The sequence below is a fragment of the Pocillopora damicornis genome, chromosome 5 (genome assembly GCF_964200805.1).
Source record: "Pocillopora damicornis chromosome 5, jaPocDami1.2, whole genome shotgun sequence".
NCBI lineage: Eukaryota > Metazoa > Cnidaria > Anthozoa > Scleractinia > Pocilloporidae > Pocillopora > Pocillopora damicornis.
In genome coordinates this window covers 25,400,325-25,472,413 of record NC_142674.1, presented here as the reverse complement: position 1 = coordinate 25,472,413, position 72,089 = coordinate 25,400,325, and the positions used below count along the sequence as shown (strand labels likewise).

The following is a 72,089-nucleotide window of genomic DNA, read 5'->3' as shown; positions in this document are numbered from 1 at the left end:
TTTATTGCACATGTATAAATTGCATAAGGCAAGTGAAAAACGTGTGGAAGGTATGTGGAAGAGTTATCCCTTCTACACAGCACAGTAATTTCACACGTTACTCAAGTAGTTCTTGAACCCTTAATGTGAAATTCTTGCACTCACGCTTGTTCCTTAATGTTCTTGACAGCGATTTGTAAATGAACCGACCTTATCACGGAGCGCCTGAGTAAAAAGTGTTATCGATAAAAGCTCGTTTTGATAATGAACGTTAAACCACTTACCAACTTGATATGTCCAGTAAGATTGAGGGGGAAAAAGGAAATAAAAAAGAATTAGTGTTTCAAGGTTACAGCTTACTTTAAACCATTTTTGACATGTACGTTAGTCAGAATGTCTGTAATCCGCGAATATAATTAAAATGGTGAGTACTTACCGCCTGGAGATTAATTTCATTTTGGAAAATAGAGAGAAATAATGATAGAAGAAAATATTGTTAGTATTGAATGCAAAAGCTTATGAGCTAATACATTTTTCTAACTACCGCTTTATATAAATTTTAACGAATGAAAGTTTCTTGTGCACCATTTAGAACAACACGGCCTATTCTAGTTACCTAATTTCCCGCATTTCAGAAATTCGCTTCGTTGTTTTAATAAAGCTACTAATAGTTTCATTGATTGGGAAAAGTTTAAAATGATAAATTAATGATACAAATTTAAGTGATAAGAGTCATTTGTAGGTATTACTACTCTATTATTAATCATAACATAGCTTAATGACTTATCAGTGAAACATTGCATAGTGATTAACTAAAACCTTTATTTAAAGACTTCATTGCAAAGAATTCCTTGATATGTTCAGCAATTTTCTTTTGCTCAACGAAATGTAACATCACAAGTGAAAAACGGTACAGAAAGTCAATGAAATTCAATTTTATATCTATACATTCAAATTTCTGAAAACATGGCTCAGAGGAAAATAAATTTAGTTCGATTGAGCTCAACTTACAGCAAGACCAAGTATGAAATAAAATTGAGTAGAACAATAAATGGGTTCTTTCACCCTGATAAGTTTGTGTAGCGTCAGGTTCCTCAAATCAAGTAATTAAAATGTATATATCCAAGTTGAACTCTAAGAACATACTAACCAAATGCCTATTTTAGATAAATTGAATTGGAGCTGAACAACAAGATCACAAAACGTACGTAACACAATAAATAGATACTTACACACTATTGAGCATCAGGTGAAATGAAAGAAAAGATTCAAAAGTAAATTAATGCTCTCTTGCTTTATTGCGAGTCTTGCGAGGTTTTTTTTTTTTTTTTACAGTGTTTACACTCAATTAATTATCTCCTTCATTTGGTACTAAGGTGTAATACACCTGCTCCTTAAAAGATCAAAATTATAAATAAACCGTTACCTGTAGGTTTGTTTGTTGGTTTGTATGTTTTCTTTCTTAGGAGGCGGGGGGGGGGGGGTGGGAAGGGGAAACATTTAAGTAGCAATCTCTGTAGGAGCGGTCTAAGACCTCAAACTTTGCCCATTAAAACCTTGAATTGAACTGAACAGCAAGATCGATGAATTGATATTTTTTTTTTCACAATTATGATCCTCAGTTAGTTGTCTAAATAATCTCCAAATCTAAATGAGTGAACATATCACTTTTCATGAGGGAACCAGGAAAGCTGCGTTACGGTCTAGTTTTTACCATTCGTCGTGATGTGAAGAAAGACAAGAAAGAGGAACCCATGAACCCTTAGTTTCATTGAGAAAGCCTGGATCTGCAGAACAGGCGCAATTTTTCAGCGTTTTGCGGTCAAACAGAGGCAAGCGCGAAGCGAGCGCGAGCGTGGGTCACGCGCGAGAGGAGGAGTGCAAATATAAAAAACACGACAAAACACCTGTACCCCTATGCACACCAAGATAGAAAAACCACGAAAACATTTGGAGAATAGTGAATAGCTAGGAAGGTTATAATTAGAATTAAATTACTTTAAAATGTCAGAATCATTGAAAAAAAAGGAATCCGCTCTCAGGGCCCTTTTCCTTTTTTAATAACAAAATGGAACACCCTCATGTAAAATGTAGCTTATTGTTTCTTATTATTCTTTCTTCTAAGCTAGCTCCAACAAAATTACTCAGCTGCCAGAAAGTTATGTGACAAGTGACAAACACAACGTAAGATTAATCTAATTTTTATTACATATCAGTTTTAAAAAAAATGATAAGTATTCAAATTGGATTTTATGCAAATACTAGTCAAAGGCCTATTTTAAAAGAAATAGGATTGATCTTAAACAACAAGATCAGGGAATGGATAAACATACATAGCACAATAAGTAGATACTTACCCCCTGTTGAGCATCAGTTGACATGAAAGAAAGAAAACAACACTTGTTCAGTGAAGTGTTGTTAATAATTTTAGCTTAGTAATCGTTAAGTTACATCCCCAGGAAAAAGGCCAGTAAAGCTGTGTTCGTTCCAATTCGGATTATTATCAGGCAATATTTTCCACAGCTTTTACTCTCGACTAACTTCGAGAAAAACCTCTTTATCTAAATGTTGATATCGTTATAAAAAAAAATTTGTTTTGACCATTTCTTTTGATAAGAACAAAGCCAAGAAAGAGGAAAGCATGAACCCTTAGTTTCATTGAGGAGGCCTGGATCTGCAGAACAGGCGTAATTTTTCAGCGTTTTTTGGTCAAATGGAGGCAAGCGCGAAGCAAGCACGAGAGCGAGTCACGCGCGAGAGGAGGAGTGAAAATATAAAAAACACGACAAAACACCTGTACCCCTATGCACACCAAGATTGGGAAACCATGAAAACTATTTTGAGGATATTGAATAGCTAGGGAGGTTATGATTAGAATTAAAATATTTTTAAAAATGTCAGAATCATTGAAAAAAAAGGAATCCGGTCTCTGGGCCCTTTTCCTTTTTTTAATAACAAAATGGAAGTGACAAACACAACGTAAGATTAATCTAATTTTTATTACATATCAGTTTTAAAAAAAATGATAAGTATTCAAATTGGATTTTATGCAAATACTAGTCAAAGGCCTATTTTAAAAGAAATAGGATTGATCTTAAACAACAAGATCAGGGAATGGATAAACATACGTAGCACAATAAGTAGATACTTACACCCTGTTGAGCATCAGTTGACATGAAAGAAAGAAAACAAACAATTGTTCAGTGAAGTGTTGTTAATAACTTTAGCTTAGTAATCATTAACTTACTCCCCCAAAGAAAAGGCCAGTAAAGCTGTGTTCGTTCCAATTCGGATTATTATCAGGCAAGATTTTCCACAGCTTTTACTCTCGACTAACTCCGAGAAAAACCTGCTTATCTGAATGTTAATGTATTATAAAAAAAGTTTGTTTTGACCATTTGTTTTGATATGAAGAAAGACAAGAAAGGGGAAACCATGAACCCTTAGTTTCATTGAGGAGGCCTGGATCTGCAGAACAGGTGTAATTTTTCAGCGTTTTTCGGTCAAACAGAGGCAAGCGCGAAGCGAGCGCGAGGTCGAGTCACGCGCAAGAGGAGGAGTGAAAAAAAAAACCACGAAAACACACCTGTACCCCTATGCACACCAAGATAGAAAAAGCACGAAAAACATTTTAAGAATAGTGAATAGCTTGGGAGGATATGATTGGACTTAAAATACTTTAAAAATGCCAGAATCATTGAGAAAAGAGGAATCCGGTCTCAGGGCCCTTTTCCTTTTTTTAATAACAAAATGGAACACCCTCATGTAAAATGTAGCTTATTATTTCTTATTGTTCTTGTAACTTCCAAGCTAGCTCCAACAAAATTACTCAGCTGCCCGAAAGTTATGTGACAAGTAACAAACGCAACACAGATTAATCTAATTTTAATTACATATCAGTTTTAAAAAAAATGATAAGTAATCAAATTGGATTTTATGCAAATATTAGTTAAAGGCCTATTTTAAAAGAAATAGGATTGATCTTAAACAACAAGATCAGGGAATGGATAAACATACGTAGCACAATAAGTAGATACTTACGCCCTGTTGAGCATCAGTTGACATGTAAGAAAGAAATTGTGTTCAGTGAAGTGTTGTTAATAATTTTAGCATAATTTTAGCATAGTAATCATAAACTTACATCCCCAGAGAAAAGGCCAATAAAGCTGTGTTCGTTTCACTTCTGATTATTATCAGACAAGGTTTTCCACAGCTTTTACTCTCGACTATATAACTCCGAGAAAAACCTCCTTATCTGAATGTTGTTGTAGTTATAAAAAAAAATGTTTGTTTTTACCATCCGTTCTGATATGAAGAAAGACAAGAAAGAGGAAACCATGAACCCGTTGTTTCATTGAGGAGGCCTACATCTGCAGAACAGGCGAGATTTTTCAGCGTTTTTTGGTCAAACGGAGGCAAGCACGAAGCGAGCGCGAGGGCGAGTCACGCGCGAGAGGAGGAGTGAAAAAAAAAAACACGAAAAACATTTTGAGAATAAAGAATAGCTTGGGAGGTTATGATTGGAATTAAAATATTTTACAAAATGTCAGAATCATTGAAAAAAAAGGAATCCGGTCTCAGACCATGAAGTGCGAGTCACGCTCGAGGAGGAGTGAAAAAAAATACACGATTGTATTCTCAATTTACTTCTCTATGTGCAGAACAGGCGCAATATTCTGCGTTTTTCCGACAAAGAGAGGCAAGAAGGAAGCGAACACGAAGAGTGAGTCACGCACGGAAGGAGGAGTACAAAAAAAGGAAGGCAAAACCAGCTGTTCCCTGTACCTACACCAATTTTTCGAGCTATTTTTCCCCCAGACACCGGCGGAGACTACAACAAACATGGTTTTATGTCGAGGCAACATTTTCTCCAAAGAAATGACGGTTACAAGTAAACATATGTTTCTATGCGAGCGAAACCTATAAGAAGGTGATATATTTGAACGTAAATAAATCTTTACAGTTATATTGCTGTTTCAAATGCGTATGTGGACAGGTTTTGTAAACCTAGTGCGTCCGCTACCTTCGGAGGATAAATCTCATAAATGACATTTATCCCATCCCATTGTTTATAGTTGTTGTTGCTTATTTTTTAAGTTCAATTCTGTTCGTATTCCCAATTTACTTCTCTATGTGCTTGTAAATACATCAGCGATGCATTTCCTTTGCTTATCCTTTACACTTGGCTTGTACGGAATTAAACAAAGGGCTTCTCGAAAAGCTTCGTCCATAAAACATGATACGCTTCGCTTTGGTTGAAAGATATTCATACTAATCAATTTGATAGGAACAGTGGAAGTGTGGGAAGTATTTATTTTTTTGCGCTCCTCCCTCGCGCTCACCTAACGCTTGTCTCCGTTCGCCAATGAAATTACGCCGGTTCTCCGAGCAAGACAAGGCGTGGCGTGACATAGTCGGCAACAAGTTATCGATTAGAAAGATATTTTTTAAATATTGAACTACCAAGTTAAAGATGGAAATGATTACGAAGCACAAAAATATAATCTCTTGTCATGAACTGTTTTTTCGACGGTTGATGATCAAACTTTGGGCTGCTTGATGGCTGACAGTTAAACCCATTGAGACCCTTCAAAGCGGACGCTTTACCTGAACTGCACCCGAAACTCATCTAGAGACATGTATTGTAACTTTAATCATCATATGACCCGTATGGACCCGCGCACCCTTCTTTTATATGCAAGTACATCCTATCTAGGTTGACACAAAAATTTAGAAATCTCGAACACTAAGTGGTAAAATGTTCATTGACTGAGTTTGGTCGGGCCGGACCGGATAATAAGCACTAGTATGACCTCGAGCCAAAAGTTTACCTGTCCGGCCCTTCCATCCAGTCGATAAGTACATTTTACGTAATTTTTTCCTCTTTCCAAGTTATGCTGTTTGCCAAAACTCCAATAAAACTCACAACCAAAAACGGGATGCGCACGCTCCAAAAAATTAATCCGCACTTTTGGTACAGAACGTTTACATTTCAACAAAAAATCGCCTATATTTTATTATGTTTCAATGGTGAAGATGAACGAAGATATGTGCATTCGATTAAATCAAATTGAATGAATAAAAAAAAAAATAAAAATTTTACTTGACTCATGTAAGCGGTCAAACCAAATATGCCAAAGAGGGTTAATAAAAAATAATGGTTACTTACAGCCTTATTGTCACAAGGTCAGGCAAGATAATAAAAGAGAATAGAAAAGACAGTAAAATCATAAATCAGCAAATTGTGTCTAAATCAACAATCGTTTTAGTTCAACAGTTCACAATTCGAATAGACGATTAAAATCATACTCACATGCTGTATTGAGCAGGAACCAGGGGCAGAAAAGAAACAAAAAAAGTTAGTTTAAGTGAGGAGAGTAATTTAGGAAAAGAATGCAGTAATGTTAAAAACTAATCAATGAAACTAGGTTAAACACATGGGATAGGAACTCGTTTCACACTTTTGAAGGTTTATTGGGCTGGAGACTTAGAGGATGAATGACCAACAATTAAAGGTAACAATATGATAATATTTATGGGCAACTGTTTGATACGTGTCTTTCCGCTTGTTTATTGAGGGACAAAGTTGTTTGCCAGAAATTGGTTTTCGATCTTATAAGCGGACTTGTCAACAATGGTAGTTTTGCTTAATGGGGAGGAAGCTTGCAGTTATTGCCAGATTTGTATCTAATTTGTTTCTTTTTCTGCTTAGAAGTTTCCTTAATGTCAGCATGAGCAGAGGAAAATGCCAATTTAAAAAAATATTCTGGTGTACTGTCGATGTTGTATTTTGATCATCCCTTTCTACATCAATATTTCAATTTTCTCAGTTTTCCGACTCTGTTTACTTAAAACCAGTTCCCTGAAAGTTGTATTTGATGCATTATCTTCTGCTGACATTCTTCTGCTGACATTATGGTCTCAGTCTCTCGCTCTCTCCCCCTCCCCCCGTTCCCCTCTCTTCCCCTCTCTCCCCCTCCCTCTCTCTCCCCCTCTCCCCCTCTCTCTCTCTTATGAAAATCTTCCGCACCTGTTGTTCTTAGTTGTCCACTAAACGCAAGAAAGGCAGCGGCGCAGATGTGCTCGCAACGCAACTGCTTATTCATGCTTTAATCATAAGAATAATCTTGAACAAACAAACAAACGAACAAACAAGCAAAAACAAACAAACGGAGATGACAACGTATCATTATCCTTAAAGTAATTAGTTCTAAGCTTTCACTTACCGCCTGATGTATTTACATGTATTTGATCCACCGAAGACGATATTGAGAGCAAAGAAAACGATAGGGATAAGTATTATAAAAAATTGTTTAGTTCAACTAACATTTATAGTCAAAGTAGGCAATACTAACACACTTCCCATCAATCATCATATGGGACTGAAGGCTGGCCTCGGTTATTCTTCATCAACTGTTTTCGAGATATATCATTTATTTTGCTATTACAACGACTGGTATTAGAACATCAAATTCTCATCCTCATCCTGTCATCCTGTGTTTTGCTACTCATACACGTTTGCGGTATTTAGGAATGTTATGGAAAGTGGAGCAGAAACAGATGTCACAACTAAATTATTAACTTCAGTAATTTAATCATAATTAATCACTTACACGCTGGTGTATTTCACAAAGGCCGCACATGAGAAGAGAAAGCACAGAATGACAATTAAGTTAGGGAGATTAGATGAAAAATAAGTAAGCCAATAAATGAATTATGCCTCGATTAATTTGAAGCTTCAACATCCCACACGGGAAACCCTCAGGCGTTTAAACTTTTGAAAATTGATCCGTTCAAATTTCAGCCCCCGGGGCCAAAATTGTGTTTCAATACCCTACCCAAGTACTGGACTTAATGGTCAATTTTTTTTTAAAGGTAAAATGAGTGATCCTGACATTCTATACTTTTGCCGAGCCTTATAAGCTAGACCTTGTAGACCTTTCTCCGGAGCCATTCGTACCCAAAAGTGAACTCTTTATCTTAAAACACCACATTATAAGTTAAAGCACTTTTATTCGACACTTCCGGTTCAAATTCCCACCCCAGCCAGGCGAGGCTCACGGCATTCCCCAACCCCAGGCACGAACGACAGTTCCCCTACGGGGGAATGTTAAAGCTTTAAATTGATCGGCCCATTTGGAATAGCGAAGCCATTAAGTATTGAAACGTTTTTAATGCAATGTGGTGTAACTGAAAAAAAAAAAAAGAAGGTATATTGTTTTTAAACGATTTTGATTTTCTTTCGGTGGAACAGAAGTATGGAGAAGTCTTTCTTTAAGACCTTTACCAAATAGAAGTTTCGTAAAGTTTAAGATGGTGACGTTTTGATATTTCCTTTGCAGAGAATAAGAGGGAAAAAAAATCCTTAACATTGAATGGACTCAAATCCACGCTAACCAGTGCATTCAAAGTTAAATATGATGTCACAAGATAAAGCTATTTTTCTTATTTTAACAATCATCTGTTGTTCAAAACAATGCAAAAGCAAAATTAAGTGAGTCCTGAAGGGAGGATAAAGTAAAATTATTCATTAAGGTTTAGGATTTAGTGTGTGACCTTGAAACATGGGTTATTTTCCAGGCCGAAACGCAAATCTCGATTTCTGAATGAAGTACAACGCCTCCTGATCTTTTCTTTTGTCGTTAATAATTTTCAGCTCGTAGAAAGGGTATAGAATGGGAGTGGTTAGCAACTTTTTGGTCATGTGACATGTTAGGAATAACATCTACATCGAGAAACTGAAGTAGCACTTACTTCCTGATGTTTCCGAAGTGCAGTCCATGAAAAACATAGAGAAAGGAAAGAAAAGAAAATCACCGGCCATCACATCCCCATGTTAACAAAGCATAGAAAAGTGGGAAGAGTAATGAGATATTTCCTATACAGTGCCAGAAATTTAATCAAAAATATTAAATGGTTTTCTTTTGGACATGCAGTTTTTATTATCATAGTGAATGATGCAGCTCAGTTAATCCTCCCCTGTGCTTTTTAAAAATTCCCTAAAGATCAATATCAACGCCCTGACAGCAAAGGTGCGTACTGTTTTATACTTCTTTCTCCTCCTGAAAAGGAAGAGCTCTTGTAAGTCGTGTTGCAAAAACTTGGTGACCTGTGAACATATTGTTATCCTACTCGCCAGGGCAAATAAACAAAGCCATTTTATACAAAAATAGGGGGCCTCGCCATCATGATGGAAACGTGAAAGACGTCAAACTATTCTCATTTCAAAACTTAATAGGAAAAAATAAAAATACATTGAATTATTTTTAGCAAATGTTTTGTATGCTAGTGACTGTCAACAGTAAGTTTCGATTAAAAAAAAACTTTCTAAAAAATTTCTCGCCCGCAAGTATGGATGCTTCAAACAGGTAGCTGCTACACTTCTCTTTGACAAAAATGTGATTACCATTGCTCTGAAATAATTCCAGAAAAGTATAAATGACATAGAATAAGTAAGTGATTAAATAAGCTAACACATTTTTTTGCACTTAAAAGTTAAGAAATTAATAAATTATCCAAAAGATTACTTACTTTGAGCTAATATTTCCATGAAAATGTTTCGTACATTGAGAGAAAGGAAAACAATCTCAAATTATGTAGTAACCAAGATTTGTTTATTGCATTTGCAGTTGAAAGAAAAAAACTAGCAACAACAAACAACTAAATAAACAATAAAAATGAAATGGAAACTGAAGAAAAACATACTAAATTGTCGATAGTAACAACAATAAGAACAAGCTTAATTTTGCCTACTCGGTCCATATTATAGTTAAAGTTATTAATTATTCGATTCATTGAAAAAGAGAGAAGGCCGAGAGACAGCTCCCAATATTTGTTTGTATCTCGACCTGATTACTACAGCACAACTTCAATAGTTAGCCATCAGCCCATAGGAAAGGCGACTGCAATATTTGGACAACGGTGACAGTGATAACAAACTTACGACACTGCTGTTCATCTGAACCATCACCACAGTTATCTCCGTAACGGCAACGTCTCCATTTACTGAGACACTTTCCATTAGCACAAGTGAACTCGTAGTCTGCACACTTTTCTGTATGATAATATAAACAACTTAAATTCAAAGATAAAATATTGAGCCTGTGTATTTAAGAAAAGGAAAAGAACAAACAAAACCTAACATAATCAATTTAGACATACTTTTTAGCTCTGAAGTAAAAAACTATAGGACAGTATTTTTCATCTCCGAGGTTATGCCTTTGCCTCAAAATTATCCCCTGCTAAATATGTTTGAACCGATAAGCAGACCAATAAGCAACTCGCAAGCTCTTGCTAACACAGATTCCCTTTCTAAATTTTAATCCCTGTCGTGTACAACAGGAGAAAGTTGCTGCTGACACTTGGTCTCTCTGTGTCATTTTTTTCTTCTTTTGACTTTTAGACTAATTTTGAAAAAAGAAAGAGACGAGGACTTGACTTTATCCTTTTTTTGATAACATGAATATCCGTGAATTTCAGCTGTCTTGACAGAAAGGCTTTGTAAATATATATGGAAATCGATGAACATGTTTGACAAGTTTCTTTCCTCCGTATCTCATACAGCCTCCCTATCAAGCAGGGGGTGACCAGCTATTTTTGGTTTTTGCTCCGTTTTTGTCGTTTCAATCCGCCTCTTGAAATAATTTTTAATACTTCAAAGATCCTCAATCTAAGATTTTCTATTGATAGTTACGTGTAAATCAAATAAATACAAGCGACGTGTAAAAAATATACCATTCCTTCAATGCGGTTATCCGAGTAATATTACAAGGAAACGCCACAAAGATAGATTTAGATTTATGATACTTACGGCCAGCTGATTGGCGCAGGTAAAACATGAAAGAAAAGGAAAAGTTACTCAATTGGTCTATTAGTATCATTACAATACCGTTAAGCTCTATGAAATTTTGGTTATGGCGCACTGGCGACAAAAGTTTACGTGTAAAAGAAAAATTTATTGACAAGTTCGACATTAGCCATTTAACATCCCCAGTGTTGCGACCGTTCGCGTTTTCGCCTTTTCGCGGTCAATTAATACAGTCAATTAAGGCAATGCTGATGGGTGCATGACTATATTTCTGGAAAAGCTTTTTTCAAACTAATATGCTAACGCTTGAGGAACTCAATATACTCGAGAAATCTCGAAGTGTTCATTCACTGCATGCATAATAATAGTTGCTTTAAAAATGTATCATATAGAGCATTTTAACGTTGCAAAGTACAAATCATTATTTCTGGTCTCCCAATTAATGCATTTGATTTTCCCCAACGGTAAGATACAAAAGGAGTTCATCTCGTATATGAAATCGCCTCTATCTCATTCAACTAGTTGCCGTTTATTTCATTCGATTTTAAAGTGACTTTGGCCATCACAAGAACCGTCTTCATGCCATAAAAGTTCTTAATCTAAAGATGGCCCAATGTGACGGCATTCAACCATTAGCCAGTTTAGTTTTGTAAAACTACCTCTGCATATGATTTACGTCACAGTTTTATTTCGCTGTTTTGGAGGTGTTCTTGCAAATGAGGGGTTCTTGGGAAATATAGCTTTTTTTCCATATTTTTGAAAAGAGAGTTAGCCTTCCAATTTATATTACTTTTTGAGAATAGCATTTTTACGCTAAGCCCATGTAAAGAATAAGAAGATGTACAGAAGTAGAAGTTACCTATCAACCACAGTACTTACTGCATTGTTCGTCTGATCTATCACTACAGCGAGCGTACCCATCGCAGCGTTCAGACGCGTGGATACACTTTTGTTGATTTGCACAAGCAATCTGATCGCCTAGACAAGTACCTAGCAGATGATTAAAAGACCGTATATGGCTTTATGGTTAATTCTGTATTTAATAATCTTTTCGTTGACTCATAGCTTTTGAAAGTTTACTTTAAAAAAAACAAACAAAAAAAAACCATACGCAATTCAGAAGTTCACTGATTCACCAGTATGTGATGAGATTTACTTTAACCATCATTGTTATTGTTACCATCATTAAAAATAAACATTTATTGTCTGATGAAATTTTCATGGAAACGTTTCAAGATGATGATTTTTTGATGAAATGTTGCAAATACCAGTAAGACACGCCTCAATCACGGCGAGCTTCTTACCTGCGATTTAAAGCTTTTCTCATTACTTTTTAAAATTTTACGCCAGCATGAGATGCTGAATGGTTTCGACTGGTTGTTACAAGTACTCAGTGTATCAGTTCTGTCAAAATTTAGAGTAACGGATTAAGTCCTCCAAGGTCTCCTTCAGATACAGAAAAGCCTGTTCAGAATAGGGTTGGAATTTGTAATGTGTCTATCATGCTAAACTTCTTTTGGTTATGAGGTTTCATGGGAATCACTCGCTTGACTAGAAGTTAAACATTGCAAAATGGCAGTAGCAACATACTCGCAGATGTGCAGGGGACGGCTACCAGCAGGAGCAGTAGAACAACCTGGGGATTCATGACAATCTTTATGGAAACAAAAAAAAGGTAAAAAATAATCAAAATCGAATGTAATGAGTCAAATTGTTCCTCTTTTGGTAGGAAAGTGAGCAATCCGCTGATTGTTGTGCTGCCTAGTTAAGTTCTCCCACCGATAAAGGAACGATAGGCAGTCTGAGACTGCATGTGGCTACTGATAAAGCTACTGATACAGCACAGTGATCAATCGACTTTCAACCAATAATTCAAAGGTAACAAATAATCATATAAATAATAACAATGATAGCAATAGTAATAATAATTCATAGAAGGCTAGCTCGAAAACCTAACGGTTCCTCCAGCCTCTTGGCTCCAAAATAATACAACTATGTTTATTTTGCCTGTTCATTATCATAATTTTTCTTATTTTATTGTAATTCCATTTTTGTGAGAAATAAAGACTCGTTGTTGTTGTTGTTGTAGTAATTATAATAATGATAATGATGATGATGATGATGCTACTATGGTCACAAGCTATTGAGAAACGATCGAAATTGCGTTTGAAAACCTGTTGTGCAATTTGATATTTCACCATTAGAACTGAGAATGAAGATTTTATGTTGACATTAGCAACAATGATATGTTCTGATATACACAGTGCAGTTCAAAGATAAGGGGACATTGTATAGAAGTACCATGCGCACGTATCAAGCGACATACGTCGACATACTCGTATAGATACGCGTATATCCTTCTCGTATGGGCCTTTGTTATTCATTGCTCTACCTGTGCTTTGAGTAGCATTGAGTTGTAGAAAAAAGAGATGGTACTGTAAAAAAGCCGGCTGCTAGCATGAAATGGGCAAAGTAATTATGAAAACGTCCATGAGAGTTATCGTGTTAGATATGTCTGTCTTATAATAAAAATATGACTGTTCTTTTTCTTTTTTTTTCGGTATTTTATTTTGTTGTATTGTAATTTCTGGTCACTTACACCTGTATAATAATATTGTGGCATTTCTAATAAACTTGTAAGGGAGCAAAAAAACAAACACTTTACCTTTCTTGCACTTGGCAGTGATCTGACTCAAAACACTTGTACAATCTGAAAAAGTAAAACATAATCAATTAAGAAATTGGAGTTCGTATCAAACTGAGAAAACTAAAGAATAGAAATTTCATTATTCATAAATACATTTTGATTAACTATGTTACTTGTTCGTCACAGCATTCCTGAGGCCACTTGAAGTGACTTCTGAATAGGCAAGCTTAACGAAAATTTTATCACCAATCTGCTCCTTACAGATACTCATTCCAACAAGGTAAAAGAAACTGAATTCGATAAAAACCGAGACTTCTTGATATAAAATTTTATAGAGCACTGTTCAGCATCAAAAGTTCAACGCGTTTCAAATGAGCAATTACCTTCGATGCAAGGTGTTTTAGAGGGAGACCCTCCGAGGAAATAGATAGTTACTCGCGGGAAAAAGAACGTTCTCTTGAGAAGGAGAAAAAATTAAGTGTTGCCTTTGAAGAAAAGAAAATGATAATAGCCTTTAAGTTATTATTAGTTAGCCGTTTTCTTTAGAACGAGCGGCCAAGAACAAATAACATTAAAATTAACCAAAATGTAATAGCTAATTTAACCGATAGGTGCTGTGAAGAAAAATGTCCAACAAATCTTTTTTTTATACATTCTAGCGCGCGGTGCGTTTCCCGTCCGTTGATAACAATAAGTAAATAATAAAATTTTTTCCCCCCCAATGTTGTCTTGTTTTCTTCCTATTTAATGTACTATTTTAAGACAAAATATTTCAGCAGTTTTTCCTTTTCTTGTCAAGAGGAACATTGGTAAATGTGCGAATATAATTCAGCTATAACGACCACTTAGATCTAGAACTATATAAGCAAAGCTTATTTAACAAGCACTTGTCTGTCCTCCACTTGTAGATAAAGCATACAAAAGCAAAGTACTCTAAAAAAAATTGACCCAAAATGCTAAATATACCGAGATAATGATATTAACACAACAACACTCTTATGTCCATCGAAGTCACCCCGATCAGAATTAGAATCAGTACTTGTATGGTACTAAAAACCATCAGCGAGCTTCAAAATAATTATTTAACAACCGAGTCGAAATAATAGAGATGATGATCATCGGCGATGATCAATTATACACGGCACATCATCAGCAGGTAACAACTGAATTACATAATATTTAGAATAACCATGTTTTCAATGTTCCACATGGTACAAAAATAGCCTAGAAAAAATTACCTTTCTCTAAGATGTTTCTCTGAGAATGAATAGATTCCTGCCGAACAAAGTCGAAAATCGCCGAATATAAATATTCCTTCCGTGATGTCAAAAACCAAAAAAAAAAGGAAGACGGCGCCGTCAACTTTGCATAAAGATGTATTTCAGAATCCAATAATCATTCTCTTTAAATGTTGATGACCTCACCTCGAACAGAGCAAGTCAGAGGGCAAAAAAATTATAAGCTTGCCACCATCTGGAGAATGCAATCAACTTCTGAATAAACAGGTTTATATAACTAGAATTTTATTATCACTTGGTTCCGTCATGATAATCAATCCAACACGTTAGAAAATTCAGATCGAGAGCAACTGAGGCATCTTATGGTTATTATGAAATTTTTTATAACACTGTTAAGAATAAAACGTTCAAGGCGTTTTAAATGAGCAAACACCTTTGACGCGAATAATTCTGAGGAGAAACCCTCCGTAAAAGATAGATAGTCATGAGATAGGTGAACACTGCTCTGTTGGGATAGAAAAGGCGAGAATAACAATGACAATTGCAATAATGACGATGATGGTACATGTAAATAATAAAAATACTAATAACCATACTGATAAAATAGACAACGATAATCTATAGATGGGTAAATTCTCATGTAGCTTTAATGTTTTCGAATACCGTTGCTGATCGGCAAATTAGCATAATATTCTCTTTGTTGATCAAAGATTAGAATCATGACATCAATCATTGTCTCGTTTTGTTTTTCAAGTGTGTATTGATTCGTCTTACTTTTTCTATAACGTTTCTGTTAATTTTTTTGACAGTCATCATTAATTGGCAAGCGTTTATTTGCGATCAAGCGGCCGCCAAAAAAATGAAATTTTAACGCCCACAATGCAAATGAACCAAAATAGATAAAAAGTTCACTCCACCGACAGGCGCCGAGAAGAAAAATGTCCAACATATATAGTCTCCTATATAAATATGTATACTAAGGCACTGTTTGTTTCCATCTCTTGGCGACAAAAAGGGACACCGCAGAATTTCAAAATGTTTCTTATTTCATTTTCTATTTTTTTCTTTGTTTCTATTTTCTTATGATGTACTGTCTTTTAAGACAAAAATGCTTTTTTCGTTTCTATTATTTTTTCAAGAAGAGAATCGCGTGAGCGTGCGGATGTAACATGTTGGCTGGCTTACTCTCAGGAAAGATAATAGGCAAACGGGGTGGGCTGGCGGGAGGTTAAACCTTTAACTTTCAAGCTCTGATTGTTAATTCTCCCCTCTTTGTGCTACACATTTCCTTTTGAATTGGATACAAGAATTTGATGTTAGATCAAGATAACAACCTCTACCTGATAAGTTTGAATATTCTCATTACCTGTCTGCTGAATAATGTATGGATATCATAGGAAGAAGATTCATAGTGATCACCACTGGGAGTGAAAGGCTAACCAATCACACTTCCCCTAAGAACAATTTTTAAAAGGAATAATAATTATGAAAAGAGAAAAAAAACAATATTTCTTGGCGATAAGTTTAATCTAAACGCTCACCGAGTGACGCATGTAGAAATTTTTTTCATGGTTTACGGAACATCTTACGAAGGAAGAAAAACACTCAGTTGAAGAAACACTGGATTAGTAGAAAGGCTCGAACATATGGAATAACGTAATAGATAACTTAAGGGAAAAATAACGCAAGTCAAATGACATCGATCCCCCCTTTTCCCCTTCGCACCACTCTCTCTTCCCCCCCCCCCCCCCTCAAAAAAAAACCAAACGGAGACAGAGTGCATTGTTTGGGAGCCTTTCCTTCTTCGAAAGACCGTGGGAGAAGGGGGAGGACTCAAGACGGAGGGCACAGTTTTTCCCAATACGGACCGACCCTAGGCTGGTGAATAACATTTTATTTCTTTTCCCTTAAACTTAACCAAATTCTTTCCAAAGAACCCGAAAGATTTAGGGCTGTAATTACAACAAGATCTTCCATAAACCAAAAATATTTGAGCGAGTAAATGGTGGTTAAAATAGAGGTAATGCAAATTAAATAAATAAACTTCACCGAAGTCTGTTTTTCATTTTTCGTCCTCTATCTTCTCCCAGGGTCTTTCGAAGAAGGAAAGGCCAAACAATGCACTCTGTCTCCGGATCTCTCACATGATTGGCTGACTCAAAAGAATAATGATGTCATGATTGTAATCTTTGATCAACAGGAAGAATATCATGCTAATTTGCCGATCAGCAACGGTATACGGAAATATTAAAGCTACACGAGAATTTACCCATCTATAGATTATCATGAATCATTTTATTAGTATGGTTATAAGTATTTTTATTATTTACATGTATCATCATCGTCATTATTGCAATTGTTATTGTCATTCTCGCCATTTCTATCCCAACAGAATAGTGTTTACCCATCTGATAACTATCTATGTTTTTACGAAGGGTTTCTCCTCAGAATTATTCAGCGTCAAAGTTTGCTCATTTGAAACGCCTTGAACGTTTCATGCCTACCAGTCTTATAAAAAATTTCATAATAAACCTAAGATGCCTCAATTACTCTCGATCTGAATTTTCGAACGTGTTGGATTGAGTATCATTACGGAGCAAAGTGATAATAAATTTCTAATTATAGGAACCCGTTTATTCAGAAGTCAATTGAATTCTCCAGATGGTTGCAAGCTCCTAATTTTCTTGCCCTCTTACTGGCTCGATTCGAGGGGAGGTCGTCAACTTTCAAAGAGAATGACTTTTTGATTCAGAAATGCATCTTTATGCAAAGTTAACGGCGCCTTCTTCCTTTTTTCGGTTTTGTCATCGCGAAAGGAATACTTATATTTTGCGACTTTCGACTTCGTTCGGCAAGAATCTATTGTTATGAGTAATTGTTGTTGTAAATATAAGCTTCTAGAAATCCCCAGACTGCTTATTCATGTTGACATCAAGTGACGCAGTTGATGACACAGTTATTAAGTAATACTACTAAAATAGTTCTTTTGTAAGCTTCTGGTATGTTCCAGACTACTTTATAAATGTATGTGAGGACTCATTTATGTAGTAAAATGTAAAATGTTATTCACCAGCCTGGGGTCGGTCCGTATTGGGAAAAACTGTGCCCTCTTTCTTGAGCACTCAAGACAGAGGGCACAGTTCCCAATACGGACCACCCGACGGGTGAATAAATTATCTACATAGATATGTAGATTTTTTTCGTTCGGGGCTCCCTATGCATGCATATGTATGTGTGATTAATTTATAACAATTTTTCGAGTGAATTCATAATGCATTCATATAAGCGCTTACGAAGAGTTGCAATTTCATAAACAAGCAGTTAGCGAGAAATAAGAGAGATGGTAAGTTTTGAGCTCGGTTAAGAAATGAAGATGATTTTAGTCTTGTGACGAGCGAGGGACAAAGAAAACTTCTGAGTCCCCATGAGGAATCGAACTTCAGACCTTCGGATTCTGCTCTCCGATGCTCTACTACTGAGCCACAGAGACTCCATGGTGAGTGAAGTTTCTTACGAAGTTCATATGACACGCGTCCTGCATACTGTGAGGATTAACAATGTCAATAGCGTAATGTTTGTGGATAGAACTTCGTAATAGACCTCGCTCATCGAGGTGTGCGCAAGGAAACACCGGCAGATGACAATGAAGTGCGCATATCCGAGTGTCGAGCTTCAGTGTAGCGTACCGCGGGCACGCAACTAGGCATTGCACGAGGGCTTCACGTGGGCTGATAGCTGTGAAGCGGCGTAAGCAAATAATTTCCAACCCGCGTTTTGAGCGCCAAATCAAACTGGTGAGGTTGAAGTTGAACAGTAATTCTCAGTATTTTACATTTTCTGATCAACTTGCAACGCAACAATACCGGCAGAGCTAAAGCTTTGTCAAGAAGTAATTACGTAAAGCAAGTCGAGAAAAACGCCCAAAAAAGTTAGAGAGGACACCAAAATATGCAGAATACGGTGAAAGGAACGCGAAAGAGAACAAGAAAAGACATAAGTAAAAAGACGAATATCTAGCGAAGAGCAACGCGAGAAGGAAGTACATCCAGGTGTCCAATACCTTCAACTTTCCCTCGAAATGACTGAACATCCGAGCCCTTTCTTCTTAGGTGCTGACTATTTCCTCTGAGCATCTTTTGCGTGTGTGAACCGAATCAATGAGTTGCCTCTTTGAACAATAGGGAACAGCAGACTGCGGTTGGATATCATCGTTTAGTACACTCCACAGGGGACTGTCGATGCTTAACGCGTCTTCAACCGCAATTATGGAGGGGTATTTACAACCCACCATGTCAACGTTTTGTCCTGTGTACTCCTTGAACGGCGGTTTAATGGCTCCCGTTGCCTTCGTGATTTGCGCACAAAACCGTTTTGCAATGGCTTGTCCATCTAAAGAATGATTAACACGACATGAGTCAAAATGATACCGTAGAAAGCCTACACTACAATCATTTCATTACGATATGTTGGTTAGCTCTAATCGGGCGTCTTATCGACGACTGTTAGCACTCAAACATATCAATGAATTACCTGCATATTTCTTCATTAGTTGTAAGAGAAACGACCGTTCTTAGCACTTGACATGCATGGATAATTGCAAGTCTTCTCGACGCTTCTCTTGCAAATCGCAGAGGTAGGCAATATACATTCTGCTGTCAGGAGACCATCAGGGTTGGCCGGCCGCCCTCAAGGTTCTTTAGCTGTTGATCCAACCTATTACCAGCAGAATGGAAAACAGTGGAGAAACCAAAAAATTGATTGGAATTATTTGTTTGGTTTTGCATTGCTTTGCAGTGCGATTGGCAAACAAAACTTGCCCCGAGAACTAAGTAAAATACCAATAACGACTTCCACGTTTAACGGTATGGAATTGTCCATAATTCTGATTGCTCGATTGCCTGATTGTCTGTTTACTTGTGTGATTAGCTATTTGTTGATTTTGTGGCTGGTAATGAGTACTTTGCTTTGTTTTGGCGGACCTCATTTGAAAACCGTTTTAATATCCTTACGTAAAGATCATTTGGTTCCCAGACCAGGGGAGTAAATATAGCATAATCCAAACGATGGTTTCATACCTGTCAAGCTGATCGGTCAATATATTCCAAGGTTCAGATGCCGGGGAAATTTTTTGCAGGTTTGTTCTGTTAATGAACCGTTTGAAAAATTCAGAAGAAAAGTATCAGAGAAAGTCAGGACAAATGACAGAAAGTGATGGACCAAAAAAGTAAGACATTTACTGTAAAATTCAGAAACGAAAATTGGGGTAAACATTGTATGAAAACCAGATCCCCATGCTACTCCATACCCTACACAGAAAAACTGCCTCAACTTGTCCAAGTAATCATCTGGTGATGAGCCTTCAAACTGAAGAAAACGTAAACTCATAAAAGAACTTGTAACTGTTTAAGTAACTTGTGTGTACCTTTCTGAACTTCAGTTGTGGTACTCTAATTTCCTCTTAAGCACTTCAAAAATTTATCAAACTATATGTTGCGGCAAACGAACATCAAGGCTCGATGAAATGCCAAGAAAATCGTGACTGGAGAAAAATGCCAACCAAATCCAGGGGATATGTTACAGGGACATAACTTTAATCAATCTCGTAAACTGTAAGCGAATTAAAAAAGGGACTTATATAATAGATTGTATTCAATTAAACATGTGGCGACTTAACAGCGTAAATGAATCTAACATAATAAAGGAACTAATAAATGAACCAAGAGCTATGGCAAACACAAGATATATATATATATATATATATATATATATATATATATATATATATATATATATATATACAAATAAAGACGAAAGAGCTTGCTCGAAACGAGATAAACAACAAAACAAGCGAAAACAACTTACACATCAGTCCCTATACGCCGGTGGCTTGAAATCACACTTTATAAATTAACTTTGAATGAACACCGAACATGAACAGGCGATTAATGAAAGCGGGAGAGAAAAACTATTTAAAGGAATCAAATGGCACAAAGGCCAACTGTAACGCAAATGTCACGCAAGTTTGAAATTCACGCATTTACACTATAATCAAAAGTTAAGTGGGGCAAAATACAATGGAGGTCATTCATTTGTCATGATTATTTTTGGTCGTTAAAGGTGAACCATTCCAAATAAGATCACAGCCGACCGAGTTGCAAGATAAAAAAGACTGGTTAGAGGTCAATAACAACTAGGCATTCCACGCGAAATTTGATAATAGCCTGGGACTTAGCGCGTGTTGTGTTGGAACTCGCCATTGTGACTAAACTTCGTCGTAAATATAGTTTACACACAGGAATTACATCTGATCTTGACACAGTCAACAAAATCACTCGCAGTAATATCAGAGTAATTATGCCGAGAAAAGTGATATCACTTTCGAAGAGGAAGACCATGTAATCTTGTATCATATCTTTCGGATCAAAATGGCGGGCTTTTCGATCTTCGAAACTCTGCACGTTGAGGTAAATTGTCTATTTGTAGCACCTCTGAACTCAGTACCCTTATGGATACTTGGCGAAAGGAAGATCAGAATAATCTATCACCCGTTAAAACTCTACAAAGGTTGGTGAAGTGTATAAGAAGTAATATCTTTTTTTAAATTTGCAAAAAAATCAAACAGAAAAAAAAGACGATGACAATAACCCCTGAAAGTTTTCAAGTAGCTGCCTCAATGCAATTGGTTTCATTCGTTAATATGCTTTGAAATTATTATTATTATGAATTATGCAATGATTGACTGGTTTCTCCAGTTCATCTTACATGTCAACAGATACCTTCCACCTAGCGAGGCTCATGGTGGTCTGCCAATGATAAAACTGTTGTTGGGTTAGCATGTCGCTGTCATTACACACCGAAAAAAATTCCTTTTCCTCTCTCAGAACGTAGAAAACATAGCATGGAAAGGTAGAAAATAAATGGGAAAGAGGGGAGGGGAGTTTTTAGTTTCAAGCCTTGGCTGTGATAATTGTGTGATACACACTCAGTGTGTATGACTACTTACTGGAACTGTAAGATCAGTAACATTGTTCATGTTGGGCTCTGCAAAAAGTGAACAAACAATTTGGCAAAAAGTAGATTCAAAAGTATTTTACATTTTAAAATCACTCATGCAGGATAGCAGAGCTTGTGGAACGTGAGAATGAGGCATATCATAAACTAGATCCAGATCCTTTTGATGATTGGCATCCAGGTAAAAGTGCAAAGCTACCTTTTCACATTACACACTATTTGTGTTTTATACATTACAACATCTATTACAAATACACTAGGTAATGTAGTGTAAGGTATTCTCAGATACTAGGAAGAATAGCCAGACCTAAAGGAGGGTAAGTTTCTTTGAAAAACCTGTGATGCTGCATCAGTGGTGGAGTTTAACAAGATAATTTGGTTTTATTAACTGAGTTGATAATGTTAATTGGCCACCGTAAAGAGTTTCAAAACATTTCAAGCATTAGCCCTTTGTCAGAGTGTTTGTTGTGTAAACCTCTTCCATTAACTGCAAGCCGATAAGAAACAATATGTATATTGAAGAGAACCAAGGCCTGCCAATAATGAAACAGGTCCAAGACACACTCTGCATGAAAAAGAATGATAACACATGACAAACAGCAGTAATTCAAACTTTCATGGATGAGAAGTGTTGTTCTTGCTTCTTATTCAATGTCAATTCTTCTTTTTGTTCCCAGTGGAATCTTCACTAGACTTACTGTGTTAAAGAGGCACAATACTTACTTACTTGAGTCACAAGAAAACACTAGAACTTAGATGAGGCTTGGTGTGAGAAGTGTCCATGTCACAGTGATGGCCTCATGTGGTCAAACTGATATAGCCTGGCTGTCAATGAAATTAATTACTTTATTATAAATGTTTTCTCAGTTAGTACATGCACAATGATTGGTCAATTTAGTGGGTTGTATTTCACTGAAAAGCTTGAAAAATTTTAAATTTTGGCTTTAATTAGAATCTTCTCCTTTTATTGGACCCTGATTATTAAAAATCTTATGAGCCTCATTTTCTCAGTCCATACTCTTAAGTGACAGAACCTTTTTTTTTTTTTTGGCTCAGATGTATGTCCTAAGGGAAAAAAACTTAGTCTGTAATTTTAACAGCGCAGATCTTGCTCTCAGTCAATAAGAGGTCTTGATTGTATTAAATTATTCAAAATAAAACCAGCTCTTGTTTTCTCTATCATGAACATTTCAGGTAGAGCTGACCCAGACTGTGCATTAGGCCATCTTTTGAAGACACTGTTCAGAAATGATGAATTTATGGACAAACTAGTGAACTCCTATATCATGAGCACTGTGGAACAGTTTAATCTGAACTGCACTGCAGCCAGAGTGTTGTTAAATGCCATGCCTGGGCTGGAAAGTGCTGCAGTTTTTCAGGATGTGGTAAGTTTAGAAAGGTATTCTTAATCCTTTAACTCCTAAGATCTGATTGTTAATTCTCTGCTCTTGCTGCAACACATTTCCTTGTGAATTAGTTACGAGAATTTGGTGTTAAATCAAGATGACAACTTCTACCTGATAAGTCTGAGTATTCTCATTACCTTTGGCTGGATAATGTATGGATATTATGGGGAGAAGTTATCTGTTAATCACTTCTGGGAGTTAAAGGGTTTAACTTAGTAATCTTAAGATGTGACTTTCTTTCTTCAGCTTGAGTTCTATGTAAAAATCCAGATCAATGTGTCCAGTTTCTGTGGCATGGCACACCTTGTCCTTTCCAGAAAAAATACTCAGAATTAACTCATACAATTGCTATTTCATCAAATTATAGATAAAAAACATGAATTTCATGTAGTTACATCATGAAAAACAGAAAAGGAAAAGAGATCTTATTTGTTGCTCTCAGTCACCTCACTTTAGTGCAAAAAAACTTTAAAAAAATGCAAACTTTTCAGATCCACTTTCATTGTTCCTTAATTCATAACTACATATTTCTTAAACAGAACAAGAGGAATGGTAAAATTTAAGCTCACTAAAGAAATAGAGAAAGATGTTTTTTGTCTTGTCACAAGCGTGTGACAAAGAAAAAAATTCTGAGTCTCCATGTTGAATTGAACCTTATACCTTCAGATTCTGGGGTCCAATGCTCTACCACTGAGCCACAATAAATAAGATCTCTTTTCCTTTTCTTTTTTTCTTTGTTCCACACTTGTGAAATGACAAAAAACATCTTTCTCTACATATTTCCTATCAATAAATTTGATGTCAATCATGTACATGTAGGAAGCAATGCTTAATCGTTTATGCAAGTGGGCCAGAGAAGCCTCAGAACCCCTGAGATCATATGCTACAGGTATTTATAGCATAGTTTACTGGTCTTATTTTTCACAGTACTTCAGGCTTTGAACATTTTGGTCACCATACCAAAAACAAAAGGAAAAAAAAGAAAATTGAATTGACTATCTAGTGCTCTCCTTGGGAAAATTAGATTTACCTAATAATTCCTGTACAGCTTCTGAGTTTCTGAACTTACTCAATTTTGTTTACACCTTTATAAACTGGGTGCAAGTAGAAGGGTGTTTTAGTTTGGTGATCCAAGGTTATTTACATTAGGTTAACCCTTGAGAGTGACTAGCATCTAATTTCTTCTTTTGATATCAACCCTGAATCAAACATTAAGATTGCGAGAACAAAGGAAATGATAAGCAACTGAAGAACCTCTTGATTGTTTAACAAATTCTCCTTGTCAGTGCATTGGGAAATGTATAGAGAACAGTATGGAGGATATGCATACTGATGTTAGGGTGTAAAGAGTTAAGATATAGATAGTCATGGTTTGATTGAAGATTCTAATATTCCTTTTGGTTCATTTTTTATGTGTATTGCTGCAGTTGCATTTTAATTTATTTTTAATTTCAAGTATCAGGTATCACTTCAAATGATAATCATCATTTATTAACAGGTCTTTTAGCATTTGCCATGGAGAGCCAGGATATTGCTGCAGTATTCCGAGAAGAAAACTCCACCTTGGTAAGTCAGTATAGCAATAATGATTTTAGATATATGAAATTCATATAGTTGCACTGTGGTGAAGAAATAAATATAAGAGATCCTCGCAGCCAAGAACACAACTGAACTAGTAGTTGAAATAAGACCTGAAAAAAATTTTCAGGCATGTATGGGATTTGAACCCATGACCTCTTTGATAACAGTGCAGCGCTCTACCAGCTGAGCTAACAAGCTAACAGGAAGCTGGTCAATATGTTGGATATAGCAATTTTTAAGAGTGACCTCTAAGGTTACAAGAATAAAGGAAATGATCAGCTGTTGAAGAAGCTAAATTCTCCTTGTCAGCACCTTAAGAAATGCAAGAGAACAGTATGAAGGATATGAGTATTGATGTTAGGGTGCTGAGGGTTTTTTGTTTTTAGCTTTCTGGTTAACAGCATTTGTGTTTCAAATGTCTGAGTGCAAAGTTGGCTTTTCACATCTCAGGATTGTCAGTCATTGCATTTTTTTGTTTGAAAAACTCTTGTAATCTGTAAGCTGAGGATTAAATGTTGAATTTCACATGTTTAGGTTCCCTCTATGCTGCGACGGCTGCACATTTTAAAGGACTTGTCAGACCTTACACAGCCCGCTGTGACAGACCTGTCAAACAGGATTATCCTGAAAGCAAAGACAAACAGGAACAAGAGTGAAAACAGTAACAACATGAGTAACAAGATAAAGAAAGTGAATCTTGCTGAGCCAGGACCATCATGCACTGTGCCACAGAATGGCGAATTATCCGGTTTGTGTAATGGAGAAGTGGAAGAAGTGAATAGCTACAATGGAAAGGGTTAGTTCACTTTTGAGTATTGTAACTCTGATTGTCCCTCTGTCAGTGTGTTCAATCTCCTAGCAACTTTAAGTTGATTTAACTGTCTTTTCAAACTGAGTGGTATGACTTGTTTGTAACTTGAAGGCTCAATTATTCGCCTTTGGGTTTTCACTTTGGCAGACAAGGCAGTGCTTTCAATAAGACCCTGGCACCGTTAGGAGCTCCAGTGGGTATTCTGTAGTGAATTGCCAGGTATACGCTGGGAGCTTTCATGCAAACTTATGATGTGAGACCTAAAACACATCGAGATCTTGTAGAGTTCTTTCTGTCTACTTTTGCCTTTATAAATAAGTTTTGATAAATGTTTGATATTTAATCTCATCACATATTTCAGCATAAATTTCCAGCCAAAAAAAAAAAGAGTTTCCAACAACAAACTGACTCAAATTTTGGTAAACAGTAACCATATGTCATTTCAGAGGACTTTTTGTGTGAAACACAAGGAGGAGGCTTGTCTGTCAGCAAATGGAAGATTTTGATAATAAAATGATCAGTTAAACGATTGTTATCAAGGACTAAAATGTTTAATGATCATCTATGGAAGTTTGACACCAAAAACTTTGTTTGAAGGGGGGGAGGAGGGGGGATAAGGGGGAGGAGGAAGTATGCCAAGTAGGTTTGCCCTGCACAAGTTAACTCAGTTTCCTTAAAATTTGTAAATATTTTCCTTTTGTTTCAGGCAAAAGTTGTCTACAAGCAAAACATCCATTTCTAGTTAAAACAAGCAAGGGTTTCCGTGCCACCGGAAATGTAATTTGTGTACCTAAGGGAGGGTACCACATAGTCCCTATGTCCTTTTCCCTCTCCCCCCTGACTCTTGGCATGCAGCAGAGACTAATTCTACAGTATCTGACTCCCTTGGGGGAATATCAGGAGGTATATGCTGTAATTAGGCACTTGAGCATTTAATGATATATGAAGAACAGAGAGAGTCTCTCCACCGAAGTATGTGGGAAGCTTGTGGGAAAAGGGCTCTGAATCAAGGATAAATTGGAAATGTCACACAACTTGAAAATTTGAGTTTGGACCGTTTTAACTAGTCGTGTGCGAGCAAGAATTATTTTTTGGAGGAAGGGGCATACATTGGCCTTGGTCAGAAGATAAAGAACTCGGATCAAGAATTTTTGATCATCTGATGTGCTTTAACTGAACGTGCGCGAGCAGGAAATTCTCTTTGGATGAAGGGACATAAATTGGTCTCAGTCAGACGATAATGCACTCGGATCAAGGATTTTTGATCATGTGAGGCGTTTTAACTAATTGGCGCGAGCAAGAAATATTTGTAGGAGGAAGGGACATTCATTGGCCTTGGTCAAAAGTTAATGCACTCAGCTCTGAATGAAGAGGTTCTCTTGCGGATATTGCTGCAGTATTCAGAGAAGAAAACTCCACCTTGGTAAGTCAGTATAGCAATAATTTGATTTTAGATAATTATATGAAATTCATATAGTTGCACTGTGGTGAAGAAATAAGTATAAGAGATCCTCACAGCCAAGAACACTACTGAACTAGTAGTTGAAATAAGACCTGAAAAAAATTTTCAGGCCCGTATGGGATTTAAACCCATGACCTCTGCGATAACGGTGCAGCACTCTACCAGCTGAGCTAACAAGCTAACAGGGAGCTGGTCAATATGTTGGATATAGCAATTTTTAAGAGTGACCACTAAGGTTAACAGAGTAAAGGAAATGATCAGCTGTTAAAGAAGCTAAATTCTCCTTGTCAGCACCTTAAGAAATGCAAGAGAACAGTATGAAGGATATGAGTATTGATGTTAGGGTGCTAAGGGTTTTTTTTTAGCTTTCTGGTTAACAGCATTTGTATTTCAAATGTCTGAGTGCAAAGTTGGCTTTTCACTTCTCAGGAATTGTTTATTGTCAGTCATTGCATTTTTTGTTTGAAAAACTCTTGTAAACTATAAGCTGAGGATTAAATGTTGAATTTCACATGTTTAGGTTCCCTCGATGCTGCGACGGCTGCACATTTTAAAGGACTTGTCAGACCTTACACAGCCTGCTGTGACAGACCTGTCAAACAGGATTATCCTGAAAGCAAAGACAAACAGGAACAAGAGTGAAAACAGTAACAGTGTGAGTAACAAGATAAAGAAAGTGAATCTTGCTGAGCCAGGACCATCATGCACTGTGCCACAGAATGGCGAATTATCCGGTTTGTGTAATGGAGATTAGTGGAAGAAGAGAATAGCTACAATGGAAAGGGTTAGTTCACTTTTGAGTATTGTAACTCTGATTGTCCCTCTGTCAGTGAGTTCAATCTCCTAGCAACTTTAAGTTGATTTAACTGTCTTTTCAAACTGAGTGGTATGACTTGTTTGTAACTTGAAGGCTCAATTATTCTCCTTTGGGTTTTCACTTTGGCAGCCAAGGCAGTGCTTTCAATAAGACCCTGGCACCAGTAGGAGCTCCAGTGGGTATTCTGTAGTGAATTGCCAGGTATACGCTGCGAGCTTTTAATATTGCAAACTTACGATGTGAGACCTAAAACACCTCGAGATCTTGTAGAGTTCATTCAGTCTACTTTTGCCTTTATAAATAAGTTTTGATGAATGTTTGATATTTAATCTTATCATATATTTCAGCATAAATTTCCAGCCAAAAAAAAAAAGAAAGATTTTGAGTTTCCAACAACAAACTGACTCAAATTTTGGTAAACAGTAACCATACTTCGTTTCAGAGGACTTTTTGTGTGAAACACAAGGAGGAGGCTTGTCTGTCAGCAAATGGAAGATTTTGATAATAAAATGATCAGTTAAACGATTGTTATCAAGGACTAAAATGTTTAATGATCATCTATGGAAGTTTGACACCAAAAACTTTGTTTGAAGGGGGGGGGGGAGGGGGGGATAAGGGGATGGAGGAAGTATGCCAAGTAGGTTTGCCCTGCACAAGCTAACTCAGTTTCCTTAAAATTTGTAAATATTTTTATTTTGTTTCAGGCAAAAGTTGTCTACAAGCAAAACATCCGTTGCTAGTTAAAACAAGCAAGGGTTTCCGTTCCACTGGAAATGTAATTTGTGCACCTAAGGGAGGGTACCACATAGTCCCTATGTCCTTTTCCCTCTCCCCCCTGACTCTTGGCATGCAGCAGAGACTAATTCTGCAGTATCTGACTCCCTTGGGGGAATATCAGGAGGTATGTGCTGTTATTAGGCACTTCAGCATTTAATGATACATGAAGAACAGAGAGAGTCTCTCCACCGAAGTATGTGGGAAGCTTGTGGGAAAAGGGCTCTGAATCAAGGATAAATTGGAAATGTTACACAACTTGAAAATTTGAGTTTGGACCGTTTTAACTAGTCGTGTGCGAGCAAGAATTATTTTTTGGAGGAAGGGACATACATTGGCCTTGGTCAGAAGATAACGCACTCGGATCAAGAATTCTTGATCATCTGATGCGCTTTAACTGAACGTACGCAAGCAAGAAATACTTTTTGGATGAAGGGACATAAATTGGCCTTGGTCAGACAATAATTCACTCGGATCAAGGATTTTTGATCATGTGAGGCGTTTTAACTAATTGGCGCGAGGAAGAAATATTTGTTGGATGAAGGGACATGCATTGGCCTTGGTCAAAAGTAAATGCACTCAGTTCTGAATGAAGAGGTTCTACTTGAGCCGTAGCCAATTTTATCAGTTGCTATGGCAACTAAAACAGTCGTAGCTGAGCTTGGAGCATTGCTTGGTCATTGATTTATCTTGACACATTTTTCTTTGAACATTTCAACTCAGCTGTTGCCGACAGTGTTTGAATCTAAAGCCCTGGATCTTGTCATGCACTACATTACATTTAAAGGCCAGGTGGACCTACAACTTGTCTTTGAAGCTCTCAAGGTAGGAAGGAGGGAGTAACGTCATGCTTTGTGTTGTACGTCTAGAATTTCATGCAGTTACGGTTGGTTTTCACCCTCGCCGGTGTACTTACAAAAAGCGTACAGCGATATGATCCTGTGAAAATCAAATCGATAGAATCCAATGCCAAATACTGATTCCACTTATGTCTCCTTCGCTAATGATATGTGAAAAATAAATTGCTGGAGTTTTCAGCCATCGGTTAGCTCAGCTGTGATTCCGAAAATCGAGTTTTCACTGGATCATAAGCGTTGGAGTTCTTAGCGGAATCAGAAGAAAAGAAATTGTTTGGAATATTCCGACTCCGATTTCGTCAAGCTTTTGGCTCCACTTACGACTCCAACTCTCGATTTTCTCTGGGTCGCTGGCACTCCTACAACCAATGAACAATTCGACTCCAATTCTGTCTTTTGTGTTAACGAACCTCTACCACATTCATCCCTCTTGAAAAACACTACTTTAACTCTTCAACTCCCAGATCAAATTTGTAATTCTCCTTACTGTCAACCATAGAATTCCTATAATGTTAGTTCGGATAATTTAGTATTGGATTAGGTAATCCTGCCCGAATTGATAATTTTCTTTATTCTCATTACTTATCTGGTTGATATTGTAAGGAGAAATTCTGCGTTGGTCACTCGTGAAAGTTAAAGGTTAAGACAATAATTCATTGTACCGACTCAGATATGACAAAAAAGCCTCAGAATTTAAAAGCTATTTCCTTTTATTGTCGTTTTAGTATTTGGCATCCCTCCTTTGTCATAAAAAGTTTGCCACAGAATTTGTGTCTCATAACGGTGTCCAGCGGTTACTAGAAGTGCCACGCCCATCTGTGGCTGCTACAGGATGTTCTATGTGTCTGTATTATCTCGCTTACAATGAGGACGCCATGGAGAGGGTAAGACATTTTTCCAATTTAAAAAAATGTTTTAAGTTTTCTGATTTGTACTTGTAAGAAATGCAATATTTAGTGCAGATTTAACTTACCAATGATTTGTGTGTTATGAGCAGACCAGAATTTTCTAAAAGAAAGAGGTAACGAGTATCATTCCGTTAAACATGAAATAACAATGAATTGAATAACACATCTCTGCTTATTTTTCATCAATCTCCCTCTTCACCCCCCCAAAAAAAAGCTTATTTATGTATAACGTGTAACCCACAAGTAGATAAAACATTGCAGCACTTATTGCTGCATGAAAAGAGATAAAAAAGGAATTAAAGAAAAACTGGTTAAATGGATAAATAAAATTGTAAGCAAGGAGAAAGAAAAAGAAAAAGATAAGGAACAAAGATAATCACTCAAAAAATGTTATCTTACAAAACTACCAATAATTCTACAAAAAAAACCTCATGATTAAATTCTTGGTGCTCTTTTTTCTACATGGGCCAGAGGATCATGAAATTAACAAACAGAATATGTCGACGGAGCCTCCTTAACTATTTCAAGCAACTTGTTTCAGGTGTCCCTCCTACCAAACCCTGTGCTGAGTGACCTGGTCAAGTATGCATTGTGGCTTCTAGAATGTTCTCACGACTCTGGCAGATGTCACGCAACTCTCTTTTTCTCGCTAACGTGTTCATTTCGAGCAGTGCTGGAATTGTTTGACAGTAATGATGGTCTGCGGAAGCTTGTGAACCAGGTAATTAGTCAGTTTTATTTATTAATTACACGATACGGTTCGGACCCCAGAGAAACGTGGATCGTGTAGTTCAATCGCCTGGAGTAGGATCACACCACGAGGTCTATTTGTTCTGTGACCTTTCCGTTCTCGTAGGAGTAGCAATTTCTCTTAATAACACTCATTCGAAATATTTGCAATACGTAAAGAAATAAAAGAACGACTAAGGTAAATAATGATAATTTAATTAGTAAAATAGTGGATAACGTTGAAGGCCCATTCTGATTGGCTACTCAAACTCCGAATATCCGTTACTGTTCACCTCCTAGAAACTCGCGCGTGATTTGCGCACGGAAATATTGCAATCGTCGCGGGAATAAATGAGTTAAAATCATCCCTTTTTGCTATGTTATCTTACTCTTTAAGTATATACTAAAACAAATATTCACCTCAGTGTCGATGGCTGGCGGTCGATAATCACCCCGCGGCTTCGAGACTCAGTGAATATCCACCAATAGCCAGCCACCTCCACTTCAAAAAATCACGGTTTGTTACTTTTGAAACGTAGTTTAGAGAAATGCCGACCGCTATGAATTAACAAGTATTTAGTGCACGCCGTGTTTGCATTTTTCAGACTGCGCAGACTCCTTTAAATTTTTTCAAGCCATTTTACGGTCCTATTCCACGTGCGTTTCCATCTTGAAAACAACGAATATTACTGGCTGCAAACCATTCTAAAAGAATCTTTTTTTGTTTAACCTTGTTGTGGCAGCTAAGTACGCTTTCAATCCTTCGTCCCGACGAGGCAGAACTACTGAGTGATGATGAGGTGTTTGGCAGCCGGCAGACAGCAAAACATACTTGCATGGCTCTACGGAGATACTTTGATGCCCATCTTCACATCAGAGCAGATGCACTGAGGAGATCTATTGCAAGGAACGAGGGTGGAACACCACCAGTTCCAGTTCCAGCGTATAAGGTGAATTTCCAAGCCTACTTTCTAATTGTAGGAGAAAATTTGTATATCGGCAGATGAGCAAATTCAGTATGTTATGTTATGTAAAAGGACTACGCCTGCTCGGCTGTTTCAGTTCAGAGAGGTTGGAAGTTAACTTAAACCTGGCAAATGTTTTTGGCAGTATTCTGCTTAACATTTAATCCCATCCTTGTACATTTTCACTTTTACCACGAAAGTTTATGAACCTCGCCCAACAAACACTCCAAATCGTCTTAAATATTTACGCAGAAGATACTGTTTTTGAATAAAGGGATAAGTTTCTAAAGAAACTGTGGTGCTGCGTCGGTGGGAGAGTATAGCAGGTAATTTAGTGTTAATAACTGGGTTGAAAACGTAAATTAGCCACCGTAAAGGGTAAAAAAGCTGACGTTTCGAGCGTTAGCCCTTCGTCAGAGCGATGACGAAGGGCTAACGCTCGAAACGTCAGCTTTTTTACCCTTTACGGTGGCTAATTTATGTTTTCAACCCAGTTGTAGATACTGCTTTTGTCTGTTTGTCTGTCTGCTAGGTTTTGTTGGTTTGTTTGTTTGTTTGTTTTTTCCGCAGTTTTGTCTTTGGTAGCCAAGCATCATCTTGTTCAACTGATATTGATGAGCAACTGTTCTCTTTCAGGCTGCATCCCTGTCTCACAGCAGTGTAATGGAGAACTGTCAGTTGATGTTAGAGTATGCTCCAACAACACTGCGTTGGGAGCCTGTTGAGGTAATAACTGAGAAATAACGCAAAAGTAAAAAAAGCGTCACATGGTCGTGGTTGATTATTTCGCAGAGGCGTATCTTGGTTTATTAAGTGGAGGGCACATAGTAGCATTGAACTCCTATGTAGAGTGTTATAGTATTTTTCACAGGGACATGATACAATGTCCAGCTTCAAACTCGTAGCTTATGAAACCCCTCGATGGACACCATAACACCTACTTCCATTGCTTTGTTGTTGTTAGTTGTTATTCTCTTCGGTTTTAATAATATTATTATTATCATTATTATTATCATTATTATTATTATTATTATATTCATAAGTTTCCTAGTTTACATATACGGTTCGCTCTCAGGAATAGAGTGGAGAAGCAATTTCATTCATTTGTGTGTTTGTTCGTTTCTTGTTTTTGTTTTTATTTTTTCATTTTATTCACCAGTGTTCATAAGCATAGACACACCTTGCCAATTTACCTATAACTAGAATAAACTGTCTTCTGTCTGAGGTCTTTACAGTGTCAGAATGCACACGTTTTCTCGTTTTAGGGATTCGTGGCAAACCACAACGGCCTGAAACGAGGACGCGGCCAAACAAAAGATCTAATTGCTTAGCACGTGCGTTTTAGAACTTTGTACATTTCAGTAGATGCTCTCTGCAAAACAAAAACGTGAAATCACCCAACGTTGCGTGGTCTGAGAACGGAAACACCAATTGCAAATCAGTAAAACTTACATTTGGAACTCAACCCTGCTTACATATGTTATGCTGAAGTTGTGGCCCCGTAAGAGACGATAAACACATCCAGCCACTCGCGAAATTATAACCAAAAGTAAAAATTCATCATTTCAGTCGACGTCTTCCTCGACGTTGCCTTCCTGACTGCTCAAGTTCGCTATAATGTAACATGTTTTCTTTTTCTCCTAAAGATGATGAACAGACTTCAAGGCTTCACCCTGCTGCTTCAGTTGATCTCCCTATCGTCAGACTGGGGAGTGACCAGTAATAGGTAAGTCATTGGTTTTGCTATCATTTCTCCAGAGTTTGTACGAGTCCAGGAAAATCAGGAAAGGTCTGCTTGTAGGACTGTGTTACTGGACTTTGAAATTCTCGGAAATCGTTTCAACTCAAGAAATTGAAGTTTTTGGTAATTCATTTAGCAGAACATTAGATGTAATGATTTTCTACTGCCTTCAAAAAGGTACAAGAAGCTTTTTAGTATTGTCGACTCAAGATATTACAATTTTTTTTTGCTCCATTCAAGAGCGGACGCCATCCGATTAGCAGCCGACGTGACCCGCCTTGCTTTAGAGATGCTGTTTGTGTTGACAGTCAGTCCTAAGGCTCAGATAGCGCTGTGTGAAGAAGTGCAACTTCCGTCAGGAGAACATCAGAAGGGAATGAGGTATGATCTACGGGAAGATAATTAATTTAGACGTGAAGACTCGAAAAATTCCCATCAAAAGTCCTTCGTGATCATCAGAAGGAGTAGAAGTGTTCTTAGTCACTTTATATTTGCCATCAAATGTGGAAACATTCGGTAGCAAGAGGCCAGAAGGCTTATATACTCTCTATTCAGTCATGTTAAGAAATCTTTTTTCCAGGCTTCTGCTGCGTTGCGCTGAAGGGAGTTTACTCAATGACTCTGAGGTACAGAAAGCCGCTCTCCACGTCATTTGTAACTGTGTGTGCGGTTCTCGAGTCAGGGTAAGTGGTTAGTGCGCGTTTAGATTTAGTTCCCTCCCTCTCGCATGAGTTTCTCAAAGTATTTTCGCGACAGAAAAAAAACAACAACAGAAAGGAACAAGCAAAAACAAATAAGAAACAGAGTTACAGAGTTCTTACACAATTCTTCGTTTTGTAACTGACTTGGTAATGACAAAGTCGCTTAAAGTTAAGTCAATATCGGAGTCGACACGATAATCTTTGCTTACCTCTACACGGTTCCTCAACCCCCTCCCTCCCCTCCCTCAACGCTGCTCTCCTCCCAGTCTTAGGCTGATTAAAGTTCATTAAAGAATTGCTACTCAAACGTTAGGAATATTTGTTGAATTTTAAAGCACTTAGTGTTTAAGGCGTTAAGCTACCAGGCCGAGTGCGTTGTTCCTTTTTTCCATTTTTCCGTTTAACTACGGTACAGGCCTGATTTTTTTCAGTGTTTTTTTCGACTGCTTAAGTAGTGTTTGGCGTCATCGCGATGATTACTTTTGTCTTCATTGTTTGCAGATTAGCGGAGCTGTTGCAAAATTTCAGTCGAAATCCAAGCTGGCTTTCAAAAGCAGCGACGACATCTTATCCAAGATGTGGGGATGTGTCAGGGCCAGTAATGGCATCAAGGTTCTGCTCTCCTTACTGATGGTGAAAACGCCATTGGTTGATGCAGATTGTATTCGTGCTCTGGCTTGTAAAGCGTTATGTGGTTTATCGAGGAGCGACAAGATTAGACAAGTCATTGGAAAACTACAGCTGTTTAACAGCGGCCAGTTACAAAGTGAGTATTTCACTGCGCAGTGCTTTCTTCACACTTGTCCAACCATGTATATTATACAACTGGGCGTGCCCGTGGGCAAGATGAAGCGAGTCCTGTGTTCTGATAGATACCTGAGCTCTTATCCGCTTGGGGTATCACGCTTTTATCTCGCGCAAGATAAAAGGTTGCGTTGCGAAGACTTTCAAAGTTTGTAATGTTTAGCCAACGTCGGTAAAGAAGTCGTAAAAAGCGATAGAGGACGGTCAAAACACTTTTTCAAATGTAAAACGAGCACTCACCATCACAGATGGCTTTCTTTTCCAGCGCTTAAAAGAAAACAAGTCATTCTTGATTCTTATATAAGCAGAATAATTTTGCTATGTAGTAATTCCTTCATTGAACAACTTAATCAGTCAAGAGCTTTTGTCTAGTTCAAGACTCTTCGTCTCAGTTTACAAAAGCGCCAAAAAGAGCTCGCCAAATATCCAGCTATCTTGACGTATTTACAGCCATGTTGACCTTCTAAAACATCATTTCATTTCTTTCGTTTACGTTGACTCAATGTCGTTTGTCTTGAATTTGTTGACAGTTTTGATGCGAGAGCCGATCATTGAGGATAATGCTTCTGACCACGCCCTTTTCTGCAAATATGCTGCCGAGCTACTTGAAAGAGTCACTGGTAAATCCCTGGCTACGTCCTCTGCAGTCCCGTCCCTGTCTAGAATAAACAAGGTATGAACTTGTAATTGACACAACCTATCGTCTCACACAGGGGAGGGCGGAGACCTTCAACAGCGTCTTTACTCGACAGTTTACAGCTCATTAACTTTTGTTTGAACGGCAAACGTACGGTCTAAGTCTAAGTCTAATTTCGCTTATTAAAGTTTTGCTTAAATAATGAACAATCGATGATTTTGATTTGAAGAATTTATCAGAATCTACTTCTTTGTATTTCTTGTTTAAAAATGGATGGTCATCGAGACTGCCTTCAGGCTTTCTCTGTTTTTCAGAGGAGGGGAGGAGGGACATCCTCAGTTTCCCTGCCATCCCCTCCCAAAAGAAAACATTTGATCGTAGGTAAGGTGGTCACACTATCGGGTTTCATCTAAATACTTTTAAGTTAAGAGGAAATTAAGAAATTAATGCTTTCTAGAGCATTATTAGAACAGCCCAGTAAGAAATCATATGTAAATTTAGCAGTTTTAGAGTTTAAATTGTCCTTTTACTTCTCTTACCCAATAGCTTATGTGGGGTTGGTTTTCTTACTTATTTCGATGTTCTCTTAAGTAGGACACTTTCAAACTCTGTACAACCCGATAGCTAAATATCAGCCTTTACTTTCTTAGGCTGATGTTGTTGCGCAGACTCATATTTCATATCCGGCAAAAGAGCTTTTACAACTGGTTCACAGTCACCTCACAACCCAAGGTTTGTTGTGGAGCGTCGAGGAGCACTAAGAGAAAATCAGGTCAAGGGGCGGAATCACAAACTGAAGAATTTCCCTCTAAACCTATTTTTAGATCACACCCCGCTTCATAACACACTCTTGAAATTTAGAAACGAAAGTCCCAAGTCATCTGATAGTCCAACAATTATGCAGAGCTGGATTATTTCTACAATTTAGTAGGAATAATCTTTGTTGTAAGGCCTCTTTGTAGTTAAGTCTCTGCTTCTTATTTTGAGTGTCGTATAGCAATCAAAACAACCAATCAGAACGAAGAAAAATATCACGTGGAGCCAATGAGAATTTAAGGTAAAAATAAACAACCTTCTGAAGCGCGGGAAAACGTGGGCGACAAAATCGCAACTGGTTTTAGTTTTGAATCTGATTGGTTAAGAAGGTGGCGTGAGTTGTCCAGATCAATTACAGCCCTTAGCAGAGCAAAGGCGAAGCGTCCCAGATTACTTTGGACACTCGAATTAAATTTGTTCTAGTCTTGAGGGTGTTTGACTCATTTGTTAATCAAAGGTGTGGTTGTTTTGGACTAGGACTTCATGAGACTGCAGAGGTTTTACGGAGAGAAGCCAATCTACCTGACCCAAAACCTGAATCAAATCTGCTTTACACGCCTACTAATAGGAAAGTATGTGGTGCATGTTGTCGTTGTTAAGTGTATTCTGTGATCACAAGGTCCCTTGATTCATGAGGAAAATACAATCATCTCGTAACAGTGATCGCATTTTCTAAAGTCATTTAATAATGGCACGAGTCTGCGTGATCGGGTTATGATGAAAATGACCAAATTTGTCCTTTTTTTTCTGAAATTCTTCTGTGAAATTCTTTTACAGGAAAAAGAATCGACAAATTAAGTCAGTCCATCTGTCCTTCATTTCATCATTCCATTCCTTTGTCCACCAGTCCATTAGTTAGTCAGCCGTTAGTAAGTGATTGAGCTTGTCAATCTGCCAGTCAGTCAGTCGATCAGCCCATCCGTTAGACAGTCTGTCGGTCAATTTAGTATTATCAACTGAGTTGATAACGTACATTGGCCACCATAAAGGGTAAAGCTGACATTTCGAGTGTTAACTCTTCGTCATAGCGACTGATGTAGGGTTAACGCCAGAAACGTCTGCTTTTAAACTCTTTACGGTGGCCAATTTACGTTATCAACTCAGTTGGTAATACTGAATTACTTTGTTATTCTCTCCCACCGACGCAGCACTACAGCGCTTCTTTAGAAACTTGCCCCCTTTATTAGTCTGTCAGTCATTCAGTCAGTCAATCAGCCCGTCAGTCAGTTAGTTTGTTTGTCAGTCTGTCAGTTATTCCGTCTCTGTCAGGCATTCAGTCAATTAGTCAAACAATCAGTCTGTCAGTCATTCCGTCAGTCAGTCAGTTAGTTTGTTAGTCAGCCTGTCTGTCATTGCGTCTGTCCGTCAGTCAGTCAATTAGCACGTCAGTCAGTTTGTTAGTCAGTCTGTCTGTCACTACGGCTGTTCGTTTATCAGTCAGTCGGCTTGTCCGTCCATCAGCTAATCAACCAGTAAATCGTTCAGTAGGTTAGAGCTCGCTCGTTCGGTCAGTCGATCGGTCGATCAAGTGAATCAGGCGGGCAAGCAGTCAGGCTCATAATGTGGATCGTATCTCTTCGTACAAGACTAACCGTATGCTTACCGTCATGTCCCATGTCACTGTACACAGGTTCGATTCAATCACTCCTCAAGCCTTTCTACGGCCTCCTCTGGTGTTAGCACTCCCGGGACTCAATCCCTGACGCGGTACCGATTCAACGACCCTGGAACACCAACAGGAAAGGTAATAACAATGTTTAGATGATTGAGCGGTCAGGATAACTGTATCTGAATGCTGATCATAATTTTGGCGTGTGGTTATCCCACCCCTGCGATAAGAACAAAGAAATTTATGGAAAAAGTCTTTTTTTAATCTCGTGTAAATTTATTTGTCAAAAAGGATAATAATTTGTTGATTATTACGATATTATTATTTTATTAATGTTTTGTGTTACAATATTGTTTATGATACGTCGATCAATTTCTTTGTCTGCATGTTTGTTTTGGTCAGCGGCCTCTACCTTCCGATCTTTCTCGCCCTGCACGCCCACCGTCACCTCCTACGTTGGACATGATCGTGACGCGGTATCTTCGCGAACAGCATGTGCAGTGTAACAATCCTGTGTCCGCTGGCCCTCCATTCTCCTTAATACGGTAAGTCATGTATGCTAGAGCCAAAAACGTCTGAAAAAGTATTTCAGCTTGTTTGGAGGATTGCCAGTAGTTTCATTAAGAGTTTCTTATGCGCATTCCACTCTCGCTTAAATATGGTATCGTAGTGCCTCCTGTTAAGATTTTAAAGGTGGAAAGTTTCTAAAGAACTGTGGTGCTTTGTTGTTTGGAGAGTTTAAGAAGGTAATTTGGTATTATAAACTGAGTTGATAACGTAAATTAGCCATCGTTTATAGTTCCGAAATTAACGTTTCGAGCGTTAGCCCTTCGTCAGAGCGATGACGAAGGGCTAACGTTGACTGAAGTGGTGACCAACTCGACTTATAATACCAAATTACCTCGTTGAGATTTTTTACGAATTTTGTACGACCCCTAAATAATCACCACCGCCTATCTCTTTAACGGTAGCTACTTATATAAAAGGTTTGTGAAACCCTAAGCTCCTCCTGGTAGACCGGTAGGTGAGTAAGAATTATTTCTTGCCTACAAGGTTTTCTAGGTCACTAGAAAAATAGACTTTCTCTTGTTTTGCTTGGTTTTTTTCACACTCCCTTACTGTTTGTTATTTATTTGTTTCTTTTTATTTATTTATTAATTTTTTTACTGTTTCTCCGAGTGTTTGCCCGTTTATTTAAAACTGTTTGTAACATTTATAACAAGAGTTATAAATGTGGCATCTTGTAGAATTATTTTTGAAAAACTGCACATAATGCATCTCCTCTCTTTCAATTAAAAAATTCCAGAGTGTTTATAAATCTATACTTAAAATAGGGCTGTTTATCGAATCATACGCCACAATTGCAGATGTCTGAGAAAACTCAAAACTGTGAACAATCAACTTATTCCGATTTGTCTATCGTCAGACCCCACAAATGCCCTGAACCAAAGTACAGATATTACGCACCATCGAACATGACGACGAGGTTAAAGCGAAGAGAAGTATGTATATTACTATTGTAAAATTTAAAAAACGATCTCTGGCTAAAACTTTTAAAAAATACGAGCTTTCGGCTGTTTGCGCTACAGCCTTCAACGGGTAAAATGATAAAAAGGTAAGAAATACTAGGTGTGAAGTACAAAGCAAAAAATTAAAAATGCTGATAACTAAGAATGTTTGTTAAAAAGAATGTTGTATTGTCCGGGCAAAGGACAGGAATTGTTGTCCGCGTTGGGAGTTAACTTGGAATGCCACGCTTCTAGTGTTTTTCTCGTTCTAAAACTGCCTTTGTCAATAATAGATGCATTATCAAAGTCTATTGCGTGACTATTGGCCCAGACGTGATTGGAAATTCTTGAGCCTTTTGCCGCGGTTTTCACATTTCTGAGGTGTTCTTTCTTTCTTGTGTTGAAGGCCCTGCCAGTCTCACCAATATAACACCATGAACAGTCACCACAAGGAATTTTATAAACAACATTTGTTTGCGATTCCAACGATGGTCGAAATTTTGGAGCCGGGAACTGTTGTTGGAGGGTGATGAGTGGTTTGTTCACCACTGTGATGTCGTGTTTTTTGAGGACACGAGTCAGAGGTTCTGTTACGCCTTTAATGTATGGAAGAGAGGCGAACGACTTGCGTGATTCGGACGCCTCGACCTTGTGTTTATTATCACGGTGAGAATTGTAGTCTAGATATCTGTCCCTATCTAGACTACAATCTAGACTACAATCTAGACTACTATCTAGACTACAATTCTCACCATGATAATAAACACAAGGCCAGCACAGCAGCAACTCTTCTACACAGAGCCCTAAAGCTACCCAACTCCTCCGAAGGAAAAGAACGAGAACTAAATCGAGTTTATTCAGCACTTGAGTCTAATGGTTATCCATCGAATTTCATTAAAAACATCCAGACCAAAAAAACCCGACGCTCAACAGTGTTGTCCCCGGAGGAACTTGTTGGCACATTTTTCAAGATGGTCGAGGCGTCCGAATCACGCAAGTCGTTCGCCTCTCTTCCATACATTAAAGGCGTAACAGAACCTCTGACTCGTGTCCTCAAAAAACACGACATCACAGTGGTGAACAAACCACTCATCACCCTCCAACAACAGTTCCCGGCTCCAAAATTTCGACCATCGTTGGAATCGCAAACAAATGTTGTTTATAAAATTCCTTGTGGTGACTGTTCATGGTGTTATATTGGTGAGACTGGCAGGGCCTTCAACACAAGAAAGAAAGAACACCTCAGAAATGTGAAAACCGCGGCAAAAGGCTCAAGAATTTCCAATCACGTCTGGGCCAATAGTCACGCAATAGACTTTGATAATGCATCTATTATTGACAAAGGCAGTTTTAGAACGAGAAAAACACTAGAAGCGTGGCATTCCAAGTTAACTCCCAACGCGGACAACAATTCCTGTCCTTTGCCCGGACAATACAACATTCTTTTTAACAAACATTCTTAGTTATCAGCATTTTTAATTTTTTACTTTGTACTTCACACCTAGTATTTCTTACCTTTTTATCATTTTACCCGTTGAAGGCTGTAGCGCAAACAGCCGAAAGCTCGTATTTTTTAAAAGTTTTAGCCAGAGATCGTTTTTTAAATTTTACAAGATGTTTTATCCTGGGTGCGGCCCCTCTATCTTTTCATATATTACTATTGTTCTTAGCTTTGAACAAAACTATTTTGCCACGGTGGCCGACAAAGGAAACACTTATCTCATCATCTTAATAGGTCGTTCTGATACTCGTGTCAGCTCTTATTATAGAGTGGTCTCCCTCAACATTTATCTGTACTCAATCTTGAAAAATGTTTTCCCACCTGAAGGTGATTCCGCGTCATGGCGGATTTAACGGCGCCAGACTAAACAGACGGTTTGTGTACGGAAGGTAGGAGATGCCTTATTTGTACTTCGTATCGCTTTATTAGAAATTCTTAATGTTTTTTTTTAACAGAATCATTGTAACCTGATTCTCAGACCCCTGTCCACACGTAAACGGTATTTCTGAACACAGGTGACGGAGGTTTCCATAATCTCTGAACAGAGTGGAGTTTTCGTGTTTTTCTATAGCACCAGCTTATCATCTTCGCGTCGACCAAAAGAAGTGGAGTTTTTCACGTGCAAGGACGTGACACTAGTTGATCTCCTTTTGAAGTCTTTTATTTTCAGTTTTATTAGCAGATAGGTTTGGACTCAAGGAAACGATTCGAATATGCCAAGTTTGCTCAAGATAATGTTCAAGATAATGTTCCTCTACAGAATTCTGACGCATTTTGCCGATTAAGTTTCACAATTAGTCGTTGATTGTGTCCAGTTTAGTTCTCGGTTGTGTCTAACTGTGTTGTTCTCCACTAGATTTAAACCGCTTAGGGCCATTCGCGATACTGAAGAAAACAGCTTCTTTACATGTGCATGTTTTGCAGTAAGTCTCTCTGTTACCACATTCAATGAGATTTTTAAGATCTATAACTGATATCGAGGACTAACCACTCCCAAGGATAACAAAGATCCTGGTTGGCTAAATTTGGCAAACACGAAGCAGTTGAAGTAAACTTAAGAAGGGGCCTGTCAATTTTCCTCCAGGGGAGTGGGGCGGGGGATCGGAGTATTCTTTTTGTTTCACCATAAAATACACCTGATCCCCCCTTAAATTTCTGTAGTATTGTAATGATCCCACCTCATTGGCAGTCAATTCTATAGTTGCTCCTCTAAGCTCTGTTAGAGACGACTGATCCCCCTCCGCTCCCCCCCTAAAAACCGTGGGATCCCCAAAAATTCACTTACCCCTCCCCCCAGTGGTAAAGACTGGTTCTCGAGAGTGAAGAAGATTGAAACCAGTTGAAATTGAAAACCGATTTTTTCAAATGTTTTTTACGTTGAACAAACCGTAACACAGTTCCTCAGACATCAAATTTAGTCCTCAAAAATCTATCTTCAGGGCTTGACCATTTACATGCTAACATCAGTATGCATATTCTCCATACTGTTCTGTATGTAATTCCTATGGTGCTGACATGGAGAATTTGTTTAAAAATCAAGAGCTTCTTATTTGGTGATCATTTTCTTTATTCTCGTGATCATAACTTTTGATTCAAAGAGTGATATTGTAAAGAGAAATTACACGCTGGTCACTCTTAGAAGTCACACGGTTTGAACCACCTCTTGTTTGTGTCGTTTACATTTGGCTGATTCGTAGTAAAATGGAAATTATGATTTTTTTTCTACCCGTAAGAATTATCCTTACTATTGTTTAAAAAAAAGTAGTTGCTTTTATGAGGTCATGTAAACGTAGTACCTAACTTTTTACTTTTTCTTCTCAGCCCGATGGCAAGTCTGTTTTACTTGGAACACAAATAGGCGAGTTGATGGAATACAACTTAATAACTGGACAGGTACAAAACTCAATTTACACCTTTTTGATTTCAAGTCAAACGCAAAATTTTTCTTGAAATAGCTATATGTGTCAATTGTATCATACCTATTCCTTCTTTTTTTTGTTGTTGTTCTTTTTTGGATTTAAACCGTTCAGTGCATGATTTTCATGTTCATTTTTGTTTTACGTATTTATTTTTAAAAAATGATATTTTGCAGGAAGAGGCGACTTATCTCTGTAGCGCAGACAGCAATTTCCATGTGCCAATGTTCAAAAGTAAGAGTACAACATGGAAGTTTCCCTCCTCATATAGTTAAAAATACCTTTCTTTTTACTTCAAACAGGTCGAAAGTTTCATTAATGTTTTCACGTTTTTTTGGGGGGCGCACCTACCCCTCCCTTCCCCAACCCAACAACAGTCAAATGGTAACAAGTTATGTTCGATGTTGGATTTCGTTCCACATCCACACAAACAAGGCAGCTCCGCTATTGCTTTTAAATAACTTAACGTTCGGTCAAATCCAGTCTTCTTGTTAACTGTTTAGTTTCCATATCTTTCGCTGAAACCAATCAACCCTCTTTATTCATCAGTTTTGCAGCGCGTTTCGCAACGTTATGAACCTTTCTAAGGCTTACGTGACCCTTTCAGGTTGTGTTCACGAATTCATTTATCACTGAAATTGTCTTTCTGTACTTCATTCTTCAATTTTTAGGACCGCGAACTTTTATTGACGTCATCTTCGTCTGCTTTGCCTCCCTGTGCTCTTTGGTCATTTGGAGATGTTTTCGAAATGAAGTAAGTCTTTGAACTTGAAAACCTGTTGGATTCGTACCACTAGTGCATCTGATAGGCACGTCCTTGTTTGTCGCAGAAACATAAAACAGACACATACTTTACTATGTTTTACCATTAATTTTTATTGACTTGAGGATCGCTGAAATGCAAAAAAAAGTTTTACATTGCTCTTTCAGAGCTACGTAAAACTTTTAAAGAAGACACTTTGACAAACTAATTTCATAAATTACAGGAGACGAGCAATGACTCCAACTTAATTCACCTGCGGCAATCAACGCTCAAGATAAAACAAGCAAAATGGGAAATAATTTAGGTGTATATCATGGCTCGTATCCTATAATCGGATTGGTGTTAATGACACGGTGACAGTAGGCGAACTGTAATGTTTCGTCGTTATATTCATCTCTATTTGATAAAAAGTGCTATTTACTTTATAATTTTATTTGTTTCTCTTTGGCTCAGACATCCATTTAGCGAGGACACTTGGGTAAAGTTTAGTAATTTATCAGAAGACAGAATTATTGGCACACACGACGCAACTGCGCATGTGAGTTCAAGACATGTGATGCATTTTCAGTTCCAAATACATCGCGAGTAGCCTCAGTTTGACAAATTGTCGCTGTTCATTTAGGACATTTACAAAGGAAAAATAGATCAGCGAAATTGCTAGTGCGTGAACACGGGACAGCAAGGATGATAGAATCGCTAATTTCGCCCAAGTTTGTACACGGACTTTCAAGAGGAATTTTTTTCCCAGACTTCATGGCCAAGATCAGCTTTCTGCGCCTCAGTTTACTCGTTCTGAGGCCTCTTGGCTGTGTTTGATAATTTTTTGATTTGTTATTTTGATATGCTTCACAAATAACTTTGGTTTTTCTTTCACGTCACTCAGTTGAAATGCGTCTTTTGAAACATTAGTCAAACTTTAAGGCGCCGAACTCGAGATTTATTTATTTTGTATTTAATTCAGGGTTTTTTTTCTTTTTTTGTCGTTTATTGCTTGTGGTACTTCTGTGCCAAAACCCCCTTTTTCTTTCTCGATAACAACGAGCATTAGAATGCAGTTAGAGTGTGATGATATTATTCACTAGATTATATTCAACCATCAGATTTACGACACTGCGACAGGTCAGCGGGTACTAACTCTGCACGATTCCAACAACACTAACAACTACTCAAAGAACCTCGCCTCCTTTAATCCCACGGACGACCTGGTACTGAACGACGGTGTATTATGGGATGTCAAAGGCAAACGGGTTATACACAAGTTTGACAAGTTTAACAACTTTGTCAGCGGCGTTTTTCATCCCTCCGGGCTGGAGATTATCATCAATTCAGAGATTGTATCCTTTTTTTCGTTTTTAAAGAACGAGCCAATGCTATACTGTAAAGCAGTGAGTCCAGATTCACGAAAATAAAGGAACACAACGTCGGCCTTTCACGGATCTCGAAAAATCACTCTACCTCCTTCTTCTTACTTTGACAGTGAATTGGGAGAGAGATAGATATCAAGGACTATTATTTCATAAGAAAAGTTTATTGTTTCCTCATCTTGAGCGTTTTCGTGAAGCAATACACAGTCACTAGACTGATCCACGGAGTATAAACTTATGTCTTAATATCCTTGGTGATTTTCTGGCCAATTTACATCATCAACCTAGTCGATAAAACCAAACTATCTGGTTATTTCCCCGCCCTCACAACTGACGAAGCACTACTGTTTCTTGTGACACTAACCCCTTAGAATGTCCAAAGCAACTCTGATTCGCTCCTGTGATTGAAGGGCTACTTTATGTTGAAGATTTCACCACTAACTGATTTTTGCGTACATGACCGTACATGGAATTTATTTGCACTTGTAGTAATATAGTCAACTGAAAAATTAAATTAATATGACAAAGAAGGTTATTACACATGTCGATTTCGGTTGAAGCGACGGGAAAAATATTATACTTACAATTTGTGTTCCATATGCGGCTAGTAAGCTTCGAAGTGCGATCTGTGGTGACACTTTTGAAATGTAAGTTGCGTAACGAACTTCTAGGTTTTTAAATAATTAGTCACCTGATCTATTTTTGCCGCGTTGCGCTAAGATAATTAAATATTCACAAAAAAATGACAAACGGCTTGAGAAATGCAAATCACTCCGCCCCAGTGCGGAAATTAGGTCTAAATAATTAGTTCTAATTGAGCAACGACTATAATAGCTTAAGTGTTCAATGTTCAATAAAGAAGTGTCAGAAAATGGTGTTAGAGTCCATTTCTACTATCGACTAGCTTGAGCAATCCGCATTCAGTTCGTCTTGAGTGGCTATGAGACATAACTTGTGAATTGGTCTGTCATACTCTCCGTCTCTTGTCTTGGTTCTCACTTTTCGGACAAGTCCGTCGTTTCCAGGATATGTGCCTACAATACGCGCCATTTTCCATTCACATCTTTTGTGTTTGGGGTCCAGCTCCAATACAAGATCACCGATCTGGATGTTATCTCGCACGCGAAACCACTTGTTCCTTGGTAACAAGTTTGGGGCGAAATACTTCATCCAGCTCCTCCAGAAATCAGCAACTCTGTTTTGGGCGCTCCTGAGTAATTGTCGCGGATTGGTTCTTTCCTCTGGTTCTGGTTGTGGTGGTGGATTGTAGTGGCCTAGAAGTAGGTCGTCTGGAGTGATCGGTGGGGCCTCCCAGATATCGTCGGAACTGGGGTACAGCGGTCGTCCGTTGACCATGTAGGTGATTTCTGACAGAATTGTTCTCCATTGTTCCCCGGAGTAGGCTTGGTTCTTGCAAGTGGCGTTAAATGCTTGTCTGACTGACTTAATTAGGGTTTCAACAACTCCGTTTTGGTGACTCGCATGTGGTGTATTCCATTCCCATCTAAGCTCGCAGCTAAATTTATCAGAGAGGACACTCTTTACCCCAGGAATATCCCAGTTCTGCGTGATTTCCTTTAGGTAGCCTTGGGCACCCACGAAATTTGTACCACGGTCTGACCAGCAAACATTAGGGTGTCCGCGTAGGCAGGCAAACCGTCGAAAGGCCATTAAGAATGCGTCTGAAGTTTTATCGGTGACCAGCTCAAGATGAATCGCACGTGATGTCATGCAAGCGAAGATGATCACTTGTGCCTCTTTCAGAGTTTTGCGGCCGAGCTTGATCTGTACTGGCCCAAACATGTCCATAGCAGTGTTTGAGAATGCCGGGAAGCCAGCTGCTACTCTTAGGATTGGAATCTGTCCCATGAGCTGGTTGAGAGGCCTTTTCCGTAGTTTTCTGCATATGACACACTTTGAGGTGACGGTCTTAGCCATTCTGCGGAGTCCAATGATCCAGAATATTTTTCTGGCCTCGTGGATTAAACTCTTATAGCCACAATGCCCACGTCGTTCGTGGAGGTCACGCAGAAGCAAGATCACAAAGGGGTGGTCTTTTGGCAAGATGATAGGTTTTCTCAACTCTTCCGGGAGACATCTGACATCTTCAAGTCGACCATGTGCACGAAAAAGGCTATCTTCATCCTTCTTTGCTACCAGTTTCTTATCCAAGCTGTCTTCGTTGACGTGAAATTGACTTCACTTCAGAAGATGGGTCTCGGCAGCCTGGTCTAACAACTTTTGCGCTTCCTCTTTTACGACCTCGAAGCAACCCTTTTTCATAAACCCCCTTTCAGCGGAGAGCATCCTCTTCAGAGCGATGTCGTAGTTGCTTCGTTTTGGAGGCCCTCCTTCTTTCCAGGGCATCTTCACTTGTATTCTCCCGTCGACCAAGGTAGTTGAAGCTGCGAGGGACTTCACGAACTTGCTCTCACGTGACACGTTTTCAGTGCAAGTACAGAGTTTGGTTGGTTTGACTCCAAGGAGGTCTTGGTGCAGAAGTTTCTTGATATCTTCCTCGACACTCACTGTCCCTACTTCTATTGACTGAATTTCAGATAGAGTGGAGCCGCTTGACTCGAACTGTCCCAGAACGTACCATCCAAAACAGTTTCTTTTCCCGATGGGCTCTCCAGGTTCTCCGGACACTGTGTGAATATCAATGAAGGCCTCTACGAAGTCTGTGCCAATAAGGAGATCTATGGCACCACCCGAGAGATGTATTTTATCGGAAACGTTCTTCAAATGGCTGTATTGTCTCACTGACTCCTTAGAAATTGTTTTGGCACTACTGCAAGGTCTAGTTACGGTATACACTTGAAGGGTCTTCGTAATATCTTCGTCAGAGGGCGAGGCAACCGTGATATCGATTATCTCAGAAGGTTCGCTTTTCTTCTTTCCACACGCCAGATTCATAGTGAGACGTGTTGCTGCTCCATTTAAGCCAAGTCGACCAGCTGCACTTTTGGAGAGTAGGCTTGTGTTAGACCCGGAGTCCAAGATGGCGAGAACTTCGACAAAGTTTCCATTTTTGCCCATGACTTTAACTTTTTGCACAGGGCAAAGTCCAGTAACAGGTTTCAACTTGCTTTTCTGGTACACAGCATTCCCCTGGATGTTACCATTCGATGTAGGTGTGGGCCCTTGGAACTGACTTTGAAACGGTGGTGCTTTGGGATTCAAACTTGTGTTAGTTTCTCCAGTCTTCTCATTATGTAGGCACCGGTGATGGTTTTTTCTGCATTTGTCGCAGGTTGAGCCGTCTGGTTTCTTGCAATCGTTTGTGTGATGCGCTCTCAGACACTTGCGACATCGCCAATGTTGCTTTACAACCTCCCACCTTTGATTGACTGTTAGAATCTGAAACTTAGGACATGCAGCCAGGTGATGTTTGGTCTTACAGCCAAGAGGACATGTTTCATCGTCAGAATCCTCGCTGTTAGCGGCGTTATTTTCTGTCTTTTTGGGACTTTTGTCTCGGCGAATTTCGTTTCTTTCCACTGTGTTGGTGTTCGCTTTCCCTCGGGAACGAATACTCGCTTCTTGATGTAACCAGGTGATTAGATTGCTCACAGTTTCTTCTTTTCCTTCTCTTTTCATTTCTCTACCAAAATCTGAATTGTCACTTGGATCGAGTTTGGACAGAAGCTGGGACATGAGGAACGGCGCTTCAACTGACTCCAGCACAGGACACCCAATATTATCTTCCATGTCACTTACATAACAGGCTATTGTCGCAGCGAAATGCGTTAGGGACTTAGAATCTCGTTTGACTGCTTTAAGATTATTAATCTCGGTGTGCAGTTCGTCCATTAGTTTTCGTCTGTCTGCGAACTCTGTATCCAAAATGATCCACGCGCTGTCAATGGTTTTACAAGTTTTTACTTGGTCGGTCCAGAACGATCCTTTTGGCATTGCATTTCGAAAACGTTGCAATTGTTCATCTTTATCCTGACCGTATTTCTTCATCCAATAGCTGAACTCCTTTTTCCACGTGACATAGGTTCTGCGAGTTCCGTCCCATACTGGTACAGGTAATCGTTGTAAACTTGAGTTTGACGGTTTTGATCCGATGTTATCGGCCATTTTCTGCACCGCCGACGTCATGTCCGACGGGATTATTACAATCGAAAAAAAAAATCAGGGCTTCAACGGGATTATTACAATCCCGTTGAAGCCCTGATTTTTTTCAGGCTTCTTCTTTCCAATTGCTTAAATTGGAAAATTTACTGCGATGATCACATTCCACTTTCATCTACAACCGCAGTACAAATATGAATTATTTCATATAAAAACTTCACATCATTTCACTGCACGGGAAGATATGAACTCAATAAATTGACCTCGCTCCCAATGTGTGGCTTCATAGCTCAGTTGGTAGAGCATCGCACCGGTATCGCGGAGGTCACGGGTTCGAATCCCGTTGAAGCCCTGATTTTTTTCAGGCTTCTTCTTTCCAATTGCTTAAATTGGAAAATTTACTGCGATGATCACATTCCACTTTCATCTACAACCGCAGTACAAATATGAATTATTTCATATAAAAACTTCACAAGATTAAAACCGTTATGTGAGGACTTACGATAACGTCAAGAGCAGTAGAAACCTTTGTACAAATTCTATGGAAACAATTCACACACTCCTTTTCCTTTAAATCTCCTGTTTCTTTGCCTTTCGATTTTGTATCTTTGCTATTCAGAGAACGATATCTCTTCCAGCTTTCTTATTTCCTGTGTTCACTCCATAGGTACAATTTTTTTTTTTCTGTGAAAGTTTCGATACGCTTAGAACGGCTTCCCATTGAAGGGAAATGTGTTTTGCAGTAAAACTGTATAACTGAAAGAAAGGTTTGTGAGGACAGTAATATTTAAATTCTTCACATTTTTATCTTCCATACTAGCTGCCCCAAAACCAATTGACTAAATGATGAAAAAATTCTGAAAATTACCCTCTTGGCATTTCCTGGGCCGTATTTGAAATCCTGATAAGAGAGCCCAAAGTCAGTCAACTTGCAGACACGATGCTCATCAAGAAGGATGTTACGAGCTGCAAGATCGCGATGAATTATCTGAAATCGAAAACAAAAAATGATATGATCTGCCAAAAGGGACTTTTATAAACTACATAAAATAAAAAATAAAATATAGGTAGAAAGTTTAACATCATGCTAATGTCAAACCATTTCTCTGTGAAATAGTGATTCTAATGTGCTGGATCTTTTTAGCTGTACAGAATATTCTTTTGACGATTTGCAAGTCACGCCATTTTAACACATGCAGGATCACATACTGACCAGAAAGAGTTTGAGCACTTACCCCTCTGGACGCGAGAAAAGTCATGCCATGTGCGATCTGTTTAGCAAACAGCACCATGTCATATGTTGTCAAGTGGTCGACCCCTCCGACCCCATGATGATATTGGTCGAAAACCCCCCTGGATTTTCTGAGATAGCCCAGCAAGTCACCTCGCCACAGGTACTCCATGATAAGTATTGGCTGAGCTAAGAGGGAAAAACAAGAAAATTATTATATGGCAAGCAGTGCAGAAGCTGCAAAATGTGTTTAAATTGTACATGCTTTATCTACTTATACATTTGGTTATATCTAAGAAAGAGAGGGAAAGTCAAAGAGGAAAAAACGCAGATAGAAAACGGATGGACACATACAGCAGATACAGAAATACAGACAGACACACCAGTCTGGGAGCAAATGTCATAAAATAAGGTCCCGTGTGAAGTTCGTGCTGAAAGCAAGCACCTAGTGTAAAAGTGTTCATTAGGTCCTACTAAACATGAAAAGTTTTGGTGCCAGCTTTGCCACTTGGTCAGACGGCTTTTAAGGGGGGGGTTAAATTCTGACCCATGAAATCCAGCGTGAAAACGAGGCTAAAACACATAATTCCTCATAACTTTGTTAATAACAGACAAAAATACACCAGACTTGCTCACATGATTGGGCATGATCCTCCCTGTTGGTTTATGCTAATTTACATAGGTCACGTGACCTTACGCATGAAAGCGAGGCTGAAACACATAATTTACTATAAATTTGTCAAAAAAAATCCTTATCATGCTAAACTTGCTCACCTTAGTCAGTTAGACATCTTGCATCGATTGGTGCTACTTTGTAGTGTCACGTGACCCCATACATGGAAATGAGGCTGGATTGCAAAACACGCCAGAGGTGAACACATCATCCAGGACAATAACGTTGACTCATGGTAATGCATATTAATGCTGTATGTATAGCATTTGAATGAAAAAAATAAAAGCTAAAAAGCTGCAATGATAATGTATTTCGTGTGGCTTATATGACTTTATTATGAGCGATTTCTACAATCCTATTTCGCAATGGGAGACAAGTCGTTGTGGCATGGGGAACGGAATGTGTGGCAACGCATAGAGACGTCAGGCATTTACGAATTACACAAGAAGAAGCCGACACGAAGATTATTTTACATGCTCTGGATGCCTCTGCTCAAGGTGCTACCCAACTATCTATATATTCTCCTGACACTGATATTCTTGTTTTGGCTCTCCGACGGTATCCAGATTTGTGCTCCAACCCTTGCTTTGTTACTGGAACCGGCAGTAGTCGTAGAGTTATCAACTTGAAGTCAATCGCAGACGCCCTTGGGCCCACTAAGACGGCTGCGCTGTCAGCATTTCATGCGTTGACCGGAGCAGATGTTACTGGGAGTTTCTCTGGAAAGGGAAAAGCCATTTGTTAGGATGAGTTTGATAACACCAGCACTCCTATCTTGCAAGCTCTTGCTAACCTCGGTTGTGGGGAACAGCCAGATGACGGCACAAGAAGTGGAGTGGAACAGCTGGTTTGTCGGATGTACCAACTAAAGACAGACATCAAAACTATCAAAGCCCTCAGATGGTCCCTCTTTAAGAAAAATCAAGCTGAGTCTGAGAGGTTGCCGCCCACACAAACTGCTCTCCATCAAGCCATACTGAGAGCGCACTACCAGCTTCTTGTTTGGAACAACGATCATGTAGCAAACCCAGTGTTGCCCTCACCAGAAGGCTATGGATGGCAAGATGAAGATGGAAAGTGGGTACCAGTCATGAAAAATCTTCCACAAGCTCCAGAGGCAATTATACAGCTTGTCCGATGCAAGTGCGCCAAGTCCCGTTGCTCTAACAACCGTTGTCAGTGTCAAAAAGCCGGACTTGTCTGTACTGATCTCTTTCTGTGCTTTGAAGATTGCCAGAACGAGTATGCTGAAAGTGATGATGAGTATGATGAAGACGAAGTCGAACAGGAAATTCCATAGGAATGGACAACAGAACAATGTATATAGATATTCAGTAAGACTTTCATGACTGTATATATAGAACAGCAGTGGTCGCTATTTTCATTTTCTGCCCTTGTTCCAATATACACGCGAAAATGAATACATGGAACCAGTATCATAAGTTGGCAAAATTATTGATTATGTGTACAAGATAAATTCTCAAATGGAGCCTCCGCAGTATTTGCTTTATCCGTCTTGTCCCTGTGCTATGGGCCATAGGACAATGATTAGTTGAAGTTTTTATATCTGAAATCGGATAACCAGATATGTATCTGCCAAGTAGTTGTTAATACATTTGGCAGGACAAATGCCATCCTACACGATGCTACCAGATATATCCAGCCTCGTTTCCATGTATGGGGTCACGTGACACTACAAAGTGGCACCAATCGATGCAAGATGTCTAACTGACTAAGGTGAGCAAGTTTGGCATGATAAGGATTTTTTTTGACAAATTTATAGTAAATTATGTGTTTCAGCCTCGCTTTCATGCGTAAGTTCACGTGACCTATGTTAATTAACATAAACCAACAGGGAGGATCATGCCCAATCATGTGAGCAAGTCTGGTGTATTTTCGTCTGTTATTAACAAAGTTATGAGGAATTATGTGTTTTAGCCTCGTTTCCATGCTAGATTTCATGGATCAGAATTTAACCCCCCTTAAAAGCCGTCTGAGCAAGTTGCAAAGCTGGCACCAAAACTTTTCATGTTTAGTAGGTCCTAATGAACACTTTTATAGTCTGGGAGCAAATGTGGTCCCGTGTGAAGTTCGTGCTGAAAGCAAGCACCTAGTGTAAAAGTGTTCATTAGGACCTACTAAACATGAAAAGTTTTGGTGCCAGCTTTGCACTTTCATTTCGCTTTCATGCGTAAGGTCACGTGACCTATGTAAATTAGCATAAACCAACAGGGAGGATCATGCCCAATCATGTGAGCAAGTCTGGTGTATTTTTGTCTGTTATTAACAAAGTTATGAGGAATTATGTGTTTTAGCCTCGTTTTCACGCTGGATTTCATGGGTCAGAATTTAACCCCCCCCTTAAAAGCCGTCTGACCAAGTGGCAAAGCTGGCACCAAAACTTTTCATGTTTAGTAGGACCTAATGAACACTTTTACACTAGGTGCTTGCTTTCAGCACGAACTTCACACGGGACCTTATTTTATGACATTTGCTCCCAGACTGTTACACTAGGTGCTTGCTTTCAGCACGAACTTCACACGGGACCACATTTGCTCCCAGACTACAGAGAGATGGACAGACAGACAGATAAACAGAAAGGCAGGAAAATAGGGATGGCAGATAAATAGACAGAGACTTCCCATCGTAAGTTAAAACTATTATCACAATTAGCGTGTAAATTTTAGAGCTTAAATCTTCCAAGTAAAATGGCCTACATACAGTGCGAAGTAAATTTCTTTAGATTAGACAAAAAATGGAAATAACCCTTGAATTAGTACACCATCTAAGCAATACTGGTTGACGTCGGATATGTTTTTATCGTTACTGTGAATTAGCTGATTATATTCATAAAAATAGCTGATTACCTCCAACTGTAACACAACCAATGAACTTAACAACATTTTCATGGCCCTCCCTTCCAAAGAGTTTTAATAACTCGATCTCTCTCAGCAGGGCCTTCCTTCCTTTCTCTCCGGAGATTGCTGGGAAACCACACAAAAATTAGATAAACAAACAAACTTTGCATGTCAAGAGAGACCCAATTATGTGGTAAACATTTTTGTATACTAAGTGCTATATTACCAGCGCAACTTCTAATAAATTTAAGTAGATTCATCCTTGTTGAAAACATTATTTGCTAAGAAAACGCTGCACATCTCGAGCATTGTTGTTAACTAGGCAAGCTCATTGGACCGCGCAATTGTTTACAGACAACTTACAAAAGTAGAGACGCAATTAAGCCTTGAAATTGCACCTGTTATAATACCTAATAGTCGGTCGAATAGATATTTGAGACAATTTTTATTAAAGATATGCTCTGTTTGCGCCTTCTTGTTTCCTACCGTTCATATGGTACATAATCCTTGCTTTTATCTTACTAAAAACTACAATAATTCCTTAGCATTTCCAGAATTATTCTAAATTCGTTTGACTCTATAAGCTTGTTACAGTCGCACCTGTATTTAGCGGTCACGCACGGGAAATGGTTGACCGTTTAATATAGGCTCCACGGAATAGGGCTACTATTGATAAGAGTTTAAAAACGCCACTCTATGCCATCACGGACCACTTAACATACACAACCTCGCTCAAAAATATTACTAACATTGATTTCGGGAGATGAACCTGGATTCAATTTTACTTGAAAGATTATTCTTAATTTTATTTGAGTACTTCCGCTTTAGTGACCGTTCAATACAGGTAAGGAACATTGAAAATAGGCTGTTGGGACTTAGTAAAGGGTGAGCACACCTGCTTGATATAAAAAGCGCCATAAGCAAAGGAGGAAAGTTTCGATACTTTGAAAACCGACCGCTTATTACAAGGTGACCGCTTCATACAAGTTCTATTGCATTATGACGTTCAGCTTTTCCAGCGGAAGAAGATCATACTACCACCACTAGACTGGCAAATGGCTCTGAGCTTTTTGCGCCAGACTCACCCTCTCCAGGTTTCTTTGAGGTCACATGACATTATTTCCCATCAAAAGTTTCTAAGCGAGCAATTTTACAAAATACACGACGGAGTGACATTTTCAGTATTATGGTATTTTCCGCTTTTATTCGCTTGAATGCAATTTAACCAATAAATTTTCTTTTTTCTCCACAGCTTCTAACACTTCAAATCATATTCGTGTTCTGTTGTATGGTAGTAGCGTTGTATGACAAAAGACTTAACAACCGATCCCCCGGGGAACCATCCGCTAACAATTTGACATGCCAGCTGGTAAATCATTTTAACAGCGCACAGTTTTTAAGCTATCCATGTTATGTATCAAGTACGTTAATGAAGCATATTCTAAGTGAATGCCCTTTATTAAGATATATTACTCAAAAAATTAATAAAGGATAGTTTAATCAGGCTTTGTAGGTAAGTACTCACGTAGGAAGCATTTCGCAGCAACCGTGCGATTTCCAGGTCTGCCTCGAGAACGACCTAGTAGCGCTCGCCACACTGAACCGAATGCCCCTCTGCCAATATGCTCGCGAAGGATCAGGCGGTCAACTGCAATCTCCCATCCATCTGTGTTTACGTTCAGCTGATCCATCTCAACTTCATCGTCCCCTTCACTGAATAATTGCAGATGAAAACAAGACTTTAACTATCTGTGTTACCTATCTATCTTTTCCTTCTTTGAATCTGGTTTAACGTAACTTGGTAAAGATATCCTCTATATTTTCACTTTAATTTTTTTCTTTTCGTTTTTATTTCCGGGTGCTTCAGAAAATTATCACTTGCCAATGAAAAAATTATTGAAATAGGTGAAATTTAGATACTAATTTACTGAACGCATCGACCCAGAGAGGAGATTTTAATGAATAAAGTTAGCGCCGACTGTGTTTTTCGGCATTTTACGTCATATAAATATCGTGCCTCCTACGCGAGAAATGAAATACTAATTAAAACCATCCGAAGTATTGTCTACAATCGATACATCGAGTAATATTATTATAAATCGGCCTACAAGACTCCGAGTGTATTTTCTGTAACAAAGAGTGACGAAGGGTCAAAGCTTCTCTTCTTCTTTAAAAGTACGTCACCCACAACCTGGCATACTGGTAACAAAAAAAAAGATACTAAACAAGATGTCAAAACAAGTGAAGGACGAACGAATCCAAAACAGACAGGATGTTAGGAAACATTTGACTGCCATTTGATAAGAACGGCTTCGAAAACTGTTGCTGGTTCGAAATAAAAAACCTTTTATTTTGGCCAGTGTGCTCTTAATGGTGAACATAGTCAGTCCGAACAGAAAAAAAAAAAGACTTATTTACTCAGCAGTGGCGCTTATCACTACTCTACTGAGACTTATTCAAGAGTTAGAAACTTCGGAAATAACCACACGTTCAGACATTGAGCATTAAAACGGGAATTCACTTACCGCAGCCTAGGCGGCACCTCAGGTGGGACTATTGTCAAAGGATATGTGGAGACAGATGAAAGAAATCGCTTCGTTGTGAGTAAGAATGACATCATTAACTAAATTAAAGCTTGCGACTCAGAAACCAAGTGTAACTTATATTTGACTCTGTTGTCAAACAACAGGAGAAGGAATAAGGTGGGTTATCATGGTGATTACTTTCATGTAATTTGTAACCTTTTTGTAATTTGATTAGTAATGGGCTTTGCGGGACTGTAAGGGACCTTCAAAATCAGTGCTGGAAATGCACAATATGACCTGCTTAAAAAGGCTCGTTCGTGCTCCAAACACCGACGTATTAAAGCCACAATCTCAATCTACCATATGAAGACATCTTATTTTCGTATGGTAACATTTTACCTGTCTCACGGCGTTTTTTAATGTATGAAGTGAGCGCCAGTAGAAAAACGACAGCGGCCAAAGGTCCCCCAATGTAGTACCACTCCAGTGAGCTGCTGGAGGGAGCCTCTGAATTTCCCGAAATATAATAATTGAAGAAGCTTAGTAGGAAAGGAATTTTCTGGTTGGCATTAAAAATAAAAATTAATATCACCAATTATCCAAATAGAGAGCTAATTTTTTTTTGGTTCAAAAATTGACGTTGTTCATTGCTTGCGTTGGGTGGCCGGGAATAAACTTTTGAAAAACAGACGCAGATATGTTAATTTACAAAAAACAGGTAGATAGAAAGAGAAAGATTGGTGAAAGAATTACAGAATATGTATAATATACTGCTACTGTTTCAAACTCGTTTTGAAACAGTTTTTTCAAATTCCTTTCAAATTTCTAGTTTCCAGAAGACTAAAAAACCACTGGAAGAGGTTTCTGAGGAACATAGAAGGCGGACGTGTAATTACATAGTTATTTACTGAAATTATATGTGGTTGCTTAAACAACTTACCTTTGACATTTACTGTCACAACAGAGCGAGCCACAGTTCCTGGCTTGTTACGTGCTTCACAAGAATATTCGCCATTGTCCTCTTCCCCAAATTCAGTAAGAGCCAGCTTACTCTTTTTTTCATCTAATCGTGTATCTATAATTGCTCTTTCTGTTATTGTTTCTCCATCTTTTCTCCACCTTATGCTTATTGTTTCTTCGTTGACTTTGCAGGTCAATGTGAGGGTTTCTCCTTTGGTGACTGTTATGTCTGTGTCTGGAACAATTTGAGCAGAGGCTTTTCCTGCATTGGAAAAGGGGCAATTCATTAGAATGCTTGTGTCTCATTAAAAAATACAACTGCATTATAAACACTCCATATAACAAAACAAAACAAACAAAAACGTGGAAAAGAAACGAGTCAAATGTGACCTTTTATGGGAATGCTTCGAATATGTTGCTTTAGATGGAAAAAAAAGTAAGAAAAGTGTTTCGTAGTGAGTTTCGAAAGAGTTTCAGAACAAGCTTGAAGCCTTTATGTTTTAAATTTCCTGGTTACTATTTCAAACGCCCAGGTCCTCCGCTGAAATTCTAAATCAAGGTCTTGATAATGTTCCATCTTCTCGTGTTCTTTTTTCTCCGCCCTTGTATCAACAGGACGCAGCAAGTGAGTCCTGCAACATGAAGTTTTTTTCTTTTCCACCAGTATGGTAGCAGGTCTTATTTCAAGTAGATGATCGTCTGTCTAAATTCTACAGGTCCACAACCTCATTAGGTCATTTTCATCACTTTCTGAGGAGAGTGGACTTACTACATTTTCTCAAGCTGACGCGGTTAAATTTCCGTGGATAAATTGTGGAAATCATGAACGCAATTAGAATCAAGGACTCATGACAATTCAATCGATAGAGAATACTTCATGAAAAGTCTGTCCGTATAATATTTTACGCACGAGTTGGTAATATCGGAAATCGAACAGGTGTGCGCAGTGAACGAGTGAGATTTCTGGTACAAACCGACTCGCTGTTTTTCTTTTTGCGTTTTTGTTCTGCATGCTTTCTATTCCGCATGATTCTTCACAGAAGTTCGTCAGTCATCGTTTGAAAGTAGTTTGACTCGTTAAACAGTCCTGGTGGATAACGCTTTACGTTTCACTATCCGCCTTACTACAATTGGGCTCAGCTTGCCTAAATTTTCTTCGCGCTATTCCTTTTCTCCGTCACTATTGCCCATGGATTTACAAGTTCATGTTTTTGTCTTAATTTCTTCTCTCCCTTTTTCTCTTCTTCATCTTCAACATTATTATCGTCATTATCAACGTCATCATCGTCGTCGTTATCATCATCATCATCATCATCATCATCAATATCATTATAACTGAACTTACCATAAACACGCAGAGTTGCTGAGGAACTGGTTGTGTTTGCTTTGTTTTTTGCTGTACACTTGTAAGTCCCATTCATCCCTTTCGTGACACTTGGCGAAACTAGGAATGATTCCCCTTCGTGATCGGTTTGATTGATACCAGATGGCAGGTCACCATTTTTTTTTTTTTTTTTTTTTTAACATTTTTTTATTTTCACTTAAAGCACAAATACTAGAGTAATACAAAAAAATACAGAGTTAATTACACTAACGCTTACGCTACTCACTAACACTAATTACGAAATACTACATTACATTACATTCACAGTCGGCTAGATTTAATTTATGTTGTGGTTATATAATAATATAAGCCTAATTTGTACAAATACTAATCTACATCAAATTCCTTTTTTGGTAGAACGACTGTATATACAACTGCGTCTGTAACTGTTAATACCCGATACTCATCTATTGAATTACACTAACATGTTTTCCCATTTTTTATAATGAATAGATTCTTTTTTATTCTTTTTTGCAATCAAAAATTCAAATTTCCGAGTTTCAGATGTTTTAGCCTTCAGTAAGGATACAGACGGCTTGATATTTTACAACGACATGAATAAATGGTATATTTTCCAAGAATGATTATGTGATTTAACAAACAATTCCCAGGGATATTATCGGAAATACCAAAGAGGATTGTTACCTCATCAAGCTTATCAATTTTCATATTGTAAGTATTTAACCAAGAAATAACCGAAAGCCAAAAGTTTTTAGTGTAGGTACAGCTGATTAGCAGATGCTCAAGAGTTTCTTCGTGATCTCCACAAAAGGTACACATCGGAGAAGGAACCAAATTCATTTTATATAGGATTTTATTGGTGTAGAGAATACGATTTAAGATTTTGTATTGAAAGGCTCTCGTTCTGGTGTCAAGAGTGACTCGACCCGGCAACAGATAGATATTTTTCCAGTCTATATTACCTGAAATATTATATACGGAATTAAACTTAGATTGGGCAGTCGGAGAAATCTGGATTCGTTTGATCAGGGTGGAATAGATTGATTTTGAAGTCATTCTTGTTATATCTTGAACATCGTCTGAAACATCAGGCAGGTCACCATTGTTAAAAGTCCAGACGAAGGTTGGTGTTGGAATACCTGAGGCTACGCAACTAAGGTTTACAGGGTATCCTTCCGTACGAAATTGGCTTTTCGGAGGCTCAGTGATCTGGGGAAAGACTTGAAGTAAAAAGATCACCAAGCTCAACAAAGGTTCGCATTTTCCATTTTAACCCCCTCTCCCCCCTCCCTTATCCAACCCTAAATTAAATAGTTTCAAATTAAAATCAAACTATGTTATTGCCAAGCCTATTTTAGTCCAAGTTTATTTTGCAATTGGTTTTCTTCTCTTTTGATATTGAAAGGTATTAGTCAGCCCAACGTGACATCAAAACATTATTATATTTTCTTAAAAGATTTCCTATCTTGTGGAGGGGGATAGGGGGGCGGGAGCCCGGAAGAACAGGGTAGGGAGAGGGCGGGAAGCGGGAGCAGAAATTACTGGGTATTATTCAGTCAAAAACACTTATCTAGCAAAGTATTGAAATTTCCATTTAATATCCACCAATGCCTAAAAGAAAAATTTGGAAGCAAGAAAACTTAAATTTGTAGTCGGGCTGGAAAAACAGCTTATACTTCAGTGTCTGGTAAGCTGTCGAAAATCTCCAGCAAAGAAAGCGATTCAGGGTCATTCAGGGTCATTCAATGTTATTCCTGTTAACAGGAATAACAGTGATGGGAAAGCAAGCTTAACACGGCAGAAATCGCCAGAAACTACAACGGACACACAGGATGTGAGTAAGTTTTATTGATTTTATCTGTAAAATGTTCATATTTCGAAATATTTATCGTTGTAACTCGACTTTATTTCGTTCCCCATACTATTCCTTATATCGTGTTCAAATTTTCAACGGTTCCTCTCGTAACTTAGCACAGAGTCACACAACGCGTAACGTTTTCATGAATTAATCGTTAACTTCTTCTCGAGACGTGAGCTTGGGCCACCTGTGGTCGAACCGTCATTTTATGCACTCAAATTTTCCGTTGTAGCAAAAGTTCATAACTACGTAATAGCGGGATTATTTTCATATGTTTCTTCGAAGTTTTGGTCGCTGATTTTGCAAATTTCAATGCGATGAAAAGTTTACATGGATGTTTCTTCAAAAATCGCTATCTAACTTCAATAATAAATACTAAGGGCCTCTTTGCATGGGGGTGGGGTAACCCGCCTGTCCATATAATTTCTTATTTTATCTTGATCACGTTCACATGATAGGTGGGGTGACCCGCCTAGGCGGGTTGCCCGGTCTGCCAGGTAGGGTAACCCTGTCAACTGGGATGACAATTTGCCATGTAAACGTGTCAAGGTAGAGTAACCCGCCCAGCCGGGGTCGCTTTCATGGCAAAAAGCTCTAAAGCGAAACACGTATATTTTAAAACTTTGTACATTTCCTAGCCGTCTCATGGCAGAAAACACCAGAAACCGCAACGGACACACAAGGAGTGTAAAATGTTCACATTTCGGAATTTAGCGTTGCAAGTGGACCATATAACAAATTATTCCTGATAACTTATTAAGTCAAAGATTGCTCGCGTAACCTCACGCCGCGTAACAGAATGTGTGACGCTTTCATGAATAAATAGATACGTGTCCGAAAATTAATCTTTCGTCTTTCTCGAGACATGAGCCTGGGACGCCTATGCTCAAACTCCCCAATTGTGAGCCCTAATGTCGACAACCTCAAGAAACCTCACCCCAGCACCCGGGGTTGTAAGATTGCATGTAAACGCGTTTTATTTTTCGACCACAGCCAGGTGGGTTACCTCACCTACCTGGGGTCTCCCACCTCCATGTAAACAGGCCCTAAGATAATGACGCACTGATAGCCGCTTCGACAAACTGTGACGCATACACTTTTACCACTTTTGAAAATATACATGAAATCATGACTCCTTAGTCATGGGTATTTAAAAAGGAGAAAAAAAAGTCAAAATTTTAAACGAACTTTTCTAATAGATTCCGTGACAAATCAAAAGGGCACTGGGGGCCAGCTCATTCACGCTTTTCCCCAAAAAAATTCGCCGGTTTCTCATGTAACCCAATACCAATATAAGGCACTTATGTGAAGATCGGTGTATGAACACCCTTGAACGTTGAAAATATATTAAGTCGAAGGAACAGTTTTGGTCTCAGTCCGCATTTTTGTCAACGAAATAAACACATATCGGCTAAAAAGATGAGTCGTGCGGACCATGTGCAAAGCTGTCCATTGTTTCACGAATACTGCGCGTGTTAAATATTCAGTGGTGACATCTCATTTATATCTACATCTACTCTTATTTAGTTGCGAAATTTTGTACAGACATCCCACCAACCAACACGCACGCAAAGTGAGAAGATTGTATGAAGGATTGAAATTTTACTAAGAATGATTGTGATCAAGAAACGGGCAAGGAATATTCTACAATAGTGCAAATAATTGTGAAAGATGATCGCGGAAAAGCATGACGCTCGGTAAGTTGTAAGCTGACATGTTACCACGTATCAGACGAAAAAACGGTATAAATTGTTAGTCTGCATTTTATCTGCAGTCTGCATTTTGTACCTAGTCTGCATTTTTTACCCGGTCTGCGGTCTGCAGTCTGCATTTTGTACTGACCGGATAGATATTGCTGTTTTTGTTCGAGCGAGCCTCAAGTCCGGACCGAAATATTGGAGCTCGGAAAAAATTTGATTATCCTCTTCCGCTCTTTCGCGTGGTCACAGAATGTGTTGAAATGAACCCGCTATGGGTCCCCTTAGGTGTGGACATTTCGGCTTCTCGTTTCAAGTTGCATTTTTAGAGGTTCGGAAATGTTATCTGAGTTATTATTTTTATTAAACCATACAATTATTCTTTCCACGTGAGTTTCTGAACTTCATCGAAATTAATTTTGACTTTCACTAAGTGGGGAGGGGTAGCACGCGAAACTACTTCTGTTCAAGATCCACAATTTCCGTCAACAACCGCTTCACCACGATACCTCATTCATTGCTTCCAGAATGAATGAGCTAAAAATGGTGTGTTGATATCTATAAAGTCAAAATTGCTCGACACTCTAAAAAAATTGGTTTAAACTGCCCAAAAATTAATTACATATGTCTGAACACGAAATTAATTTACATGATTTTATACATCAGTCGTCATGTTCTCACTCTTTAAATGTTATCATCGTTAGAGAACTCTTTTTTTCATTACTTTTAATCAATTTTAAACTGATGTGGTTTCAAGCCCTTAAATCTGATTTGGTACCAGGGAATGGACTTTTTTTTCTCATCGAGGTAAAGATTTAAACTGATTATCGACTCCAGATCTCTCTATATGCAAATGAGAACCGTACCTCCCGCCACTTCGATCCAGAAAGTTGAGTTTTTGCTCCCTTCGCTGTTTTTGGCACTGCATGTGTATTGACCAGAGTCTTCAAGTCTTGCTTGACGAATCGTGTAAGTGTTGTTGTTACCGAGATTCACCCCATCCTTAGTCCAGAGTATCTTAGGTGTAGGGCAACCGCTCAGAAAGCAAATTAACGGAAGCGATGAATTATATGCAATGGACTGATTCTTGAGCTCAGGATTAATTTCAGGAGGACCTGGGCATAGAATTAACAAGTACAGTTCGAAAGAAAAAACATTAAAGAATGAGAGGAGCAACAGAAGGAAACAAAAGTAAGTCAACATTTACCTGTGACTGTAATATGAAAAGCTGATTAATTTTTCCCTTCACTTTTTTTAGCGCTGCATGTTATTGACCAGGATTTCCATAGCTCTCTTGATTAGTCGTGAGAATGTGGTTATTACCAAGATTCAACCCATCCTTAGTCCAGAGTATCTCAGGTGTAGGGAAGCCGCTTAAAGAGCATTTAAACTGAGGCGATAATTTAGAGTTAACCGACCGACTTTTGAGCTAAGGGTTAATTTAATTTAAATTGGCCACCATAAAGATTTTCTCGGCTGACATTTCGACCGTTAGCCCTTCGTCAGAGCTAACACTCGAGACATCAGCTTGGGAAGTACTTACGGTGGCCAATCTAAATTACTTACTCGGTTGGTAAAAACAAAGTGTATTTTACAAAAAGTTTGGAAGTTAATAAAAGGACAGTTCAGGGATATCTGTGCAGCATTTTCTACCAACAAATGAATCTTTAACTTTCTCCTTATACATAAAACCACTTACATTTAAAAGGCCGTGATTCCCGAGTTCTTGAGCAGTTAAATTCTAGAAGTAAGTTTATCCAGATAATCTTTTAAAAGTAATAAACGGTTGGAGATTAAGTCATTTTATTTTTAGTAGAGAAAACATCCATTGGCATAACTGTTGAGGGTTCCTGCCTAATTATCATTGCAATCTATACATAGGAATGAATCCAATTGAATATAAGCTTATAAATGCTGTATAGTTTTGGAAGTTGTAAAACAATGGCGAAAACCCGCCATTGCACTTTCGAGTCACAAATTCTAAAAAATTCCCTCTTGTCACTTACCGACTCTTTGCCGGTACCGAGCGCACTCTTTGCAGCCACCATTCCAAGATGACCATGCCATACAACCTTTGAAAACAATAAGTTGCGCGCAAAAAGTCATATGTCATATTATCACTCTACTTATGCCGTTTACTTCCTTTGCTGCATTAATCTGCATCTTGTCATAAAGGATACCAAAATACATAATTATTATCGTTTATATCCCCAGTTTTTAATTTCCAAGGAGACTTCGAGCTAACATTTCCAAATTAAAAAAGATTGATGGCTTGAAGCTTTTAAATCACCCAGCTTACAGTCCCCCATTTAAAAGCATCATTGGTGTTGTCTCAACATCTGTCAGGGATTTATCATGTTATAAGCCAGGGAGAGTGACATTGTTTTCTATTGCTCAAATGGATGACTGTGCAAAAATGTTAAAAGAAACAAACTAGGATTTTAATGTTTTCAATTTCTAATTTTTAACTTTACTGTAAAAGTTCCACCAGTATATGGCAGAAGCCTGAAGCGTTGAAATTAAATTCTTGTAACAATTTAAAGTTTTATTTCTATGCAGCATCTTTGTCCACACATCCATTGATCAACAGAAAAGAGTATCCTGTCTGAATCGCTCTATTTGGATCCATTCGTTTATAAATGGTAGTTCAAGCATGGCTACTTACAATCTGTTATATCAGTTAGGATGAGGATGTTAGGTGAACATGAAAAGAAAGATCCACATTCGGTGAGTAAGTAAGTGGCTTAATATAGCCTTGGAATACTGACTAACACATCATAAGCTTAACGAACAAACTGAACTCCTCGCACTCACCCGCTTATGAGTCCGGAAAGAACGCCGTGAAAGAGAAAAACGATTTTGAAAAGATGTTAATCCATTTATCTATTCATTTGTTTATTTGAACCAACCAGTTTGTTTAGCACGTCAATATTTTACATTGAAATCGATAATTATGTAACAGAATTTGTTGACTGATGTCTGATGATAATTAAACAAATATCGTTTATTACAGAACTTGGGTATTGATTTTATACTAGTACTGTCCACGTCAGTAAAATCGTTTGGATAGTAGCATTATAACATTAACAGCTATCACTAACTGTCAGCCGGTGCAGAGAGTTAGTGGCGTATATAAAGCCACAGGAGAGTTCTTTATTTATAGGGACGGATGATATTGATAGTTACCTTCCCATTTGGCTAGACAGAAAAGATGAGATAAGAAAGGAGGAACAGTTAATGATCTAAATAACATAGCTTAAGTTATGAAATAACAATTCATCGTAAAATTCTACCCCACCCCCCCTCTTTTTTTTTTAGGAAAGGAATTAGGTTTCAGGACTTTCTCAACACATGGAAAGCGAGCATTAGCGCCTAAATTTACATTTCCCAGAGAAGGATGTGATGTTGGAAAAAGATTATCCAGAAACTTAAGAGAAAATTATCAAGGATAGGTTGCATTTCTAAATTTCTGTTTAACCTCGTTCACGCCGGTTTCGCGTTAAGGGTTTGACTGATTTTATGCGTGCAGCCATTGAATTACTTGTGTTAAACTTTGTTTTACTGTTGTTCTGCGTTTGTCAGGCCTTATAACGATCCCATGGTAGACGCCGTGAACTTTTTTGTTTGCGGTCTTGGACGAGATTCAGTCGCGATCAGGAAGTAGAGAAAGTTAGCATTGCTAAATCGAATGTTCCTCGTCAGCTGTCACCAGCAGATCACATGATGAGGGGCCAGATATGGAAGTCTTTACTAATAAAAATCTACCGAAAGTACGAGTTGAGCTCAAAATTCAAAATAAAGCATAAAAGTAGACTTAAAACACATTCATGACATGGATGTCAGCGTAAATTCCATTGGTTGAAACTGTATTATTGTAGGAGAAAGCGATTTTCGATGGGGATTTTAGAAGTACTCCTTGATAACATCGGAGTTTTGTTACGCCTCGTCCTGCACTACAGCTTCTCAGCAAATTTGATTTCACGTGATCCCGTGTGTTTTCTAGTCCTGGATGCCAAATGTTTGCTTTGAATATGAGATTATTGAGGCTCCAATGATTTTTCGTTGTTCTGCTTCGCTGTGATGATAACCTAACTTTGTTTTTACAACACTTAATCGACATGCACTCCGAAAAGAGTAAACAATTCATACTTGGACCGGCTGTAGATAGGATCTTAGGCACTAAAGGGAAATATAATTGTCTTGAGCATGATTAACAAGAATAAGAATTGCGCGAGATAAACTAAATTCAACTTACCAGCTGAGTGATTGCAGAAGTGGCACGTGAATAAAAGTTATAAAAGAAATAAAATTAAAACGTGCATCTGTTTCTCAAAACATTCATTTGTTTATTGAGAAATGCTATGCACTTTTTCTTTCGTTTATCACCTGTACTTTAGTTAAATATGTTAACGTATACGCACTGTGAAGGTGCCATGCAAATAGATATGCTTTAAATGACAGAGAAACATGTACTTACGTTCTAATCGTTTTTCACAATTGCCAAGGCCAAGGAATAATAAAAAAAAAATACATCAAGAACAGAAAAATAAATGAAATAAAAGTAATTAACTGCTAAGAGAGTTGATATTCATTAATCAGTCGGCTAAGACCTCTGCTCAACAAATAATTCTGATATGAAACCATTTTCATGATTATGACTTTAATTCTCATAATTAGTTTCAAGTAACTAACACCTCAATTTTACAGTCTACCACAGATAAAATCTAATTTTTTTGTAAACTGAGCCACTGAATCAAAATCGAATCCTTATCTACTTATGGTTCACACTGAATAAATATTTCCACAAGAGCTTAATTCAAAACGGTTTCAACAAGTTTCCAACCATAACTTAGGAAGCAAGGCGAATATCAGAATGCCATGTTTATTGATGATCATAATAATAATATTAATAAAACGAAAATTGTAGCTTTCATTATTACAAAAGTAAGCGACAGTGACACAAATTTGTGATACACACTGAAAATATGACACACACTGTTACTGCAGTAGTGAAAAGACATTTGAAATCCGCCAAATAACTATAAAAAGAAAACATACTTACGATCTGTTTGCCCGTTAAGGTAGGAAATAAGAAAAAGAGATATGCTAGTTAGTAAGGCACATTTGTTATTGCCTACATTGTCCTTCAGTTTGGTATCGTGAAGTAAAAGCGTCTTTTTAATGGAACAGCCGGTAGTATGACTACGCGTCTTATTACACTTGCCACAACTGTTGGGTATTTCAAATGGTTACCATGTTGGCATTCCATGGGGAAGTGTGACCGTATAACAGTCTTTAACATGCTGTCACCCAGCAATTGTAAAAAAGACATTTTGCCAAACTCAAATCAAAAATGATGATTGGGGCGAAAACTATATCGGTTCATTGTAGGTAAAGCGTCTCCTTTTACAAATCTACTCTTTCGCAAAAATGATGATTACTCTGAAGAGAGTCTAACACATGATGACTGTCGAATAGTACCTAGTTTGTTAGAAATGTAAAAATGAGGAAAGGTAAAGAAAAAGCTACTTACGACCTGTTATGTCAATGAGACGTTGGTGAACCCGATGAAAAAGAAGAAAAATTAATCAACTGAAATTGACTATCAGTTTAAAGCCGTTGTGAGATACTGTGTACTAATTGACCGAGTTGGAGGGCCGGTCGGGAAAGTATTTGGCTCGAGGTCATGACGTACGGAACGAGCATAGCACAGAGGTCCGAGTGCCACGATCGAAAGTCAAATATTTCCCATCCAGCCCGACCTAACTCAGTCATTACGCATTTTATTGTATGACTTTTTAGTGTTGGAAATTTTTAATTGTTTTTTCTTAAATATCATGCGATAGACCGGCGCACGCGGAATAACCACAAAAACTATTCTACAATTAATACTTTCCTTTCTGTTTTCGAGTTAGAACAGGAAACTCACATTTCATCGAAAAACGTGGCATTTGTTTCCATTTGTGCCCTCTGCTGTCACTCATTTTTGGCCACAAAAGCGGACAATGTTTTTCATTTTAATATTTTTTGTACGAGTGCACTAGGGCCGGGCGGCTTTTTCCGGACCGGGAGCCCGTTTATCGGGGTTCTGGTACATAACGAGCCCGTAAAGCTGTTCTGCTTTCCTTCAAGATGGTTTCAAAAGCTTTAAAAATTCTATAATAAAACTATTAGCTAAAGAAACAAAATGGAATACTAAGGTTGCCAGGCTGCTTCTCTCTTCCTAAAATTTTAATTTTAAAATATTGCCTCGAGCCCGTTAAGTTACCGGGCATTTCGAGAAACGGGCGCCGGCTTTCATCAACCTGTCCGGCCCTACACACGTCAGCTTTTCTAGGGAATTGCACGAGCGGAGCCAGACTGGCCATATGATAAAATCGATTAACACGAATTAATTTATGCCTTTGAGCATATTTTCAGACATCAAGAGATTAAATATCTTGCAGACACTAGAGGTTATAAGCTGGATACGAGAGATAACAATTAGTTTACAATCTCTTGCGGACAGCAATAAATGAACCACTTTGAGGTATGCGAAAACGATTGATGTTCTTTAATAAAATAATAAAGCGACACTGCTTTCGCTGCCAAAAAAGGAAGCAAAAGATATCAATAAATACCAAATGACTTTTAAAGGGAAAAAAACGTATGATAATGTTTGATATACCTCGCAAAGGTAAGAGAGTCAAAGCATTTTGAATTGAACAGAATAAAAGAAAAGGGCTTCGAGAAGGGTTGTTTAATTTTCGCTTTTTTTGACGTTTTGCTTAATAACATGATCTATGTATGAACTAAAATCATTTCTTACCCGCTAAATTGTCCACAAACCATGATTTTAGAGAGGAAAGAGCAACAGAAATAAATTGTTAGCTGAATTCAAGTGTTTCATACAAAATAATAATACTAAGGCAACAAATTGTTACTTTTAAATACTTGATATGGTGAAAGAAAGCAAACTTCTATAAATTATAGAATTTTGGTTTTTTTCACCGTATTTCATGACCTAGTTTATGAGTTGCTTAGAGATTCAACGTACCGAAAGGCCAATGATCGCAAAGGGAAAAAGGCAAATACCACTACACGATGAAACTTTCCTACGTGAGTAATTTTCTACTTTTCTAACTAAAAGATTGAACATGCTGTGCGTAGGTTGTTTAACTCACCCTGAAGTGCTCTAAGCAAAGATATGCTAAGCAAAATGTAAATTCTAGATACAGTTCAAAATGACTAAAATGAAACACGCAAGATTCCCTGTTAGTCTGAGTTTCGTGCTTACGCACTCGTCAGACCGATTTAATGAAAAACATTCCTGTAGGCTAATATATAATATAATATATATATATATATATATATATATATATAATACATAATATATATATTTATATAGAAATTAGTCTACAGGAATGTTTTTCATGAAGTCTGTCTGACGAGTGCGTAAGCACGAAACTCAGAGTAACAGGGAATCGTGCGTGTTTCATTTTAGTCATTTTGAACTGTATTTCGCTCTACACTCATGGGTTTCGAGCACTTTCCAACAGCATTTACTACTATTTCCCACAACTAAATTCTAGATAAGGTGAATTGTAACTGGATTTTCACATACTGAGCGATGATCAGACTGTGAAATTTTCTGCGCGAGCAGAATTTAACACTCAAGTTTCGAATTAACAAATTCAGTAACGGTTCGAACTGCATTTTCTTTTACTGATCACGAGAAGAAACTATGTGTCTTAAGCACCCGAAATTTCAACTCACTGAAAAGATATCCTGAACGGGTCAGAAAATGTCGCACAATTTTATCGCGAAAATTAGAGAGACAGTAAACAAACTTGAACACGAATTGCAATGAGTCAATAAAACTCAATTAGCAGTTACGAACAGGCAGAGAGCAAATTTGGCACTACATTTCACTTGTTAATTACATTGAATATCAATATAGATATTCAACTTGCCTCAAGCAATTCCAATCCTATAGAAAACATTATCTTAACTAATAGCTATTTAGAAGGAATTAAAAAGTTACTTACTGTCTAATTTCCCAAATTTGGATCAATGCGCAAGATTTAAGGGAAAATGCAGAAAGAAAGAAAAGGACGTAAGTACACTAGAGTTCAAACGCAGTTTGATAAATACCTATAATCATTAAATACAACCCCCAAAAAAGGAAATTTTAATCTTCCGATGTTTTGTGAAGTAAATTGCATAATAGCAATCAAAACTTATACTTTTTTGCCTAATGTTTAACACTGTCTGTGTCTGTGCTATTCTGAGAGCAACAAAGTAAACACAACTTGAATTGTTTCTTAATGTAATGAATGGTAAAAACCCTGAAATATTTACTCTTTTCGAAATACAATTACTCGACTCGACTTGTTTGTAGCAAGTTTATTTAGTCAGTAACAATTATTACGATAATAACTATTAAGTGCCGCTCTCGCCAAGAACGGTCCTCTCGACTTCCCGTCGGGAAAAAGTGTTCTTTTATTTTTTTCCCATGGAGAGGGTATAGGACACATGTATCAAAAGTAGTTCAGTTGTTCTCCAATTCCTTTTTTTGGGTCGCCAAAAGCCAAGAATGATTTTTGGCTAGTACACCCGTGTGGACAGCGATCGAAAGTGTAAATTTCACAGATTTTGTCCAGCGCGCAACGATTGCAATAATATTGCTCACGCAATTCTATCTTCCTATAAGTTACAAGGTGCCTTCAATCAGTTCACAGAGAAAATATAGAAACTTCAGCTGAAATATTTTTCATACAAGCGTGATCAGAGGAGATCCTTCTCTTCGACTTTATTTGCATATCAAAATTCACCAATTTGTACGAAAGAATTCTCAAAATGAAGGCGTTAATCGGGCTAAAAAAGCATATCAGTGTGTAGTTTATACACCAATGAGGTCACCGATTGCCTCAAATCCAGGGGTATGTCTGTAGCTTTCATCCACCAACATCTTAAAAACAACACAAATCCACGTGTTTGCTCAATTGCGCTCTTGTGAATGATCGTTTGCATAATTCTGAAACTCGACCAAGATCTCCTCTCGCGACCGGTCAAACTTCGTTTGTTTATCCTCTACGTTGAGGATGTTGGGTTTTCATAATAACTGAATGGAGAATAGATGCAGAGTTGTCCTAAAACGTTACGTAAACGTGATCGGTCGTAACGCTTGCGCGCTTGCGTGACTTACAAAGTAGACAAAGGTTATATATCGGAAGGCGCCTTCGCGATAATTTTCGTTGAAATACCTGGTCATGAACTAGTCGTGAACTACGCACAGTGTGGAGAAGATCAAAATTAAATAATGAAGTTTGGCACTTTTCTCATTACAGATATGTCGCATTGCTTAAAATAGCCCTCAAATAAGTTGAAATACGTTACAGTTTTATTTACTAAAACAACACACATACACTCTGAAAGAATTCTTGCAGTTTCTCCCGAGATTTTGCACACGGAACGCGATGAACTAAGCCTCCTTTCTACAAATCTGTTTCCATCATTAATGATTTTACG

At 38.1% G+C, this 72,089-nt stretch overlaps 3 protein-coding genes, 3 long non-coding RNA genes and 1 pseudogene across 7 annotated transcripts; 2 read left to right on the top strand and 5 right to left on the bottom strand.

The window, feature by feature from the left end:
- Window positions 1-18,749: 18,749 nt before the first annotated feature.
- On the bottom strand, window positions 18,750-20,412 carry LOC149046147 (uncharacterized). Its single transcript, XR_016186746.1, has 3 exons — window positions 19,747-20,412; window positions 19,202-19,384; window positions 18,750-19,060 (listed from the first exon to the last, which is right to left on the bottom strand). It is a non-coding gene; the product is annotated as an uncharacterized LOC149046147 (long non-coding RNA).
- A 743-nt stretch (window positions 20,413-21,155) lies between these two features.
- Window positions 21,156-45,665, top strand: LOC149046145 (DDB1- and CUL4-associated factor 1-like; annotated as a pseudogene). Its single transcript, XR_016186748.1, has 29 exons — window positions 21,156-21,235; window positions 21,787-21,863; window positions 22,877-23,067; window positions 23,908-23,977; window positions 24,587-24,654; window positions 25,204-25,465; window positions 28,464-28,660; window positions 29,257-29,358; window positions 30,116-30,274; window positions 30,840-31,019; window positions 31,771-31,977; window positions 32,629-32,718; window positions 33,639-33,718; window positions 33,974-34,114; window positions 34,314-34,416; window positions 34,936-35,200; window positions 35,769-35,911; window positions 36,526-36,607; window positions 37,169-37,263; window positions 38,322-38,435; window positions 38,703-38,845; window positions 39,727-39,802; window positions 41,637-41,698; window positions 42,166-42,232; window positions 43,131-43,202; window positions 43,402-43,459; window positions 43,897-43,979; window positions 44,442-44,526; window positions 45,089-45,665. The product of XR_016186748.1 is annotated as a DDB1- and CUL4-associated factor 1-like (transcript).
- On the top strand, window positions 26,870-28,290 carry LOC149046146 (uncharacterized). The gene is made up of 2 exons (XR_016186747.1): window positions 26,870-26,903; window positions 27,463-28,290. It is a non-coding gene; the product is annotated as an uncharacterized LOC149046146 (long non-coding RNA).
- Window positions 45,666-45,797: 132 nt separating the features above from the next.
- LOC149046143 (uncharacterized) lies at window positions 45,798-49,459 on the bottom strand. The gene has a single exon (XM_089206008.1). The coding sequence runs from the start codon at window positions 49,457-49,459 to the stop codon at window positions 47,552-47,554; it is 1,908 nt and encodes a 635-aa protein (XP_089062134.1). The 3' UTR covers window positions 45,798-47,551.
- LOC149046144 (uncharacterized) lies at window positions 46,253-47,290 on the bottom strand. Its single transcript, XM_089206009.1, has one exon. The coding sequence runs from the start codon at window positions 47,288-47,290 to the stop codon at window positions 46,253-46,255; it is 1,038 nt and encodes a 345-aa protein (XP_089062135.1).
- Window positions 49,460-55,690: 6,231 nt separating the features above from the next.
- LOC149046142 (vascular endothelial growth factor receptor 1-like) lies at window positions 55,691-59,168 on the bottom strand. The gene is made up of 5 exons (XM_089206006.1): window positions 59,025-59,168; window positions 57,660-57,941; window positions 57,119-57,226; window positions 56,720-56,747; window positions 55,691-55,907 (listed from the first exon to the last, which is right to left on the bottom strand). Exons 1-5 carry the CDS (start codon window positions 59,098-59,100, stop codon window positions 55,691-55,693), a joined length of 711 nt encoding a protein of 236 aa, XP_089062132.1. The 5' UTR covers window positions 59,101-59,168.
- Window positions 59,169-60,146: 978 nt separating this feature from the next.
- Window positions 60,147-64,321, bottom strand: LOC149046141 (uncharacterized). The gene is made up of 3 exons (XR_016186757.1): window positions 64,279-64,321; window positions 63,446-63,694; window positions 60,147-60,244 (listed from the first exon to the last, which is right to left on the bottom strand). It is a non-coding gene; the product is annotated as an uncharacterized LOC149046141 (long non-coding RNA).
- Window positions 64,322-72,089: the final 7,768 nt, after the last annotated feature.

What these genes read in the sequence shown, in the direction of transcription:
- LOC149046144 (XM_089206009.1), bottom strand. Translation starts at nt 47,290, where the DNA reads ATGGCTAAGACCGTCACCTCAAAGTGTGTCATATGCAGAAAACTACGG.
- LOC149046143 (XM_089206008.1), bottom strand. Translation starts at nt 49,459, where the DNA reads ATGACGTCGGCGGTGCAGAAAATGGCCGATAACATCGGATCAAAACCG.
- LOC149046142 (XM_089206006.1), bottom strand. Translation starts at nt 59,100, where the DNA reads ATGAATGGGACTTACAAGTGTACAGCAAAAAACAAAGCAAACACAACC. An exon ending in AGCAACTCTGCGTGTTTATG is followed by an intron (nt 57,942 to 59,024) that starts GTAAGTTCAGTT and finishes TTTCCAATGCAG; the next exon opens with GAAAAGCCTCTGCTCAAATT. An exon ending in GAGGTGCCGCCTAGGCTGCG is followed by an intron (nt 55,908 to 56,719) that starts GTAAGTGAATTC and finishes GCAATTATTCAG; the next exon opens with TGAAGGGGACGATGAAGTTG.